We start from the raw sequence: 72,089 nt of genomic DNA on the forward strand, positions 1-72,089 counted from the left end.
CAAAATCAAGACTGTTGAGAGCTTGTTCAGGTCTTTCTGCTGGATGTTACTTACAACTGGAAGAACTTGCATTGTGTGTTACCTAAGCTGGAATCTATCACTCCAGACAAGTGTACACGAAGTGGTGGGGAAGCAGCAATTTCATTGCCAGGAAATTCCAATCTGATACGTTTAAAGCACCATGGCCACCTAATGATCTTTATGCCAAGAACCACTTCTTCAAAGGTTTTTGTATTTAGACCTTTTAAAAAATATATACACATGCTCCTTCGTGTTTAAACACTTAACTTATAATTACATTCACAGTATGGTCATGGAGAGATCATTCTGTTCCAAGTTAACTTAGAAGCAGCTTTATAGCCTGCAAAACAGACTTGGCAAATGTTATCAAGCAGCACAATTGAAAGAAATCAATCTGGTGAAGATCTCCATAGGGAGTTTTCCTTTCGTCCATTACTGTTCGCTAGCTGGTCCCCAGAAATGCACAGATGGCATTTATAAAGTCATATGGTTTTTCAGAATGGACCCAATGACCAGCTTCGGGAACATGTTGGATAATAGAATTAGGAAACAGTCGCTTGATCTCAGGATACTCCTTGGAGCTTTGAAAAGAATAGAAAGACATAATTAGTAATTAATATAGAAGCCAAAGTTAGCAATGACAGTGTACTTGCTGTGTTTTACTCAAAGTACACCATTAAAATTCTCTAAGGTATAAGAAATGCTGATTTAACATTAGCAATTTGATTCTTATTTTGTGCTGATACAGTATACCAACTGCTGTTCACCTGTGTTTAATACTACAGGAAATAGAAACCCAAGCAGGCCATTCACCCCACGAGCCAGCTCTGCTGTTCAATCAGATACTGGCTGATCCAAATTTATCAAGTAAACTTCAAGGTGGGAAAGTAGTGACTCCCTCACTAATTAAAAACCTCTTAGATTTTAATACATACAAGTATTAAGTGTTCCGAGATTTCTGGGTAAATAATTCCAAACACCCGTTGCTTTGAATGGAGAAATTCTTCCCCAATCTTAAATGCATGTGCTCTTGTTCTGAGACTTTAGTCACTGACTCTAGTTTTTCTCTCATGAAGGCAAATATCCTTTCATTAAGCTGTCAAAACCCCCTAAGATCTATACGTTTCAGTAAGATCGCCTCTTATTCTTCAAAATTCCTATGATCACAGACCAGCTTGCTCAACCTCCCTCTAAAAAACTTCTCCACTCAGGATTATCCTTATGAACCTTTCTGAATTTCCTCCAATGGCAAAGTGTTTTTCATTAACTAAGTGACCAACTAAACTGTACTCTAGATATGGTCCTAATAGCACCATGCGTATTTGTACAAGACTTCCCTAGTTTTACATTCCAATCACCTGAAGATACAAGCCAGCATTTCAACTTTCCTAATTACCTCCTCCAAGCATGCCAGCAACCTTGAAATTCCCCAAAAACACTCATCCGGCTGTAGCTTCCTGCAATGCTGCTCCTTTTAAATGAGACTGCTTTACAATCATCTCTCCAAAGATGTTTTCCCGACAGGTTCGCTATTTTTCAACTTTTTACCCATTCACTCAATCTATCAATCTCTCTTTAAGAGTTTGTGTCATCCTTACAGCTTTCTTCACAGCATATTTGATTCCTTTATCTAAAGCATTAACATGTACCGTAAACAATGACACTCAACACCGATGCCCTTGATATCCCATTCCAGGCTGCCAACCTAGAAATGGCCCCCTAACCCTACCCACTGCTGCTAATCAGCCATCTTTTATCCATACTAATAGATTATCTCCAACACCATGAGTTTTTAATGAACAAAATGCTGCAACTTCTCTGAATGACTGGACAATTCAATAGCTCAATCTTTGCTGATATGTGCCAGCTGGTGATAAATTGTAATGTAGGTCATTGTTAAAAGTCAAATTTTCATAATGTGGGAATATTAGAAATAAATTAAGTTCAATGCTTATTCACATGTCATTTTACCAATTTGTTCTTTTATAACTGGCCTCACCTCGCTAAACACTGAGCAGTCTCAACTTCCTAGGATCAAGGAGAGAGATACACACAGAGGCCACTTTATTAGGAACAGGACTGGAACCCAGTGTGATCTCCTGCTGCTGTAGCCCATCCATTTCAAGGTTCAATGTGTTGTGCGTTCAGAGGTGCTCTTCAGCATACCACTGTTGGAATGTGTGGTTATTTGAGTTACTGTAGCCTTCCTGTCAGCGAACCACTCTGGTCATTCTCCTCTGACCACTCTCATTAACAAGGCATTCTTGCCCACAGAAGTGCCACTCACTGGATGCTTCTTCATTTTTCACACTGTTCTCTGTAAATCTAGATACTGTTGTGTGTGAAAATGCCAAGAGATTAAGTTTCTGAGGTACAATACTCAAACCACCCCATCTGACACCAACAATCATTCCATGGTCAAAGTCACGTAGATTACATTTCTTCCCCCATTCTGATGTTTGGTCTGAACAACAAATGGACCTCTTGATCATGACAGCATGCTTTTATGCATTGAGTTGCTGCCAATGATTGGCTGATTAGATCGTTGCATTAATGAGCACGTCTACAGGTATACCTAATAAAGCAGCCACTGAGTATACATGCAAACAACATGGGCATTCATGGAATTCATGGAAGACTGCTCAGTGCAGTGAGACGAGAACAATTATAACATCACATTGTATCAAGCAATAAAGTGTATTCCTTGTAAAGACATTGGGGAGGTATTACCTTTTGAAAGTAATTGGAAAGAACTCATCTGACAGAATTCGAAGATTATAGTACTCTCTCTCGTCCCTACATGAGGAATGATAAGAGTGTCCTGCTGTTTGTTCTGATTAACTAGATGGCAAGTTAGAAGAAACTTAATCAGTGCTTCTTTCCTTCACTGTGAAGTGCCTTAAGAGGTATCATACATTAAGAGTACACAAAGTTTATTGTTCTAGCAGGCTTTATAATCCTATCCATAAAATTAGCACAGAGTACACCAGCAAGGGTATGTGAATAGGGGTATTCAACCTGGACTAAACAGGCTCACATAATGAAATTAGCTTGGTTATTTAATAAATTGTTAGGTAATTAAGATTCTTACCTAATATAGGAAGAGTTAACCCCACCCAAAAAGATGGTAGGAGCAGTAAAAGGAGTGTTGAAATCTGGGAAGCCCAGGAGGTAATCCAAACTGTTGGCTATAGCTTCCAGATTAACCCTCCAAATGTACTGACCATTGCGTTCCACCAGATTAGTCAAGATAAACTGCCGGGTACGGGCATCCTATCAATGAAAGAGTAATGTTGAAAAACATGACTGAATTAGTAATCTATCTACCCGCTGTCATAGTTCTGACAACACTGAAGGACTCCAGAGCAAGTAAGGTCATAAATAAAAAGCCGGTAAAGGCACCACCCAAAGTTTAATTTGTAACAGAGGTCATAGCTTGCCTGGGGTAATAACTGGTACCAGCCACCAATATGGAGCATCTTTTCCTCCTCCTGTTCGCATCAGAATACGATTTCTATTCTGACATGCACAACATCTGAACCATTCCGGCATTCTTTATACACAAACATAGCAACTACTAACGAGCCATGCTAATGCTCCACAGTAAAGCCTGACTCAATGTTAACACTAGATTTGTTAATTTTTAAATGATGTATCAACTGTTACTTAGCAGGAACAAGATCAAGTCGATGTCAGTGGAATTAAAGACAATCAGCACGTATCAATGAAGAAACTGTAGATAAGAAATTCAATGCCACAGGCACAAAGGCTGCTGTAGTGGAAGGGTGATCAGCACTGATTCAAGAGAACATAGCTGGGCAAGTTGAAACAGCCACGGGATGTCTTAGTCAGTTGAAATAGCATAATAGGCCAGTACAGTGGTACATCCAGTACATAGATGGTGTCTCACATAGCTCCAACAACTCAGGTTCAAACCTGACCTTCAGCACTGTCTCGGTGAAATTTCCATGTTCTCCTATGACCATGCGAGTTTCTCCCAAAGTGCAGGTTGACAGATTAAACTGACCACTGTAAATTGCTCCTAGTGCACAGGTAGGTGATCAGGGGTGGGGGAATTAATGGGAATGTGGTGAGAATAAGACAGGATGGTTGCAGGATTACTGTAGATGAGTGCTTAATTGGCTGTTACAGAACCTGTGAACTGAAGGGCCTATTTATGAGCTATCTAATTCTATGGCTAATCAATCTCAGGCACTGGAATAACACAGTGACTGCACTGCTACACTTTGAGGTATTTTCAACTCTTCTACTGTTTTACTGGCTCTCACTTAAACGTTATTTTTAATAAGTAAATGCTGAGAGGAATGTTTTACCTTGATGCAAAGTTGCAGCTGTTTGTCAGCTTGGGTGCGTGCAGAGGATCTTGACGAAGTGGCATCCACAGTTACCGCCTTCATAGCAGCAATATAATCTGGAAAAGCTGTTTGCGAGATAGTTCGAACCGGACTGATGTCCACGACAACAAGCTTTTTCACCAGCCTCGGCTGTGCAAAGGTAATAAAATATTGTTACCATCTGTGGCTTGTACCATAAAGATGAGCCACCTCTCCCATGGGTTAGTGGACTGGGGTGATGTCACACTGAACTATATGCCACAAAATAAATTCAAAGTTTATTTTCCAGTTTAACAACCTCAGTAGCAAGTGTCCTCATGCTGATGAGATGTTAATCAGTCCTGATAGTTCAGCGATATCTGCCATGGATGTGTGTAAATACCAGGCAGGCACATCATCATAAATGAGTAAGTCTGCAGATGCTGAAATTCCAAAGCCACACGTACACACACACAAAATGCTGGAGGAACTCCGCAGGTTAGGCAGCAACTATGGAAATTAATAGATAGTCTGACGTTTCAGGCCGAGACCCTTCTTCAGGAGGCTAGCTGGAAGGTGACAGGTGAAGCTAGGTTGGTGGGAAAAGTAAAGGGCTGGAGAAGGACGAATCTGATAGGCGAGAGGGAAGACCATAGGAGAACGGGAAGGAGGGGACCCGGGGGAAGTAATAAGCAGGTGAGAAGAGGTAAAAGGTGAGAGTGGGGAATGGGGGGGGGGGTTAAATTTGTTTACCAGAAGGAGAAATCAATATTAATGCCTTCAGGTTGGAGGCTATCCAGACGGAATACAAAGTGTTGCTCCTCCACACTGAGGGTGGCCTCTTCTTGGCACAAGAGGTGGCGACGGACCAACATGTCAGAACTGGGAAGTCCCGCTTGTGGTGGATGGTGTGGAGGTGCTTGATGAAGTAGTCCCTCAATTTACGATGGGTACTTTATCACAGTGGTCCCCAATCACCAGGTCGCGGACCGGTACCGGGTCACAAAGCATGTGCTACCAGGCCGCGAGGAAACGATATGATCTGGGGATAGAAGTCAGCTGCACCTTTCCTTATTCCTCGTCACGCCCACTGTTCAGCCATTACGCACGCGAGGTCATTACCCGCGCTCATCCATGTCAGCGCGGGAAGAGGATCAACTCCTTGAGCTTGCAAATGACGGCGGGCTGAAAAGTATGTTTGACATAACATTTCTGCCAGCATTCTGGATCAAAGTCAAGGCTAAAGTATCCTGAGATAGCACTGAAAACGTTGCTTCCATTTCCAACATCTTTCTGCAAAGCAGTGTTTTCTGCAATGAATGCAACGAAAACTAAATTGCAGAATAGACTGGACATAAGGAACCCCGTTCGAGTATTGCTGTCTCCCATCACCCCTCGATAGGACCGTCTTGTTGCAGGAAAACAAGCCCAGGGCTCCCACTGATTCAGCGATATTGGTGTGTTGCAATGATTTTATATGTTCATACGGGGAAAATATGTGCTGTGTGTTTAATATCTAAACGTTACTTAAAATGTTATGATGCTATTGACTTACTTATATAACCATATAACAATTACAGCACGTAAACAGGCCATCTCAGCCCTTCTAGTCCGTGCCGAACGCTATTCTCACCTAGTCCCACCAACCTGCACTCAGCCCATAACCCTCCATTCCTTTCCTGTCCATATACCTATCCAATTTTTCTTTAAATGATAATATCGAACCTGCCTCTACCACTTCTACTGGAAGTTCGTTCAACACTTACTTCAAGCTCCCCTGTCCTCCGCTGATAATTGACTTATCACTATATTCATGCGAGGAAAATATGCGCTGTGTGTTTAATATTAAATTCATTAGATAAACCCTTTTAGAAATGAAATTGAGTGTATCAGCCACTTATCACCTATATTCTGGTCGTGATTAACACCCCCCCCCCCCCGAAACAGAATCGCCAAAAACGATTTGCAGAAAAAAAATCGGCAGGTACAGGCATGCGCACTGGTGCCCGCGCAAGGCTTCATGGTCATTGTAGTCTTTCTCTGGGTAAACACAACGCATTTGAATGCTACTCTTGTCCGTTGGCAACCCTACCCGCACACCCGCGCGGCCCCCCCCCCCCGAGTCGGCCGGTCCGCAAGAATGTTGTCAATATTAAACGGGTCCACAGTACAAAAAAGGTTGGGGACCCCTGCTTTATCACTATTAAGGTGGCAGGAAGATGAGGTGAGTACGGATGTATAGGAATTAGAAGAGATGCAGGTGAGGGCATCATCAAAAGTGAAGAGAGGTAAACCCATTCTTTAAAGGAGGAGAATGTGGCAGAGGCGAAGAAACTGAGAAAAGGGAATAGCATTTTTACAGGAGATAGGGTGGGAAGAGGTAACCGTGGGAATCAGTAGGTTTATAAAAGGCATTGATTGATCAAGAAAGGCAAGGTATGTGCCAGAAATTGACCAAGTGAATTTAAGGCCCAAGTGGAAGTTAGAGGCAATGTTGATAAAATTGACAAGCTCAGCATGGGTGCACGAAGCAGCACCAAAGCAGTCTTCAATGTAGTGGAGGACGAGTTGTGGAGAATAACCAGCTTCGAACACAGACTGTTCTACATAACCAAAGAGGAAGGCATAGCTGGGGCCCATGGCTACTCCTCCAGTTGGAAGAAAGTGAGAGGAACTAAAGGAAAACTTGATCAGGATGAGGCAGACAGTTCTGCCAGACAGAGGAGGGTGGTGGAGGAAGACTAGTTGGTTCTTTTGTCAAGAAAAAAGAAGAGAGTTTTGAGGTTTTCCTGATGAGGGATAGAAGTATATAAGGACTGAACATCCATGGTGAAGATGAAGCGGTCAGGACCAGGGAACTGAATGTTACTAAGGAGATAGAGGGCATGAGAAATGCGCGGATGTAGGTGGGAAGGAACTGAAACAAGGTAGATAGAATGGAATCAAGATACAAGGACACAAGTTCAGTGGGGCAGCAGCAAGCAAGGGCGATAGGCCTACCCGGACAGTCCAGTTAGTAGATCTTGGGTAAAAGTGAGCAGAGTGGGTTAAGAGAACTAAGAACTTGGTGGCAATGAATAGGAGTTCTCCAGAGTGGATGAGGTCAGTGACAGTGTCAGAGACAGTTTTCTGATGGTCTGGAATGGTGTCCTCTTCGAGTGGTAGGTATGAGGAAACTGTCTGAGAGTTGCACAGTGCGCCACACTATAGCACTCCCATCGTCCGCGAGCTTGAGGGTCAGGTTGGGATCAGTGCGGAGACTGGAGGGCAATGTGTTCAGAGGGAGTAAGGCTCAATCAAGGTGGAGAGAGGAGTGCTGAGATTGTCCAGGTTGATGCCTCATTTAATTAGAGATGAAAAGATCCAGAGCAGGTTGTCTAAGAGGAGAAGGGTTGAGGACAGGAGAAAAGGCCATCAGCACAGTGTGTGGAATCCTTGTCAAAGAAGTGGGCTCAGAGAGGGAGGCAATGGAAGAAGAGCTCAAACTCGTGACAGGTGCAGAATTCACTGTCATCGTCAGGGTCGGATGTGTATTTCACAGTAAACCAGCCTTTATCAGACATCTTTCTTAATAATAAAAGTGGGCTGATTTTTCTTGTTGACCTCCTAATCTAAAGGTCAAATATCCAACAGAAACACCCAAATATTAACCAAGCTCAGATCAGCTAACTCGGTACAGATCCTTACAGCTCAATGTTACATTGATCAGTCAGCCCACATTAAACCATTGGAACAACCTGAACTCTCACCATTAATCAAAACTAACGATAAACAGCTCATTAATCACATTCTCTACTGGCAATTCAACTTACGTTTTGCAGTGCTGTTGTCATTGCAATCTTGCCACCCATGCTGTGTCCTAACAGGATACACTCGGGTAGCTCCAACTTGTTCAGCATGTTTTGAAGATCAAGGCTCATTGCTTCATAGGTCATCACTGGACTGTGTCCACTATCACCATGGTTACGGCTATCCACCGTCACCACCTGCTTGGACAACAGAAAATGGTCAGAGTGTGAACAGATGGAATGATCCTACCCTACAACTTTAAAAGCAGACCAAAAAAAAAAATCACCCGGACTACTACAAAGTCTCCATGAAGGACTGAATTATACAAGTTGTTAACTACAGCGGAAAAATAAACTGCGTGTACGAGAATCAATACTTTTGCATCACTCACCGTCCTGCCTGTTCGCTGAAATAACGCTTTAGAAATTGAATGAAAGTTTGATTTACTGCCCAAGAGTCCATGGAGAAAGACCAGGGGAGTTTCTGAGTTTCTGCCATTTATTAGGTTATAGGTGAGGTCCACAGGTCTATGAACAGGTCAGAAGAAATAATTATACAGATAACTTGCAAGAAAATGGCTCTCAACATCAATTAATTGAGAGGACCTACAGAATGAAACAGTGACACTGCAGAAAATAGAATTCCGGTGTTAGAAAACTTCAGAGGCAAAACAAAAACACATTCCACAAAAACATACCCCCAAATTCACATTAATGCCCAAGACCCTGTAACTCAACCGTCCCAACATCTTTTCAGTTTAACACCACTCTCCCAATCTATCATAACCATCCCATTCAAACAGATTCTCCAAAGTTATCCTGCTAATCAATGCAAGAACTTACTAATCATGACAAAAACAAGGTCATTCAGTCAACAAGCCCATGCCTGCTACCATTAGTTATGATTCCCCTTATTTTCCTGTAACACAGAAGCTTATTTTCTTCCACATGCCCTCCAACTCTTTTGCTACTTATACTGATCAAAACTAACGAGCGCATGTCTAGGAAGCAGAAATCAATCACGCCCCAGGGAAACTCCATCCACTTATGAACAAATGGTAGCATGGAGCCTGCACCTAAGGTCAGCGCTAAGGCTGGGTCTGTAGGCAGGTGACTCTTAACCTCCTGTGGACCAAATCCACCCCGAAAACAAATCCCCATAAATCAAACAACAGGCATTCTGCAGATGCTGGAAATTCAAGCAACATACATCAAAGTTGCTGGTGAACGCAGCAGGCCAGGCAGCATCTCTAGGAAGAGGTGCAGTCGACGTTTCAGGCTGAGACCCTTCGTCAGAACTAACTGAAGGAAGAGTAAGTAAGGGATTTGAAAGTTGGAGGGGGAGGGGGAGATGCAAAATGATAGGAGAAGACAGGAGGGGGAGGGATGGAGCCAAGAGCTGGACAGGTGATAGGCAAAGGGGATATGAGAGGATCATGGGACAGGAAGTCCGGGGAGAAAGACAAGGGGGGGAGAACCCAGAGGATGGGCAAGGGGTATAGTCAGAGGGACAGAGGGAGAGAAAGGAGAGAGAGAGAAAGAAAGAATGTGTGTATATAAATAAATAACGGATGGGGTACGAGGGGGAGGTGGCATATAAATAAATAACGGATGGGGTACGAGGGGGAGGTGGTATATAAATAAATAACGGATGGGGTACGAGGGGGAGGTGGCATATAAATAAATAACGGATGGGGTATGAGGGGGAGGTGGTTATATAAATAAATAACGCGGTATACCCACCCTCTGAATGCCAATGTGTTTGTGAGGTGTGAGGTGTGGGGTGCGGGTGGTGTGGGGGGAAAGAGGGTTCAGGGGCAGCCCCACACCTCCATTACAGGGCCTGTTCTCGGTGCCGTGACCCACCTGCCCATCGACACTCAATCCTCATGGAGATCGGCCGGACAGGAGCGCAGCACACCAAATGGGAAGTCCATTGTAAAAAGAAACCTCGCCCGCCCCACTGACCGCTCTCAATTACTTAAATCGCTCTACACCGGACACTTCACTCACTCGGCCGCCCCACTGACCACCTCACTCACCTAGCTGCGGCCGCCCTACTGACCGCTCTAGGCCGCAGCCATCGACCCGCCCAGCAGCAGCTCCGCAACACCGGCCGGCGCATTGCCCCCTCTCCCGGCGACGTCTGATATGGTCACAGGCCGGCTGCCCAGCAGGAATGCTCTCCTACTTCTGGTCTCTACCGGCAAGGCTGCCGCGCATGCGTGTTTCATCCGTTCGAACAGGTTTGTACGCTTTTACTTTTTCTGAACACTGGGAAAAGGCAGGATGTTTGCCTAAAAGTCCAAAAAGTAATTGAGCTTAGTGACTTATATACGGTTCAGGTCAATCTGTGGAAATGTCAAGTGACCGAAGGTGGGTGAATGAAACAAGTGACAACTCTTCCAAATTCCCGACTGAACAATGTTCAACCCCTCCCTTACCTTTTCATTCTAATTTAGTACAAAGAGGATACATGGGTCATAGGAAGATACAGCATGGAAACAGGTCCATAAGGTTCACTAATCAATCAACGCCAGAAACAGTATATTAATTATTTGTAAATACCATTTTTACTCTCCTCACATTCCCATCAACTCGTCTAGATTCTATAACTCGGGCAATTTACCTATCAACCTGCACGTCTTTGGGATATGGAGAAAACCAGAGCTACTGGAGGAAACCCACACGATCAAGAAGAGAACATTTAAACTCCACACAGACAGCACCCAAGGTTAGGACTGAACCCGAGTCTCTGGCACTATAAGGTAGTGGTCTTATTAACTGTTAGATCTGTTTCACAATTTCCCCTCTCTTCTTTACACTGGCCATCTCCACCCTCCGCCCTGGTGTAAGGTTTCAGCCTGTAACGTAGGCATTTCCTTTCCCCACACATGCTGCTTAACCACTTATTTACACTCATTTACTATTTTGTATAAGATGATGAGAGGCATTGATCGTGTGGATAGTCAGAGGCTTTTCCCAGGGCTGAAGAGCCTAACACGAGAGGGCACAGTTTTAAGGTGCTTGGAAGTAGGTACAGAGGAGATGTCAGGGGTAAGTTTTTTTATGAGAGAGTGGCGAGTGCATGGAATGGGCTGCCGGCAACGATGGTTGAGGCAGATACGATAGGGTCTTTTAAGAGACTCCTGGATAGGTACGTGGAACTTAGAAAAATAGAGGACTATGGGTAACCCTAGGTAATTCCTAAAGTAAGTACATGTTCGGGCACAGCATTGTGGGCCAAAGGGCCTGTATTGTGCTGTAGATTTTCCATGTTTCTATGTTAACCCGCTGAATTCCACAAGCAAACTGCCTGTGGCTCCAGATGCCAGCATTTGCAGTCTCTTATCTCTTGCTTTAAGAACTGTGTCACGCTGATGTCCTTGTGTTTTCTTCAGGAAAGCTATGGCATTTACAGGGCAAAGCATGCCTCTGTTTGCTTGAATTGAAAACAGCAAATGTTGGAAATAGTTGGTCAGGCAGCATCTGTGCAGTGTAAATGCCTTTAATGTTTGAGGTGGATGGCTTTTCATCAGAACTCACCCCCATTGGAACATATTCTGTCACCGCAACATGCCCAATCTGCCCCCCTCACTACCATCTCAGAATCAGGTTCTTTGGCATGTGACAAGAAATTTGTTAACTTAGCAGCAATGCAATACATAATCTAGCAGAGAGGGGAAAAAAATAAAACATAATAAATAAACAAGTAAATCAATTATGTATATTGAATAGATTATTGAAAAATGTGCAAAACCAGAAATACTGTATATTTAAAAAAAGTGAGGTAGTGTCCAAAAGCTTCAATGTCCATTTAGGAATCGGATGGCAGAGGGGAAGAAAGTGTTCCTAAATCGCTGAGTATGTACCTTCAGGCTTCTGTATCTGCTACCTGATGGTAACAGTGAGAAAAGGGCATGCCCTGGGTGCTGGATGTCTTTAATAATGGACGCTGCTTTTCTGAGACAGTGCTCCCTGAAGATGTCCTGGGTACTTTGTAGGCTAGTACCCTAGATGGAGCTGACTAGATTTACAACCTTCTACAGCTTCTTTCGATCCTGTGCAGTAGCGCCTCCATACCAGACAGTGATGCAGCCTGTCAGAATGCTCTCCACGATACATCTATAGAAGTTTTTGAGTGTATCCTCCTTTGCTGACAATGGTTCAGCAAATTCTAGTGGTCCCTATTTCTCATCTCAGATGCCTAGCATCTTCTGGGTTTGGCTTTTGATTCACTTGATACAGGAAAACACAGATGACTGGCCATCCAATTGTTTAGATACGCAAACACGAGGAAATCTGCAGATGCTGGAAATATAAGCAACACACACAAAATGCTGGCGAATTCTGACGAAGAATTCCTATGAATGCTGTCCGGCCTGCTGCGTTTCACCAGCATTTTGTTTGCAATTGTTTAGATAGTTTGACATCTGGCTCACTAGATGTTAATTTCTATGTTTCCCTAATAACCTGTGAATGCCCCTGATTCCCACACTCACTTTAGCGATGTAGGAGCCATGTATCTAATTTCTGTCTGTCCGTATTGTATCTTGTGTTGGGTGCTTATTATGGGTTATTTGTCATACCGGTTGGGGCATGTTAGGAGCAAATGAGTATACTTATGTTTTCTTGCTTTGTCTTAGTTTTAGTTTAGTTGAGGGGGATTGAGCTGGTGGTGATTTTTTCTTGTTGACCACTTCAAAGGTACAATTTAACGTCAGATGTATACAATATACATCCTGAAATGCTTTTTCTTCGCAACCATCCACCAAAACAGAGCAGTGCCCCAAAGAATGAACGACAATTAAATGTTAGAACCCCAAAGTCCCCCCCCCCAGTTCCCCCCTCCCCCACTGGCAAAAAAGCATTGGCACTGCCACCGAACACTCAAGCGTGAGCAAAGCAATAGCAAAGACTCAGACTTACAGTTACCCCAAAGACTTCGTGTTTCACCCAGTATTTGACATACCACAGATTCTTTCTCTCCCTAGTAAGGGAGAAAAAGCTGTCTCCATTTTCCCAGCGAGCGGGGAGACATAACAATCAACTCGCTGGATTACGATACTAAAAGTCTGCCTCGTCACTTTTTTTAAGCTCTGTGCTTGAAGATCTCAAAGATCCTGGGTCTCCAGGTACATAGTCTCATATCCCGACTCCCCTGACGACACACGGGTCCCTTACTGTGACACCGATCCTCGATCTGCCCATCTCCAGAGCCCTAAGACCCTAGGCTTCCGAATCCGAGCTGGACCCTTAGGCCACCAAGCCTTTGGCGTGCCGAACAACAACGGACGGTTGCGAAACCCCCGAGAGCGGGTCCTATTCCCGCAAAGAACCGTAGTCAACATGTAACTCTAGGTCAGGGAAAAATAGAGATATTAAAGATGGAAATAGAGCTATTTCCGAAGATGCAAGCAAATGAGTGGCCGTTAGACGCCATTAACCCTCCTAAGCTCCGCCTTCCGATTTACCACTTATTTACTGTCTTTGGTTAATTATGCTAATTTGAACATTAATTACTTTTATTTTGCTGTATCACTGAATTTAGTTATATTAGTTTTTCCATTTCTTTAAGATAATTCAACTTTGCTGGTTTCGTAATAAAGGAATGAACATACTTTTCTCGGCTTGGAACTTAGTTATTTGGAAGCATGTCACCCCAAGGCTACAGGAGGCAGATAAATGGGTGACTGTCAGGAGAGGGAAGGGAGAACGTCAGATAGTGGAGAGCACTCCTGTCACCGTCCCCCTCAACAATAAGTACTCCATTTTGAGTACTGTCGGGGTGGGTGGGGAAAGCAACAGAGGCCGTGCCTCTGGCACAGAGTCTGGCCCTGTGACTCGGAAGGGCAGGGAACAGGAGAGGATGGCAGCAGTCATAGGGGACTCTATAGTCAGGGGGACAGATAGGTGATTCTGTGGATGTGAGAAGGAAACACGGATGGTAGTTTGCCTCCCAGGTGCCAGAGTCCCAGAGTCCGTGATGTTTCTGAACATGTCCACAATATCCTGTAAAGGGAGGGTGAGAAGCCAGAAGTAGTGGTACTTATTGGAACTAATGACATAGGTAGAAAAAGGGAGGAGGTCCTGAAAGCAGAGTACAGGGGGTTAAGAAGGAAGCTGAGAAGCAGGACCTCAAGGGTAGTAATCTTGGGATTGCTGCCTGTGCCACATGACAGTGAGGATAGGAATAGAATGAGGTGGCAGATAAGTGTGTGGCTGAAGAATTGGAGCAGGGGAAGGAGATTCAGATTTCTGGGTAACTGGGGCCTCTCCTGGGGCAAGTTACACTTGAATCCAAGGGGGATCAATATTCTTGCAGGCAGGTTTACCAGAGCTGTTGGGAGTGGTTTAAACTGATATGGCGGAGGGATGGGAACCAGGATGGTAGAGCTGAAGATGAGCCAGCAGGTTTACAAGTAAATGATGGATGTAACATGAATGTAAGGAAGGACAAGCCAATGACTGGGTACAAATGCAGACAGAGCAAAGAGCAAGTTGTACCACAGAGGCAAAATTCAAATGGGCAAAGAATGCAGGATCGAAGATGCTATATCTAAATGCACGTAGCATTTGGAATAAGGTAGACGAACCCACATGCAATTAGAGATTGGTCAGTATGACATCGTAGGCATTACTGAGTGTGGCTGAAAGAAGGCCATAGTTAGGAGTTTAACATTGCAGGATATACTTTGTATTGAAAGGACAGGCAGGAAGGCAGAGGCGGTGGTGTGGTTCTGTTGGCAAGAGATGGAATTACATCATTAAAAAGAGGTGATGTAGAATATTAGGAGCAGCTTGTGCTTGAGCCTACTCTGTGTAATGACCCGGGTCTTATTAGGGAGCTTAATATAGAGGAACCCTTAAGAGACAGTGATCATAATATGATAGAATTCGTACTGCAATTTGAGAGGGAGAAGCATAAGTCACACGCATTGGTATCGCAATGGAATTATGAGAATTACAGAGGAGTGAGAGAGGAGCTTGCCCAGGTGGATTGGAGGAGGATACTGGTGGGGATGATGGCAGAGCAGAGACGGCTGAAGTTTCTGGGAATAGTTCACAAGGTGCAGGATAGCTGTGTCCCACAGAAGAAGTTGTTTTGAAGTGGCGGGGGTAGGCAACCGTGGCTGACAAGGGAAATTCAGGACTGCATAAAAGTTAAGGGAAAGGCATACAAGATAGCAAAAGTGAGTGGGAAGTTGGATGATTTGAAAGCTTTTAAAATCCAAGAAAAGGCAACTAAAAAAGCTGTAAGAAGGGAAAAGATGAAATATGAGGGCAAACTAGCCAATAATATAAAGCAGAATACTGGAAGTTTATTTTCAGTTATATCAAGAGTAAAAGGGAGGCGAGAGTTGATATTGGACCATTGGAAAATAATGCTGGTGAGGTAGTAATGGGGACAAAGAAATGGCAGATGAACTTAATGGGTACTTTGCATCAGTCTTCACTGTGGTATTCACAATATTCACAATTCACATTCGGTATTCACAAGGTGCCAGAGTCCGTAAGTGTCAGGGAGCAGGAGTGAGTGCAATTGCTAATACAAAGGAAAAAGTGCGAAGCAAACTGAAAGGTCTTAAGTTGGATAAGTCACCTGGACCAGACAGACTACATTCCAGAGTCCCGGGGGAGGTTGTTGGAGAGATAGCAGATGCATTAGTCATGATTTTCAAGAATTACTTAATTCTGGCACGGTCCCCAGAGGACTAGAAGATTGCAAATATCACTTCACTCTTTAAGAAGGGAGGAAGGCAAAAGAAAGGAAATTATAGGCGAGTTAGCCTTAACCTCAGTGGTTGGGAAAATGTTGGAGTCTCTGCACACATTAAAACAGAGGCTGATTTAGCTGCATTAGTGTAGGTCGATGATTAGTGAAGGACAAGCATGCGAGAGGAATGATTATTGCTATAGAAGTACAGAGAAGGAAGGAACAGTTTAACTTGGAGGAAGAAATTGCCATACATCTGGCTAAAGTTAATGTGCTGAGGACTTCTAGTGTTCTGGTGCTCCAAAAGGACACTCCTGCGGTGTGAATTCATATATTGAAAAGGCAGAAAGAAAGACAAAACAACCAATGTCAAATCTGATTCATTTGTTCCTCAAGCGTCTGTGAAGCATGAACAAGACACCCAAGATGTAGTTCAGGGTGTTTGCCATCAGCCTGCCCTAATGTGGCAGTCTGAACCTACATCATATTCAATAGCTCAAAGGGCTCACAGGGACATTCACTTACAGCATGGAAACACTCTTGTTTCAGAAAATAGAGGTCAAAACAGTATTATGGATATTATGAGGAAGCAAAATGAAATAACAACCTTATTGGGTACCTATCAAATCTGAGGATGTGAAAGCTCTTCAAGACTACAGTCTTTTTCTTAGAGGCTATTACAATGCTATGAAAGAAATTCCGATTGTCATAAAGAGATTGCTGTATATGGTTAAGGATAAATGGAGAATGGTGGTCTGTGAACTGCAAGAAAGGCACGACCGTAAAACTAGCTTTGCTGACATAGTTGATTTTATTGAAAGGCAAGCAAAGATTGCTGCAGACCTGGTGTTTGGGAATATACAGGATGCTACATCACCTGCAATAAGCAAAGTTGTGAACAAAATTAAGTCACAATTTCGTTCTAAGGCTAAGGAAGGCAGCTTTGCCACTACTGTGGCCACAGCGAGAAGTAAAGCTAAAACTGACCCTGAAATTAATGGAAGGGAAATGGTCTTGTCAGCCGGAAGGGTTTGTCTTTTCTGTAAGGGTGAACACACAGTGGGTACTTGCCCTCAGCTGGAGAAAAGGCTCATCATGAAAAAGACGAATGGTATGCTCGCGTTCATAGCAAGAGGATTCGAGTGCAGGAGCAGGGAGGTACTACTGCAGTTGTACAAGGCCTTGGTGAGACCACACCTGGAGTATTGTGTGCAGTTTTGGTCCCCTAATCTGAGGAAAGACATCCTTGCCACAGAGGGAGTACAAAAGAAGGTTCACCAGATTGATTCCTAGGATGGCAGGACTTTCATATGAAGAAAGACTGGATCAACTAGGCTTATACTTGCTGGAATTTAGAAGATTGAGGGAGGGGACCTTATTGAAATGTATAAAATTCTAAAGGGATTGGACAGGCTAGATGCAGGAAGATTGTTCCTGATGTTGGGGAAGTCCAGAACGTGGGGTCACAGTTTAAGGGTAAAGGGGAAGCCTTTTAGGACTGAGATGAGGAAAAACTTCTTCACACAGAGAGTGATGACTCTGTGGAATTCTCTGCCACAGGAAACAGTTGAGGCCAGTTCATTGGCTATATTTAAGAGGGAGTTAGATATGGCCCTTGTGGCTAAAGGAATCAGGGGTTATGGAGAGAAGGCAGGTACAGGGTTCTGAGTTGGATGATCGGCCATGATCGTACTGAATGGCGGTGCAGGCTCGAAGGGCCCAATGGCCTACTCCTGCACCTATTTTCTATGTTTCTATGTTTCTATGAGAAGATTGCCTTCCTAATGGAAAATGGTGTCTGCTTTGGCTGTCTGGGTACAGGAAATATCAACAAGGATTGTAGGAAGCATCTTTCATGCAAGGTATGTGGTGGCAGGCATCCCAGCATACTTCGTATTCACTCTAACGAAAATTGAGCAGAATCAAAGCGAACTGTGAAAGAATGAGACCAGCATTGAGTAGTGCCCTGGTATTCAAAGGCCTTACAGGAGATGACAATCATGATTGTAAACTTCCCATAATTCCAGTACAAGTGAAGTCTAGGAAGGGTAACAAGACTTGTGTTTTCCTAGACCTAGGAAGTAAACAAGTGTTCTGCACAGTAAACCTCATGAACAAGCCCAACCTCACAGGAAAAAGGACACGTATTCTGTTATGCACTGTGGATCAAGAGAAGGTTATGAGTAGCTACATTGTTTCAGGATTGGAAGTGGCTAGATTCGATGGTAAAAACTATTGTGAACTACCTAACATCGATACACAGGAAAGTATGCCTGTCTACGGAGAGAACATTCCACATCAGAGGGATCTCCAGGGATGGTCTCAACTGAGACATATCCATTTGCCAGAGATCGATTTGGAAATTGAGTTGCTGATATGGATGAGTGGGCTTAAAGCATTGGAGCCATTGCAAGTGATTTAAAGAGACAATAATGGACTGTAGGTAATTAGAATAATGTTGGGTTGAACTGTGAATGGACCACTGAAAGGAGACAATGGTGATGGGAGAAACTGTGCACAGCCTGAGTTGACAGATACCAGGATCTCAGTTTTGAACTTGAATGAACTTTGGCAGCGGCAGTTCAAGGCAGATTTCCCTGAAGGCAGTCAAGATGAACAACCTTGTCAAGAGAAGACCATAAATTCAAGGGAGCTTGTTACAAATTCTGCAAAGTTGGTGGATGGCCACTACTAGATTAGTTTACATTTGAAAAAGAAGGACGTAAACATGCCAAGTAACAGGAAAATTGCAGAACAGCATGCTCTAGATCAAAGGAAGAAGTTTAAGAGGGATTTCAAGTCAAGTCAAGTCAAGTCAAGTCAAGTCAAGTCAAGTCACTCTTTATTGTCATTTCGACCATAACTTCAGGTACAGTACACAGTAAAAACAAGACAACGTTTTTCAGGACCATGGTGCTATATGAAACAATACAAAAACTACACTGAACTACATAAAACAACACAAAAACTACACTAGACTACAGACCTACCCAGGACTCCATAAAGTGCACAAAACAGTTCAGACATTACAGTAAATAATAAACAAGACAATAGGCACAGTAGAGGGCAGTGGGCTGGTGTCAGTCCAGGCTCTGGGTATTGAGGAGTCTGATGGCTTGGGGGAAGAAACTGTTACATAGTCTGGTTGTGAGAGCCCGAATGCTTCGGTGCCTTTTGCCAGATGGCAGGAGGGAGAAGAGTTTCTATGAGGGGTGCGTGGGGTCCTTCATAATACTATTTCACACTGACTACACAGCTTTCATGAAGAAAGTCATCTCCAAAGGTTAGGCCAAAAGAGTGTCAGCAGAGGATCTGGAATGCAGAGATGGGAAAGTCTGGTATATTCCACATCATGCTGTTTATCACTCCAGAAAAGAGAACATTCATGTTGTGTTTGACTGTGGAGGGAATATCATTTAATGCTCTGCTTTTACAGGGATCAGATCTTACTGGCTCATTAGTTGGAAAGATGCAGATTCAGTACAGAACCAGTGGTAATCATGGCAAATACCGAAGAAGATTGGCAAATATTGGAGAAGAGGGATGCTTCTGTGAGAATGCTGTTCTTGGGCTACAGGTCAGCATTCAACACCATAATTCCCTCCAGGCTTGACAAGAAGTTCAGAGACCTCGGCCTTCACCCTGCCTTGTGTAGCTGGATCCTGGACTTCCTGTCAGATTGCTGGCAGGTGGTGAGAGTAGGCTCCCTCACCTCTGCCCGTCTGACCCTCAACACAGGAGCCCCCCCCCCCCCAGGGCTGTGTCCTAAACCCCTTCCTTTACTCACTGTACACCCATGACTTTGTTGCCACCCACATCTCCAATCTGCTAATTAAAGTTGCAGATGATACTACATTGATTGGCCTTATCTGCAGAGAAGAAGTCTTCACCCTGACCTCTCCCTCAATGTTGCAAAAACAAAGAAGCTGGTTGTGGACTACAGGAGGAACGGAGACAGGCCAACCCCTACTTACATCAATGGATCTGGGGTTGAGAGGGTGAACAGCTTTAAGTTCCTTGGTATACACATTACCAAGGACCTCACTTGGTCTATGCACAACAGTGCCTTTCACCTTAGATGTTTGAAGAAGTTCGGCATGAGTCTCCAAATCCTAAAGACTTTCTACAGGGGCACAATTGAGAGCATTCTGACTGGCTGTATCACTGCCTGGTGTGGGAACTGTACTCTCTCAATTGCAGGACTCTGCAGAGAGTGGTGCGGACAGCCCAGCGGATCTATGGATGTGAACTTCCCACTATTTGAGACATTTATAGCGACAGGTGTGTAAAAAGGGCCCGACGGATCATTGGGGACCTGAGTCACTGTTCCAGCTGTTACCATCCGGGTACCGCAGCATTAAAACCAGGACCAACAGGCTCCGGGACAACTTCTTCCACCAGGCCATCAGACTGATTAATTCACACTGACACAATTGTATTTTTATGCTATATTGACTGTTCTGTTGTATATCTTACCATACATACTATTTATTACAAATTACAGTACTATAATTTGCACATTGTACATTCAGACAGGGATGTAATGGAAAGATTTTTACTCCTCATTTATGTGAAGAATGTAAGAAATAAAGTCAATTCAATTCAAATTGATGTTTCATCAGGTTAAAGTGTCAGCAGAAGATAAAGATCCACTGAGGTTTCTCTGCTGGCCTCATGGTGACCTCAGCCAAGATATGATGGACTTTAGAGTGATGGTACATCTCTTTGGAGTAACTTCATCACCGAACTGTTAGGAGATGCACAGAAGGTAACGAAGAACAGTTCAGCTGCAAGGCGGTGGATAATGTTTTGCATTGCCCTTTGTTGATGACCACCTTGTGCCAGTGTCCTCTGAGGAAGAAACGGTATCTTGCTATCATACACTTGTGATAAAGGTGGCTTTCGAGTCACAAAGTGGCTAAGCAACAGACACAGTGTGCTATCTGTGATCCCAGAAGAGGAGGGAGCAAAAGACATGAGGATTTAGATTTAAATCAACATGGAGAGAGCACCGAGTGTGGGATAGTGTTTTCAGTCTGATACTTTAAGATCATGATCCAAGATAGACCACTCACCAGAAGGGGATTCCTTCCACAGTTACTTCCATTTACGATACTTTAGAAATCCTGAGTCCAATGTTTCTATCTGCTAAGAAGATCCTACAAGATCTCTAAGAAAGAGCTTGGCTGGTATGATACTATACCAACATCAGTTGCTGATAAGCAGACAAACTGGCTGGAAGAACTCTGCCTGTTGGAAGAATTCAAGGCTGTTAAATGTTGAAACCCCTGGATTTTGGAGAAGTTACTGCTGCACAGTTACAACACTTTACAGATGCAAGTGAAACTGGCTATGGAGCAGCGACCTACCTCTTGTTGCACAACACATGTTCTCAGGTGTACAACTCTGTTGAAGTCAGTTTCCTTCCCTCGTATGGAGCTTACTGCTGCTACGATAGGAAGCCATATGGACACATTGTGGAGGAAGGAGTTGCACATGCACCTCCATGACTCAGTGTTTTGGACTGATAGTACTTCTGTGTTGAAGTATATCAAGAGTGAAACTTCCAGGTTCCAAACCTTTGTTACAAACAGTTTCAGAAATTCTTAAGGTCTAACAGGCATCTCAATGGAGGTATGTAAACACTTCAAGCAACCCAACAGATGTTGCCTCCTAAGATTTGAATGTTTTCATCAAACATTCCTGAAGAATAAAATATGGGTGTCAGGGCCTCATGGTCTTCTTGAGCCTTAAAGGGAATGGCCTGTGAATCCTGATTGTTCTGGAGAACTCCTGCTAGATGATCCAGAGGTCAGGAGGAGTGTTACAATAAATGCCATGCAGATAGAAGAGAAGGAGAATGCGGCAACACATATAATCCATCACTTCTCATCTTGGACCCATTTGAGGAAGACAGTGGCCTGGATTCTTAGATTTAAGAAACTGCTTTTGTTTCTTAGTTGGAAGAGGAAGCAAATGAACATAGCTCTTGCTTATTCTGACTTGGATGAAGAACAACAGGGATATTCTTTGAAGAGAGAGATTGAGAAGGCCAAAGGTTGTCTCTCAGTGAAAGAACTCAGAAAGGCTGAAATGGAGATCATTGGGTCTTGCCAAAGAAATAGATTTTCAGATGAATCTCTGTTTCCGTGTGTAAGAGTAGACTACTTTGGACCTCCTGAGGCAAAGAGCAGAAGGGGTACTGTGAAGAGGTATGAGGTCATATCTACCTGTCTAGCTATACAAGCTGTTCACATTGAATTGCTATCTTTCTTGGACACAGTTTCTTTTGTTAATGCACTTCGAACCTTTATAGCAAGATGAGAACAGTTTCATGAACTGTGCTCTGACAATGTGGCAAGCTTTGTTGGAGCTGAGTGTGAGTGGAGAGGAGCCACTGAGCAGTGGAATCATTCACAAATCAGTGATGTCCTTCTTCAGAAAGAAATTAAGTGGATTTTAAACACCCCCCTCTACCCCTGCCCTGCTGTTTCACATTATGGAGGAACATGGGAGAGATTGATCAGACCTGTGCGAAAGGTCCTCATTTGCACCATGAAGATACAGAATCTTGACGAAGAGGGTTTCCCCACAGTCCTTTGTGAAGTAGCGACTATTATCAATGGTCATCCAATTACCAAAGCATCTTCAATTCCCAATGGTTTGAAAGTACTAACACCCAATCATCTGTTGCTTCTGAAAACCTCACTATACTTACCACCAGGGGAGTTTCAAAAGGAAGACATTTATGCTGTCGTAGATGGAAGCAGGTCCAATACATGTCAAACTTGTTTTGGAAACGGTGAGTCAAAGAGTACTTACCACAGCTGCAGGAATGTCAGATATAGTCAGGCATAAAACCCAATTTCCTCCTAGGAGACATTGTGCTTATAGTTGACGGCTCAGCGCTTTGAAACTCATGGATCTTGGTGAGAGTCATTCAAGTCACTCCAGACAGATGAGGATTTATGCGGCAGGTGCACACCAAAACCAATACCAGTTGTCCAGATAGCCAAGGTCTGCCTTCTTCCAGAGGCAGAGGTTTGAGGAGCTACAGCTCCAGAAGCTTCTCGCATTTTGCAGTCATGCTTCCTGCATTCCTTGAAATTAACTGGTTCCTCAGTTCCTGTGCTCCCTTTAAACTCACTGGGCCTCAGTTTCTAAGTCAAAGTCAAGTTCAGTGCAATATGCATCAGTACAGGTCAATGGAAATCACACTTTCAGCAGTTTCCCGGGCACTTGGCATTAGATACACAACATTCACAAGAGAAAAACATCAATTAAGCATAAATTATACACTATTTTTCCAAGAAAGAACACCATGAGAACAAAAAACAAAACTAAATCCATTGTAGTGTGAAGAGTTCATAGTGTTTTCAGTCTCTCATTGCTACAGTTGGAAGTTCCCACCTCCTTTAAAAGGGCAACAATTATACCAGTGCCCAAGAAAAGCAGTGTGAACTGCCTTAACAAGTATCGTACAGTAGCACTTACATCTATGATGATGAAGTGCTTTGAGAGGTTGGTCATGGCTAGAATCAACACCTGTCCTATTCTGGCTGACTGCCAGCTACCAGTGGAGTTCCACAGGAGTCGGTGTTGGGACCCCTGCTTTTTATGATGTATGTCAATGACCTGGACTATGGGATTAATCTTGGGACTATGGGACTATGGGACTATGGTGAAATTTGCTGATGATACAAAGATAGGTGGAGGAGCGGGTAGTGTTGAGGAAATAGACAGCCTGCAGAGAGACTTAGATAGTTTAGGGGAATGGGCAAAGAAGTGGCAAATGAAGTACAATGTTGGAAAGTGTATGTTTATGAACTTTGGTGGAAGAAATAAATGGGCAGACTATTATTTAGATGGGGAGAGAATTCAAAATGCAGAGATGCAAAGGGACTTGGGAGTCCTTGTGCAGGATACCCTAAAGGTTAACCTCCAGGTTGAGTCAGTGGTGAAGAAGGCAAATGCAATGTTGGCATTCATTTCTAGAGGTATAGAATATAAGAGCAGCTATGTAATGTTGAGGCTCTATAAGGCACTTGTGAGACCACACTTGGAGCATTGTGTGCAGTTTTGGGTTCCTTATTGTAGAAAGGATATACTGACATTGGAGAGAGTTCAGAGAAGGTTCACGAGAATGATTCCTGCAATGAAAGGGTTACTGTATGAGGAATGTCTGACAGCTTTTGGGCTGTATTCCCTGGAGTTCAGGAGAATGAGAGGGATCTCATGGAAACATTCCAAATGTTAAAAGGCCTGAACAGATTAGATATGGCAAAGTTATTTCCCATGGTAGGTGAGTCTAGGACAAGAGGGCACGAATTCAGGATTAAAGGATGTCCATTTAGAACAGAGATGCGGAGAGATTGTCAGAGGGTGGTAAATCTGTGGAATTTGTTGCCACAAGCAACTGTGGAGGCCAAATCATTGGATGTATTTAAGGTAGAGATAGATAGGTTCTTGATTAGCCAGGGCATCAAAGGGTATGGGGAGAAGGCAGGGGGGTGGGGATGACTGGAAGCATTCAATCAGCCCATGATTGAATGGTGGAACAGTCCCAATGGGCTGAATGGCCTACTTCTGTTCCTATATCTTATGGTCTCAGTAAGGACCTGGATCCACTGCAATTTGCCTATCGCCACAATAGGTCTATGGCAGGCGAGATCACAATGGCTCTCGACGTAGCCTTGGATCACCTGGACAATACAGATACCAACATCAGGATGCTGTTTATTGACTATAGCTCATCATTCCTACAGTCCTGATTGAAAAGCTACAGAACCTGGGCCTCTACCTCCCGCTGCAACTGGATTCTCAACTTCCTAACTGGAAGACCACAATCTGTACGGATTGGAAATAACATCTCCACCTTGCTGACAGTCAACACTGGTGCACCACAGGGAGGTGTGGGTTAGCCCACTGCTCTACTCTTGCTACACCCACGACTGTGTGTTTAGGCATAGCTCAAGTGCCTTCTATAAATTTGCCAATGATACAACCATTGTTGGCAGAATCTCAGACAGTGACAAGAGGGCATACAGGAGTAAGATTTACCAGCTAATTGAGTGGTATCATAGCAACAACCTTGCACTCAGTGTTAGCAAGACCAAGAGCTGATTGTAGACTTCAGAAAGAGTAGGATCCTCATAGGGGGATCAGAAGTGGAGAGAGTGATCAATTTCAATTTCCTGGGTGTCAATATCTCTGAGGAACTAGCCTGGTCACAACATATTGATGCAGCTATAAAGAAGGCAAGACAACAGCTATATTTCATTAGGAGTTTGAGGAGATTTGGTTTATCACTTAAAACTCTCTAAAACTTTTACAGATGTACGGTGAAGAACATTCTGACTGGCTGCATCATTGTCTGGTATGGGGGGAGGGGGCTACTGCACAAGATTGAAGTAAGCTGCAGAGAGTTGTAAAATCAGTCAGCTCCATCATGGGTACTAGCCTCCATAGTATCCAAGACATTGTCAAGGAGCGGTGCCTCAGGAAGGCAGCGTCCATCATTAAGGACTCCCACCACACAGGACATGCCCTCTTCTAAATGTTACTATCAGACAGGAGGTACAGAAGCCTGAAGTCACGCACACTCAGTGACTCAGGAACAGCTTCTTCCCCTCTACCATCCAATTTCTAAATGGACATTGAACCCAAATATCTCACTACTTTTTCTTTATTTCCATTTTTGTGCTGCTTATTTTAACCTAACTATTTAATATACATATATATGCTTCCTTAATTCAATTTTTTCTATATTTCATGTTTTGCATTGGACCACTGTTCCTAAGTTAACAAATTTCACAACATTTGCTGGTGATACTAAACCAAAACTGATTCTGATTCTGTTGTTATACTGAGGTAGTGATTGGGATTGTGGAGGTTGCTTCCAGAGCCAAAGGTTTGAAGGGATGTAGCTGTTATTGAACCTGTTCTCCCTTTAAACTCACTGTGATCCTAACTCCAATGTTCCCTTGAAACTCCTTTTGTTGTATTCCCTTTGCTCTCTTTAAACTTATCAAGTGCCTGGAAAATCCATTATCATACTGTTCAATTTCAAGTATATTATTGTGATAAGCAAGCATACACATGATATAATTTGGTATGAAAATTAGCTTTTTGAAGCAGCAACACAGATGAAGGCAAACATAAATTAACATTAATGATATTATGTACAACTGTACACCTGCTTGTTGATGCAAACATCTAATCAGCCAAACACATGGCAGCAATTTAGTGCATAAAAGCATGCAGAATAATCATGAGGTTCTGTTGTTTTTCAGACCAAACATCAGAATGGGAAAGAACTGTGATCTAGGTGACTATGACAGTGGAATGATTGGTGGTTTCAGACAGGGTAAATTGAGTATCTCAGATACTGCTGATCTGGAATTCTCATGCTCACAATCTCTTTGTTTATAGGTGCAAAAAAAAAACAAATTAAACATCCAGTGAGCAGCAGCTCTGTTGGCAAAAATGCCTTGTTAATGAGAGAGGTCGGAGGAGAACGGCCAGACTGGTTCAAGCTGACACGAAGGGGACAGTAACTGAAATAATTACGTGTTACAACAGTGGTGTACAGAAGAGCATCTCAGAATGCACAACACGTCAAACCTTGAAGTGGATGGGCTACACTACAGCAGCGGAAGCCCACCCTCTTCAGTACCACTCCTGTACCTAAAAAAGCAGCCAGAGAGTGTCTGCTCATGGATTTCCCAACATGGGCAGGGAGAGTTTTTTTTTTCTTCCTTCTACCGTCTGCGTGAGATGATGGGACTTTCAAGAGACCTTGAGACTTTTTTTTTACCGTGCCCATGGTCTGTTCTTTAACAAATTACGGTATTGTTTTGCACTGTTGTAACTATGTCTTATAATTATGTGGTTTTTGTCAGTTTTTCAGTCTTGTCTTGTGTTTCTGTGATATCATTCTGGAGGAACATTGTATCATTTCTTAATGCATGCATTACTAAATGACAATAAAAGAGGACTGCGTGTCCTCATAATCTAATCTAATCTAATTCATGAACAGTACCTCACTAATCTTGGCTTGTGCTATTTATTTACTTATTTTTTTATATAACTTAGTCACTTTTATGCATTTGTACTACACTGCTGCCACAAAACAACTAATTTCACTCCATATGTCAGTAATAATATACCTGATTCTAATTCTGCATGTCCCACACAACACAGTGGCATAGTGGCTTTCATAACACTTTACAGCGCCAGCGGCTGGGGCTCAATTCGCACCGCGTTTGGTAAGGAGTTTGTACATTCTCCCCATGACAGTGTAGGTTTCCTCCAGGTCCTCGAGTTTCCTTCCACATTCCAAAGATGTATGGGTTAGTAAATATGTTGGTGCAGGAAGCATGGTGATCTTTGGACCATGTTGGTCATTGACACAAAATGATGCATTTCTCTGCATGTTTTGGGTGTACATGTGACGAATAAAGCTAATCTTTATCTTTTACCATCGAACTCCTGACAATGTTGGATTAATGGTATCAACAAATATTGCCACTAGATGGCACTAGTTTCAACAAAGTCATCATGTCAGTGCTCAGGTGGCCTACAATCAACAGCTGCGAAATGGGATCAAGTATTAAATGTTTTCAGGCCAATGTTAGCTACGTCTATTGATTTTCATTAATTTTTTCAGGATGTGTGTGTCAGTATTTAATCTTCATCTCAAATTGCTCCTTGAGAATATGGTGATGAGTTGCCTTCTTGAAGTTCTCTGCTGGTTAGGTTATTCCCACTAAGCCCTCCACCTGTTTTTGTGCAGGCATCCCACCCCGCAAAAACTCATTTCAGGGATGTAGCACCATCAATTTACGGGAGACTCCCGGAACTTCCGGGAGAGGTGGGATGTCTGCAATAGAGTAGCTCCTGAGCAGCTAGCCAGTTAGTTTAACTAACATTAGCTATGCTAATGAACGAATGCCACCTGTTAAACTCACCTCAACATGTCTTTTACAGTCTTAACCCACCATGGGCAATAGAAAAGTCACTGTTGCAAACAGTGCAGCAAGCAACACTGTCATTATTTTTGACCCCTGTTAGGCAGGGGTACACTTTAGTGTAGTCTGGGGTGACGTACGTTTTATATTTTCTTTTTTTTTTGGAACACTCTGCCATGGTGCTCTCTCTCTCTATCTCAAAAAAAAATCGATCTAGATTAGATTAGATTAGATTACGAGGACACACAATCCTCTTTTATTGTCATTTAGTAATGCATGCATTAAGAAATGATTCAATGTTCCTCCAGAAAGTTCACAGAAACACAAGACAGACCAATACTGAAAAACTGACAAAAACCACATAATTATAACATACAGTTACAACAGTGCAAGCAATACTGTAATTTGATAGAGAACAGACCATGGACACGGTAAAAAAAATGTCTTAAAGTCTCTCGAAAGTCCCATTATCTCACGCAGACAGTAGAAGGAAGAAATCTCTCCCTGCCATGAGCTTCCAGCGCCGCAAACTTGCCGATGCACCATCCTGGAAGCACCCGACCACAGTCTGACTCTGAGTCCATCCAAAAACTTAGAGCTTCCGTCACCGAGCACCATCTCTGCCGAGCGCTTCGACCCCAGCCCCGGCCACCAGCAACAGGCAAAGCCGAGAATTTGGGGCCTTCCCCTCCAGAGATTCTCGATTGCACAGTAGCAGCGGCAGCGAACCGGGCATTTCAGAAGTTACTCCAGATGTTCCAACGTGCTTCTCACGTTTGTCTCTATCAAATCCAAATTGTGCACAGCATCCTACTTACAAATACCGATATCATTCACCGGAGAGGACGCGCGCGCTGCATCGCGCCACCATCTTCTCCTTCTTCCAGGATATTATATATAATTTGCAGGCATCAGGGAGCCACTATCAATATGCGAGAGACTCCCGGAACTTCCGGGAGAGGTGGGATGTCTGTCTGTGTTACCTGCAAACTTGGCCACAAAGCCATCAATTCCATCATGCAGATCATTAACATATAACGTGAAAAGAAGCAGTCCCAGGACTGTGCCCTGCGGAACACCATTAGTAACCAGTAGCCAACCAGGAAAGGCTCCCTTTATTCCCACTTCTTGATAGGCTATTCAGCCAATCATATGTCCATGCTTGTATCTTTCCTGTGACACCATGGGCTCTTATCTTATTTACCAGCCTCACGTGTAGCACCTTGTCGAAGTCCTTCTGAAAAACCAAGTAAACGACATTCACTGACTCTCCTTTGCCTATCCTGTCTGTTATTTCCTCAAAGAATTTCAACAGATTTGTCAGGCAAGATTTCCCCTTAAGTAAACCATGCTGACTTTGGCCTATTTTAACATGTGTCTTCAAGAACCCCCAAAACATTCTTAATAATGGACTCTAACATCTTGCAACCCACAGAAGTCAGGCTAACTGGCCTAATATTTCCCATCTTTTGCCTCCTTCCCTTTTTGGAGTGGAGTGCCATTTACAATTTTCCATTCTTCCAGAACCATTCAGAATTTAGTGATTCTTGAAAGATTGCTACTAATGCTTCCACAATCTCTTCAGCTGCTTCTTTCAAAACCTTGGTGTGTTGTCCATTTGGTCCAGGTGACTTGTCTACCTTCAGACCTTTCAGCTTCCCAAGGACCTTCTCCTTAGTAAAACTGTGTGTGTTTTAAATATAACACCTTCAGTCCTGTATTTACTACTCTTCTTTTCAATTTTGTCACCACTTCACCTGGTGAACTTCTTATCCCTTTCTAAACTTTTTATCTAATCCTTTACTTTGGAGGCTTCAGTAACCTCTCCTGCACTCTCCATCAACGGTACTTTGTCCATACTTTTCCAAGCTGTTGAACCCAACTACTATTATTTAGTTTAAATCCTATCACTGCCCTGGTTATGCAATTCACCAGCCCCCTGGTCCCAGCATGATTCATACTATGGACCCTGGGCTTTTGGAACAGCCCTTCCTTCCCCAATACTGGTGTTCATGTCCCACAAACTCAAACCCTCTTCTCCCACAACAAGCTCTGAGCTCCTTCATCATCAGATATCTGAACAATGAACCAACCCATGAACACTACTTCGCTATTTTACTCTCTTTTTGTGTACTTATTTATTTGTTATATATGTCTTATAGTTTTTTAATGTGTTGCCGCCAAGAAACAACATATTTCACAACATGAGTGATACTAAACCTGATTCAGATTCCTTCTCAGATCTTATTAACCCTGTGCCAATTTGTTCGTGTGTCAGGTAACAATCTAGTGATCATTATCATTTTTTTTGGTTCTATGATTTAATATAATCTCTAGCTGCTCAAATTCCCTCAGCAGAATTTCTTTCCTTGTGCTTCCACATGCCGTTGGTACCTATGTGGACGACAACTGGATCATTCCCCTCCCACTCCAAATTCCTTTGCAGATCACATGAGATTAGATTATGAGAACACTCAGTCCTCTTTTAATTGTCATTTAGAATTGCATACATGCCTTAAGAAATGATACAATGTTTCTCCGGAGGGATATCACAGAAAACAGGACACACCGAAGACGAACACTGACAGAACCACATAATTATAACATATAGTTACAGCAGTGCAAAGCAATACCATAATTTGATGAAGAACAGACCATGGGAACAGTAAAAAAAAAGTCTCAAAGTCCTGAGTCGATCAACTCCTGAGTCCCCGATAGCAGGTGGCAAAAGGGAGAAACTCCCTGCCATAAACCTCCAGGCACCGTCAACTTGTCGATGCCTTGGAAGCAGCCGACACTGAGTCCATCCATCCAAAAACTTCGAGCTTCCGACCAACCTCTCAGATACAGCCTCCCGAGCGCCTTCGACCTCTCCCCAGCCGCTGAAACACGCAAAGCCGAGGATGTCGGTTACCACACAGTCGCAGCGGCAGCGAAGCGGGCATTTCATAAGTTTTCCAGATGTTCCTCTGTACTCTCACGTCTGCCTCCATCAAATTAGAATTGTGCACGGTCCCCTACTTGACAGATAACAGGTATTCATCACTGAAGTGGCCGCACTTGCTGCCGTCGCGCCGCCATCTCCCCCCTCCCGGGAGTGATGTCCTGAACATCAGCACTGTGTAGGCAACACAGTCGATGGGGCTCTTGATCTTTACAACAGATAATTGTCTCTATTCCCCTGATTTTACTATTTCCTATTAAAACTACATTTCTCTCCACCCCCCTCCCCTCCCCCCCCCGAATGTCTCCCTGAACCATGGTATTATGCTTCCATTGTTCATCCCTCCTACAGACTCCACTTCCACCCTTACAGGGAGCACCAATCTCAGACCTATTGGGCAGGTTCAAGGGCTGAAGCCCTTCGATCGCTACCTCTTCGATCCTTCTACCTGTCTCACTCGCTGCCACTCTCTCTTGTCCCTGACCACAGATCGAATTTGAAGTATTTAATCTAAAGGGTCTGACTACCACCTGAAACACACTTTGCAGGTAACTCCCCCTCGCTGATGCATCTCAGTGTGTGAGGCTCAGGTTTCAGGTCATCAACTTTGAGCCCGAGTTCCTCAAGCAACTAATGCTTGCAGCAGGTGTGCTCACCAGGGACCACAGTGGACTCCACCAGCTCTCACAACGTGCAACTACAACACATCACTTGTTCTTGCTTCTCTACCTTATTTAATTAGTTGTAATGTGGTATTTTTAGGTAACTACTATATAGATAGATAGATATACTTTATTGATCCCGAGGGAAATTGGGTTTCGTTACAGCTGCACCAACCAAGAATAGGGCATAAATATAGCAATACAAAACCACAAACAATCAAACAACAAAATGCAAACTATGCCAGATGGAAATAAGTCCAGGACCAGCCTATTGGCTCAGTGTATCTGACCCTCCACGGGAGGAGCTGCGGAGTTCGATGGCCACAGGCAGGCACAACCTCCCGTGACGCCCAGTGTTGTATCTCGGTGGAATATGGCCAGAGTCCAACAGCAAAAAGTTCAATATCCGGTCTACAAACACGTTCCTTGATCGTAATATGACCCGGATTGCACCATCCGTTGTTAACCAGAACAGTAAGCACCCAACTCCTTTACGCTTACCGCTCTCAGTGCACTTCCAGTCAGCCGGAACGGTCTGAAAGCCGTCCATGGAAAAGTTTTGATCGGGTATGTCCTCGTGCAGCCCCGTTCTAGTAAAACACATAACACTGCACTCGCGAAATGTTCTCTGATGCCTGGCTAGCGCTGTGAACTCATCCATTTTATTACCCACCAAACTCCTCTTCTCAATAAGTCTCTGAATATTAAAAATATTTTAACTTTACCTGCTACTCTTCTGTGTCTCCTTGCCGAAGCCTCAGACTCGTACACTGGCCCACTCACTGGCTGCTTCAAAAATGGCATCTGGGACCTTGGGACCTCGGGTCTTCACTCTAATTCTAACTCTGCCCCACTCACACAATGGCCTCAATGATCACTCTGTTCATACCTAGCTTATTTTTACTGGTCCTTGCCAATTGCCCAATAACCCAATTGATCTCATGTTGAGCAGAACGTCCTGGCAGGCCCTGCTCACTTATTTAAATCTAGTACTTTCCACCACAAGTAACAGCTCTTTCCATCTCAACTGAGATGAAAGTCTGAACAGGCCCTGCTCGCTCTTTAAATCTAGCACTACTCACCCACAATCTCACGACTGTTTGGTCCCTTGGTCCAAGATTGTGATGAGTTCTGGAGACAAGTGGTCCTGGGAAATCCCGTATACATTCTGAATACACTCGACATTTCTGGAACAGCTTCTTCCCATCAGATATCTGAATGGACAATGAACTCACGAACTCTTCCTCAGTATTTTTTTCCTGTGTTTTTGCATGAATTGTTTATTTTTAATATATACTTATTGTAATTTATAGTTTTTATTACTATGTATTGCAATGTTGTACAACAAATTTCATGACATATGCTGGCGATATTAAGCCTCATTCAGATTCTGGAAGACGTCCTTGAAATAAGGACAGGACTGTTTCTGTGAGGACTGCACAGGGATCCTTTCTATAAATATATGCATTTGCAAAAGATTTATCAGTTGTGCTGGTTTGCCCATGACCTGCTACAGAGCCGGTTGAGCAGCTATAAACTCTTACTATGGAAATAATACTGGACCTGAGGCGTCTCCTGAATTATCTGGAGTCCATGGTCATTTATGTAAATGACTAGGGCACTATGGTGTTGGAGGTGGTCCGGGTTAGTAAGTCAAAAAGCCTTCTCCCATTCCCTCCCACCACCCTGAAGCTAGAGATGTACTCCCAAAGAGGTGGCTGAATATGCATACCCACGGTACCCACGGTCGTGGTTGCCACATGCACATGCACCATGTTTGAGACTGGAAGGACCTACATGAAGCATCACAAGATCTGTGAAGCATTGAGGTTCCCAGGGCACCAAAAAGCAGGAACAATGACACTGGTATTGCTCAGCACATCATGCTGCATCTGTGGAGAGAGTAAAGATTTGAATCAAATTTCCATCTACAGTGCTCTGCATTTGATCTTTAATTTGAAGTTGCAAATACCATATACCAGCGAATGAGGAACGAAGGACTAAAGTAAATTGTAAAACTCCATCTAACGATGGGAGAGTTGGACTCCAAGCCAAATTAGAACATCAACTCTTGTCAGCTTATTGGGTTCTTACTCTTCTGTTTGTGAAAAGCCCAATGTGCACATTTAGAAACATGCTTGTTATGACTATTAAAACGCAAACAACAGGAATTCTGCAGATGCTGGAAATTCAAGCAACACACATCAAAGTTGCTGGTGAACGCAGCAGGCCAGGCAGCATCTCTAGGAAGAGGTACAGTCGACGTTTCAGGCCGAGACCCTTCGACAGGACTGACTGCCTGCTGCGTTCACCAGCAACTTTGATGTGTGTTGCTTGTTATGACTATGATGACCTTACAAATTCCAATATTTATGATACAGAATCACTTTGTAGCCAAGGCCATTAGAAATTCAGGGATGGCATCATTTCTGGAAGAATCCATTTTGCTGGGTTGATGCATTCTAAATAGAAAATACACTTAAAAATTACCTTTGACTGCAAAGCACTTGGAACCTGAGATAACTTTAGGGTGTTTTATTAATACAACTCTTTTTTCATTCTCCTTTACACAGTCTATTCAGTAAAGGTACTTGTAACAATAACTCTGTTTCTCTCTCCACAGGCACTGAGTCACTGTGTATTTCCAATTGTCCTTGTTTATAATTTCAGATTTTCAGCATCTACAATATTTTTGTTGCTTTTGAATTAATCAAGACATCTTCTGATACAGATTTTGCTAGATAATTTAACTTTTTAATCCATTTTGCTAATAGCTGATCTGCCAAATGCTGAATATGCTAAGACTCCCACAGTTTTTTCTTAATTATTTCAACATTTTTTGTGGTGGGTGGGTATCACATTTTTATTGCAATTGCTATAATTTAGACGTCTACATTGAACACCAATGTGATTATTTTGCCACATCTAAGGTATAATAGGTTCAAATTGTCTGTGGTTTCTGAGCTGGCTGCTGTAGTCCTATTGCCCCTCCTAGTTTGGTGCCATTTCCAAATTTAATTACCTTACCCTGAAAAAGAGAAATTCAGTATGAAGTTATCCAGCTTTCCAGTGCAATGTCTTGCAGGATCTCTTTATGATCGCTGTGCTGGAACTATGTAAAATTATGCATGTTGACTTGGGGAAAAAATAATCGACTGGAGAACTTGCCAAAAGACTGCTCAGTAAGACCCAAATAAATACAGTATATGTGCGTCGATTAGGACCCTTCAACTAAATTGCACTTCTTGGAATACTCTGTTTACTCGTTCTAAAAGCTGCCAACATTTGACTATTTTTAATTGAACGTCAGCCTAGCTATAACTCTCTTCACTTATGGTTAAACAAGCATCATTGCAAATCATCAGTGGTCAATAAAAAAAAACTTACCAACTGCTTTATATTTCAATTATAAATCAAGGAGATTGAATACTAATGGTAACAGTGGCATAGTAGTTAACAGAACCAATTTAAGATCAGGGTTCAATTCTTGCCGCTGTCTGTAACGTGTTTGTACATTCTTCCTATTTCCCCGTGGGTTTCTTCTGGGTGCTCCAGTTTCCTCCCATATTCCAAAGATGTATGATAAGATTAGTGTGTTGTGTGTGTGCTTTGTTGGTTCTGGAAGTGTAGTGACACTCGCTTGCCCACCACAACCCTCGCTGATTTGATTTGACATGACATGAATGACGCATTCTACTCTATATCTTGATAAAGCTGTGACAAATAAGAAAGCTAGTCCGATCTTTAATCTGGAAACAAACCTTGGGGTTCCTGTCTTCATCCTAAGAGGAGAGTTGCAGGATGTTGATCATCTACTGAAGGTCCTTAAGATATGGACAAAGTTGAGTTCTCTCAATGGGCTGAGATGCAGATTGGAACCTGTTTTTGGAACATGAGGTCATGTGAACATGTGGCATGGGAGGAACTGGGTGAGGGTTTGATGGAGGAGTTAGTAAATTGTTATCCCTTAGCCAGGTACCACTTCCATTCACTGTACATTAAAACCTGGACTAATAAGCACAAATAAAGAAAAAAAACACTGGCTATCTCACACCCACTCTTTCCTCCATACTTCGAATTAAAAGTGATCAAATCTAAGAACTCACTGTTGAGCTGCCAACATAAACTCTGCAGATTAGATCCACTGCATTGTCCATAGATCTGACTATCTTCTCACTTCATTCTGATGTTGCTCCATTGCTTTTATGCCTTGACAATGACCTGACAGAAGTTCCAGGGGAAGTCCTGCACTACAGATCCCATGAAGGGGGAGGAATTCATTAAGCATTGGTGGTACTTGCCAGTTTGCATTCTCAGGACTGTACCTCGTGTAGCAGAATTTGTGGGATGCTTGCCCAGCTTTTGTGCTCATCGGTTCATTGCATTGAGCTAAACCCCACCTTGAAGAAAGGAAGAATATTCCTGTATGAACCTGCCAGGCAGTTGCAAAGGCTTGCGTACAGGGATAGAAAAGTATGATTGTGGAGGGAAAAAGATGTGAACCAATGGGATTAACAGTGGAAGACATGCAGTTACAGCAGAGAAGATTCAATGATTGGGGAAGGATGTTGGAAAGCAATGGAGATTGCAGTTGTGATGATGCAGTGCTAACTAAAGACTTGGAAAGGTGAGAGGTTATGTCTTACTGAGCAACTATGGTCAGGTCAATGAATTTCTTATAGAATTGCAACTACCGGTAGGTCTTGTATTCAATGGCCATCCTATTCACTTGCTCGATCAGCACTGACCTGCAGCCTGGCTTGGTATTCTTGCCCTTCCCAGTAGTGGGAGAAGCTACCTCCTTCTAGCCACCTCCATGTAAGAGAACTTCCAGTGTGGTGTTTATGAACTTTGATGCACATCTTCTATTTTTCTTCATACAGCAGGGTAATGCGATTAGTTCCACTCCCCTGCTCTATTCTTCAATCCTCAAAAATTTATTTTAACTTTTGACTCTATGAAAATGAAATTTGTCTTGTTTCCAACACTCATTGCAATGAGATCTAGACCTTGTCATTACCCGTTTAAAAATGTTTGTCCTCATATTCCCCTTGCCCCTCAACTCAACGTTTTAAAGAAAAGCATAAAGATTAGTTTCATTTTGAAGCATCCAGTGAAAAGCGTCCTTTGCATCAAAGGCCAACACAGCCCGAAGATGTGCTGGGTACAGCCCACAAAGTGTTGCCATGCCCACAACTTGTTAACCCCAATGTTTTTGGAATGTGAGAGGTAACTGGAGTACCTGGAGGACATCCATGCAGCCAAAGGGAGAATGTACAGGCTTTTTTTTTTACAGACAGTGGTGAGAATTGAACCCTGATCACTCACATTACGCTACCGGTATGTTATTGTGCCCCCCTTTGCCATCACTTTCATTCTGTGGCTCCCTGATCAAATATCTGTTGATGAGAAAGGCGCTTTTTTTTTAAAAAAACACACACACACACACTTGATATAAACCCATCCCAGTTTTGCCTATATCTAACAAGGTTAACTGATTTTATCTATACATTGGCAAAGCTCATCTTGCCTTCAGGAGGAGGGGTGTTATTAAACAACAACATCGCTTTTCCTCAATGTCTGTGAAATGCCATAAACTCATCTTGTGAGTCATATTAGCATCAAGCCCATCAAAAATCACAAATTTTGTGCCCTTCAGCCCCTCTAGAATCATACAACATGGAAGCAGGTCCATTGGCCCATAATGTCTATACTGACCAAGGTGCCCATTCAAGGTCATCCGATTTGCCTTTGTATGACCTATAACCTTCTAAATCTTTCCTATCTATGCAACTGTCTAATCATTTTTTAAAGTTGGTATTGTACCTGCCTCAAACTCTTCCATCTGTCAGCTCACTCCACATAGGTACCAACTTCTGTGTTTAAAAAAAAGTTGCCCCTCAAGTTCCTGGTATCCAATCACAGACCCAGTACTGTGCACACAGTGATATTAATTGAGTAACAAATCCCAAGGTGCAAACAAAGTCGGCATCAAAGTTCAGGCAGAGATCAAAACATCCAGAGAAATCCAAAAACCAGAATCGGGAAACAGGCAGAGTCGATATTCAGACAGACAGAGTACAGATATGAATGCTGGAAAGACTCAGGAAAATTCACTGGCACAATCTAGCAACAAACAGGTCTAAACACAGGACTGAAATACACTGAGCAATAAACAGAGGCAGATGATAGGTGGAGCACAATGAGACACGGGGGCAGCAGTACAGGTAATAATGAGAAACAGGTGAGAGGCGGAGTACTCAGTAATACAGGGGCCGCAGTAGAGCAGGAGCGGGGACAGGAGCACATGGCAATACAGAACCACAGACTGACAGCTAGGGGGAAACACACAAAAAGACAGTTCAACTGGAGGTACTGACACCTTCTCATCTTAACCCCATACCCTCATGTTCTTGATTCCCCAAACCTGGAAAACAAATTGTGCACTCCCCTACCTATGCATGCTATTGTTTTATGCAATCCTATAAGATAATCTCTCAGTGTCTTGCTTCAAGAAAAAGAGTCCTAAACTGGCCAACCTCCCCCTATAACTGTGTCCAGAGTTCCAGTACCACCCTTGCAAGTATTTCTGTGCTCTTTCCAGTTTAATAATGTATTTCCTGTAGCAGAGTGGCCAAAACTGAAGATAATATTCCAAGCCACGCCACGGTCTTGTATAACCACACCATGACCTTCCAACTTCCATATTCAGTACCTGACTGATTATGATCAATTGACGCTTGTTTTTGTTGCAAGTATTATGTTTCTCTAAACCAGCGGTTCCTAACCTTTTTTAAGTCATGGATCCCTACCATCAACCAAGGGGTTTGCAGACTGCAGGCTGGGACCCACAGCATCTGGCTGAGTCCTTAAAGAAAAAGTCTCGATCCCCTTATTGAGAACTGGGCCGCCATGTTCACAAATCCACCGTGCCCCAGCATAATCTTTCGCACAGTTTATTAGGGTTTTTCATATTTCTCTTCCCATTTCTCTTCCTATTTTACCTGAGATCCACGTCTAAGGGGCTCCAGAGTCCAGAGGAGCTGTGATCTACAGCAGCATCCTCATATCTTCATTAGGTACGCCTGCAATTTGAGCTGGTCTTAAGGCTCAGATTACATCAGTCAAAACTGATGTCAGCAATAATATTGATTTTTTTTTCATGAGAAATAGGAGACATTGGAGGTCTTACATGAATACCTTAAACCTCCTCTGCCCACCCCTCGGGGACTTTTTAACCACCATCTATCCTTTCAAATATTTACTTGTGCCCTACGCATGACTCGCTTCAAGCTCCCTGTACATAAATGGCCTTTGCCTAATATACTGTATATAGTTCTGATATACTGAAGTTGACTTTGTGAGCTTGAGTTTCAAGGTATTTAAACAAGACTGAAAGAATAAAATGTCCTGGATGTGAGGAGAATGGGAGAGAGCAGATCGTTCACTGCATAGTTTGAATACTCCCATAAGTTAAAATTTACAGCTATGTTTATTTTTGTGAATCTGCAGTTAATCATTACATCCAATTTCACAATTTCTCAGCTCAGAACATATCATTTAAATTTTTTTTCATTAAAATGTTTGATTTAACAGTCTGGGAGATGATTGGACGATGCAATGAACTGGAGAAGCCTGATATAATGGAATATACAAATTTCTTCATGAGTTTACCTGTGACAGTCATAATTTCAGAAATATAAACTCCAATGTAAGCTTTTAACCACCTTGTTCGTGCATTGTTTCTCTTGCCTCAAGGCTCTCCACAGAAATCCGTCGATTTTGTTTTTTTATGAAAAACCTGGCTGCCCTGCCCTTTGTCCCAAGGTTTGTTTTCCTCACAGGCTAAATTACAGCACTGCGCCACAACACTGTCCAATCAGAATCCTTGATAGAGCCACAGGTGACATCACAAGAGTGAAGCAATAGTCTCCAAATACACAAAGGGCATTCGCAGTGTCAGATGTCAAATTAGGTTGGATCAGAAAGAATGGGGGAGCTGGAGTAAATGCAAGCTTCTACCATGAGAGGGCAATAGGATCAAGTTCCAGCAATAGGTGTGCCGCAGACTGACGAAGGCCTAGACCTGTTAGGGTGCCCCCAGGTTTAAATTAATGCAATTATAGCAGTCAGGTTTATAATCAAAAAGAGTAACACAGACTGGGAGCAGCTTTGAATTTGTGCAGTAGGATTATATTTAAGTCAGAGTTGTATTGAGTGGTAGAATTGCACAGCAAGTAGAGCTGCTACTTCACAGATTTAGCAACCTAGGTTCAGTTCAACTCAAGCAGAAAGTGCTGGTCAGGCTGCTTCTGTGAAAAGAGAGAAAGTTAATGTTTCAGTTCTGAGACCCTTCGCCAGAACTGGGAAACGGAGAACAAGTTTTCAGCAGCAGAGAGAGTGGAGCAGGGATGGGTAGAACAAAGGGAATATCCTTGAAAGGGAGCAGTCAGGCTCTCTGCCTGGAGTCTGTATGCTCCCCATATAAATACATAATTTTTCCCAAATAGTAAAGATGGTTGGTTGGTTGATTGACCATTGTAAATTGCTTCTGGCGTGTCGATGAAAAGTAGTGTGAACACACAGAGTCCTTTGCCCAGGCTAGGGGACCTTAAAACTAGAGAGAGACACACACAGAATGCTGGAGGAACTCAACAGGCCAGGCAGCATCTATGGAAAAGAGTACAGTCAATGTTTTGGGCCAAAACCGTGACTGTACTCTTTTCCACAGCTGCTGCCTGGCCTGCTAAGTTCCTCCAGCATTCTCTGTGTGTTGCTTGGGTTTCCAGCATCTGCAGATTTTCCCTTGTTTGTGATTAAAACTAGAGGGCTTAGGTTTAAGGTGAGAGGTGAATGATTTATAAAGAACCGGAGGGGCCACTTCTTCGTGCAGGGGATGGTGTGGATATTTAATGGGTAGCCAGAGAAACTGGTTGAGGCTGGTAAAAATAACGATATTCAAAACACATTTGTGTAAGTACATAGGAGAGGTTTAGAGTAACGTGAGTCAAATGTGAGCAAATAAGGCTAGCCTGGTGGGCACAGTGGCTGGCATAGGCGAGTTGGGATGTACTGAGTTAGTGTAACTTGGTGTTTGATGGTTTGTGCAGACTCAGTGGGATGAATGACCTGCTTCTGTGCAGCACGACTTGCTTACCAAATGATTATTGAATTAAGATGCTCGCATCCTTGCAAATTGTCATTGTGATTTGGGAGCTAATGCTGTTGTATCTTGTGAATTGGTACAAATGCAAGATAATTTAGGAAGAAGGAAAGAAAACAAGTGATGAAGAATCTCCTACTTGACACACTCTGTGGCGGCTTTATGGATTTGTGAAAGGGGCAAACAACTAAAAAGAAACTAGATACATGTCTTCGTATTACCAAAAAGCAAGACAGATGCTTTTGTAATGCTGACTCTACTTTCCACCTGCATCATTAAGAGCACTGCTTAAAGACACATTGGAGGCAAACAATGACCCACATGAGCAAGCAATAATGTAGGAGTTTTAAACTATAGGAACTAGGAAGTTTGATTCATTGATTCTGTTATGGCTATTATTCTATAGATTTATTGAGCATGCCCACAATAAAATGAATCTCAGGATTGTATATGGTGACATATATGTACCTTGATAATAAAATTTACTTTGAACTTTGAAGTTAAATGGGCCATATAAGACCCTATCTGTGTTGCCAGGTGAACATCAAACAATTACAGCTGAGTTGCAAACAAGACAGTCAAAATTGTTGTAGAGCAATACTGACATTTTATTAATAGTGATTAATTGTGTCTAGTTGGGAGCAGTGGGAGGAACCTGTTTATATATGTAAGTACATCTGCTCTGGCTCCTGTGGAGAAGCTGCAGCCTTAAGCTGTCGTACATCAGTGAGGACCAGGGAGTGAGTGGGGAGTCACTCGAGCCTGATGATGTTGTGATTGGGGGAGGTGTGGGGCCATTTTGCTTCCCCTCACATCTGGGCTGGAAAAGACCCTTCCCTACGCTCAACCCAATCCAGCCACAGGAGTTAGTCTAACCTGCCTCCTATTGTTCCACCCCATGCCCCCACCCCAACTAGCTGACTCTCGACCTCACTGAAGGTAGCAATTATGTCCACCATTTTACCATATCATTGACTTCAGGCCCAGGCCTGTGATGTCAGTTCATCTGTGTGTCTCTGTCTCTGCTGCTCTCCCTCTCTCTCTCTCTCTTCCTAATTTGGTACCAGTTTATACAGAGTCAGGATAGAAGGAGGGGAGGGGAGGGAGCCAAGACCAAAATTGTACTGGGAGCCTAGTATTACACAATTTCTCAATTTAAGCAGTGTATAAGCCCCTTGGTATTCACCAGCTGAAGGGTGGTCTGGATCCCATAGATTGCAGTTTTGAGGGACACTTAGGCGAGCAGCTGGCAACATTCCAAAGCTAAAGGCCTAAATGGTGAAGCAAGGATTCCATTGTCAGATCGGGGATTTTCTACAACACAGCCCAGCCAAAGTATCACTCATCATTAGTTGACATATTCTGAATAACTTCACTGAATAGGAGAGTATCTTTACCTGTTTATTCAACTATTTCAAGGAGACTTTGACTGCTATTCATTTTCAGTTTTTACCATTTCTTAATTCTGCTTACGTTTGACTTCCGTGAACAGGGTTGGCGAGTTTATAATCACTCTGCCAAGTGAAATGCACAATTATACTTACATAACAGCACTAGTGGTAGCAAGTAGTGATAAGAAGGAACAAAATTATATTTTATTTTGCTTTTTACTTCCCCCAACTCATTTCCACTGCAATCTCCACCCCTCCCTGCCCCCACCTGGGCTTGATGAACTCAGTCAAGTGCTGAAAGAGAATAAACTCATGCAGATCCAGCCCTATGCATTCTCTTCCTCTTGGTATACAACTTATTCCCTGAGTAGCCTATGGGATGCAATTACTTAAACATCACCCAGGACGTGCCCTCTTCACATTGCTACCATCAAGGAGAAGCTACAGGAGCCTGACGACACACAGTCAATGTTTCAGGAACAGCTTCTTTCCCTCCACCATCAGATTTCTGAATGGACAATGAACCCATGAACACGACCTCAGTATCTTTTTTTGCGTGACTTAATTAATTATCTATCTAGATGTCTATATATCTATAAATTAATTATATATAAAGCTATTAATTGCAATAAGTATATTATTATTTTATATATTGTTTTACTACTATATTCTAAAGTACTGCTGCCCCAAGACAACAAATTTCATGACATATGCCAATGATATTAATCCTGATTCTGATTCAGGCCAAAGGATTCAAATAGTAGAAGGGTTCTCAGGGGCATATCTCTTTCTCAAGACACCCAGATGCTGGAATCTGGAGCAACACACAAAACACCAGAGAAACTCAGCAAGTCAGGCATCATCTTAGGAGGGAAATAGTCAACTTTTCGAGTTGAGACCCATTTGAACTCAAATCCAGATGAAGTGTCTTGACTTGATTTGTCCAGTGTTCATTTCCCTCCGTAGATGCAGTCTGTCCCATTGATGTTCCTAGCACTTTCTCAGTACCTGAAGTGTCCTGGCATATCCAGAAAAGAAAGCTTGTATAACACACAAGATACTATCTTCATACACGATAACAATTAAATTCAAACAAGAGAAAATCTGCAGATGCTGGAAATCCAAGCAACACACACAAAATGCCGGAAGAACTCAGCAGGCCAGGCAGGATCGATGGAAAAGAGTACAGTCGACGTTTCGGACCGTAACCCTTCAGCAGGAATGGAGGAAAAAAAAGCTGAGGAGTAGATTTAAAAGGTGGCGAGAGGGGAGAAAGAAACACAAGGTGATGGGTGAAACCTGAAAGGGGAGGGATGAAGTAAAGAGCTGGGAAGTAAGTTGGTAATAGAGATAGAAGGCCATGGAAGAAAGAAAAAGGGGGAGGAGCACCAGAGGAAGGTGATGGACAGGCAAGGAGATAAAGCAAGAGAGGGAAAAGGGGATGGGAAATGGTGAAGGAGAGGGGGTTTGGAGGGCATTACATACCGGAAGCTCGAGAAATCAATGTTCACGCCATCAGGTTGGAGGCTACCCAAACGGAATATAAGGTGTTGTTCCTCCAACCTAAGTGTGGCCTCATCATAGACATATTGGAATGGGAATGGAAAGTGGAATTAAAATGGGCAGCGACTGGGAGATCCCAATTTTTCTGACAGAATTAAACCCAGTCACATTGCAGTGATTTGTATTGGGGGGCTGGTAGTGTAGAAAAATGTCAAATGTATTCAGATAAAAATCCAGTGAAAGATTTTCAACGTGGAACATTAAATTTGTTTTTCCAAGATGTGGCCTGACCTATTGAATATTTCCAGTATTTCATGTTTTTATGCCATAGTTATGTCACTGAGAGGGTATGGTTGTTTGTAAATGGTTACTAGTATTATTATGAAAGATCCCTGACCCTGACTGACCTGGTGAGGTAATTCAACTTCTTCCACTGTTGCATCATGGATGACCATACCGGCAGCGGGGGAAGGGGAAGGGGGGGGCTTGCATTCTCCACAACCTTCTAGACAAATACTTTGTCCCACTAATGTAACAGCAGGAAAATTGCCTGCAAACCTGTTCTGTTCAGATACAAGAAAGCCTCTGTGTATCTTTAACCACTCTGTGTTCTTTCAGCTACAAAACTTTTTAGGTCATGAACATAAAACGTTTGAGGGAAAATAAGATTGTAAAATGTCTTTCTGAAGCCTGAACTTTTACTTCTAGGAGGCTGTAGAGACTCATATCGCAAAGTACATATATCACCTTCCTCTCTTTTTTAACTTACTGATTTACTTTGCATTTGTTTGAAGATAACCAGCAAACCGCTGAAAGACTCAATGAATTATGCTTCCTGTTATCTGGTTTATGTTTCCATCCATCTCTTAGGAAGTACATTTATATGGGATAGCTTTTGCAGTAATTCCATGGAAACACCACATACAAGCCATGAGCCTTGGGTTTCTAACAGCAAAACATGAAAAGCAGTGAAGAAATTCTCCACATATTTCACACTGACACATTCAAATTCACTCACTCTATCTTGATAATATACTAATAAATTACTGGTGAAATATCTGTTACATTACTCTACTACTATACCATGGAAAGTACAAGGGGTACGTGATGAGGTGAACAGATGGGGCACTTTTGCTGGGCTTCAAAGCAAGGGTCTCAATGCCATTCTGATTGCTTTTCTCCATTGTGAGTGGTGATGGGCTTGGGGATGTTGCATGTTCCCAAGGAGGTTTTGAGAAAAACCTTGAAGCGCTTATTTTGTCTATTTAATAACGTTTAGTCACAATGGAGCTTGGAACCGAGTGTTGGGAGTCTGGTCTTGGGCATGTGAATGACACAGTTGTGCATCCGATTGCAATAAGGACTTCAGTGCCGATGTCAAGGGTGCTGGAAAGGACACAGGATGGCAGAGTGAGCAGATGGTACAGCTCCAGTAGGCAGGTTCAAACCTGACCTCTGGTGCCATCTGTGTAGAGTTTGCACATGTTCTCCGGCTTCTCCAATTCCATCCCCTATGTGGGTTGATAGGTTAATTGGCCACTGTAGATCACCCCTTGTGCAGTCATTGTAGATGGTGGAATTGATGAGAATGCGGGGTGAATGGGCTAGATGGAAAATTATCTAGGGAAGTGGATTGTCCTGAGAATTGCTGTGGTCTCAATGGGCTAAAAGACCTTTTTCTATACCATAAGCAAATAAGAGAGCCTTGGATGCCTGACCATGCTTTGTCTACCTTGCCAATGAACTTGGAAGATTTTGTTGAGACAACATTATAGATACTTTATCAGTGTCTGTTCCCACAATATATGGATTCACTTTCCAGGACTCTTTATCTCATGTTCTTCATATTTATTGTTTTTTTATTTATTCTCATTACATTCTCCCCTTTGTATTTGTACAGTTGTTGTCTTTTGCACAATGGTTGTCCATCCTGTTGGGTGCAGTCTTTCACTGATTCTATTATGGTTCTTGTATTTACGGAGTATGCCCGCAAGAAGTTGAATCTCAGAGTTGTATATGGCGACATATGAGTACTTTGATAATAAATTTACTTTGAACTTTGCACTAGTCAGTCAATAACTCAGAAACATACAGAAGAGCAGGGATCACCGTTTAGCAGGTCTGAGGTCTTGATCTTCTTTTCTTCAGACATCCAAAGGTTGTGTTGATACGCTAAAGGCAGAGGCGAATTCTACCATCAATATCTCCCCTTATTGTGCTGGCTCACAAGACATGGAAGTTGCTCATATTTTCCAGGACCTTTACTGGCAGGGTGTAGTGAAATGCTAGAATTGTCCTGACATTTTGTATGGAATGACCACTTCAGAGTTCTCACATTAAATCACCTTGTAATGGTCCTTTCTGGAATTTGTGGATTTGTCTACACTAAGTGATATCCTCAACGATCAAACAACCTTTGGCTGCCATTTACGTATCCATTGCAGGTAAGTATTATCTTTTCATGCGAAGTTTGGAGAATGAGCACCACCAGATTTGCTCCACACAAACAGGCAAGAGTCATTTGCAGCCACAAAAACTGTAATGCTGCCACAAAACAACAAGTTTCATGTCATCTAAGTCGGAGACAATAAATCTGACTCTGAAGGGAAGGATTAATAGAAGTCAATATTATTAAAACACTGAAGACATTGTGATGTTGGATGCACTGTTACACTTCATCTGCGTTGTTATTGTTTTACCTTGTTCTACCTCACTGCACTGTGTAATGATTTGATCTGTATGAACAGTATGCAGGACAAGCTTTTCACTGTATCTTGGTACATTTGACAATAATAAACCAGTAATTCAAAATGAGATTGCCCTCTTCTCCCTGTGACAGGAGTTTGCGGATGACGTCCCATGTTTTCTCATTTGACAACAGCCCACTTTACAGCAAGCCCATAACAAAAGAGGGGTCAGGAAGGAGTCGTATAGAGATACAGCAATGAAATAGGCCCTTCAGCCCAGCAAGTCTCTGCAGACTATCCATCACCTAGTTTTACACTGAAGTTCAAAGATCAAAGTAAATTTCTTATCAAAGTACGTATATGTCACCCATATAACTACCTTGAGTTTCATTTTCCGGCAAGTATTTACAGGAAAATAAAGAAATACAATAGAATTTATGAAAACTATACGTTAACAAAGACTGTAAAACAACCAATGTGCAAAAGAAGACAGATCGTGCAATAGATATACATAAATAAGTAAATATTATCAAGAACATGAGTTGTAGATTCCTTGAAAGTAAGCCCATAGATTGTGGAATCAGTAGAGTGTTGAGGTGAGTGAAGTTATCCACGCTGGTTCAGGATCCTGGTAGTTAATGGGTGATAGCTATTCCCGAAAATGGCGGTTTGTGACCTGAGGCTTCTGTACTTCCTGTCCGATGGCAAAAAGAAGAGAGCATGGCCTGGTCTATAATAATGCAATTTTATGACTGAGTAGCCTGCCCTCCTTTTACCTTTCCTACCACAGAAATGAAGCTTACATTAAGCACTCCAAATATTGACTTGGGAAATAAAAACTGGGGATGTGCTGAAGGAGTTAAATGTTGTGTTCTTCAGTGCCTGGTATTTTGCAGCTGCAATAGGCCCTGGGAGTTGTGTGCCTGTAACAGTGCTGTGGGAGGGCTCTGAATACCAGTGGTATCAAGTTGCATCCCTCACACTTGTCTACCTGAGTTTCAGTCACGTGTCAAACTGGTTTCAGGGTAGAGGTTTACAAAGAGCAGCTTTTATTGACAGAGATCCTTCACTGTGTGGGGGTAGCAGAGAGGAACCCGGGTGAATTCGGACGTAAAGCAAACAGTCAAGAATGCAAATTTACATTTCTGTGTGAGGGCACATTTCAGACAAGGATAAATAGAGAGAGAGAGAGAACAGATAATAATCTTTAATTGTGGCTGGGGTGGTGGAATTTCTGTCAAAAGCAATAGTTCAATGGAGTTGCATAAAACCTTGCGAGAGGAATTGATATACAGACAAGGGCGAAAGGGGAAAACAAGAGAAAATCTGCAGATGCTGGAAATCCAAGCAACGCACACAAAATGCTGGAGGAACTCAGCAGGCCAGACAGCATCCATGGAAAAAAAGTACAGTCGACGTTTCGGGCTGAGACCCTTCAGCAGGACTGGAGAAAAAAAGCTGAGGGGTAGAGATAAAAGGTGGGGGAAGGGGAGAGAGAAGCACAATGTGATAGGTGAAACCTGAGGGAGGAGGGATGAAGTAAAGAGCTGGGAAGTTGGTGAAAGAGATACAGGGCTGGAGAAAGGGGAATCTGATAGAAGAGGATAGAAGGCCATGGAGGAAAGAAAAAGGGGAAGGAGTACCAGAGGGAGGCAATGGGCGGGCAAGGAGATAAGGTGAGAGAGGGAAGTGGGAATGCGGAATGGTAGAGGGGAGACAATTACCGGAGGCTCGAGAAATTGATGTTCATGCCATCAGGTTGGAGTCTACCCAGACAGTATATAAAGGGCTGCTCCTCCACTTGAACGTGGTCTCATTGCAGCAGTGGAGGAAGCCATGGATAGACATATCGAAATGGGAATGGGAAGTGGAATTAAAATGGGTGGCCATGAGGAAATACTGCTTTTTCTGGCGGATGGAGCATAGGTGCTTGGTGAAGCAGTCTCCCAATCTACATCGGGTCTCGCCGATATACAGAAGGCCACACCGGGAGCACCAGACATAATATATGACCTCAGCAGACTCACAAATTAAGTGTCACCTCACCTGGAAAGACTGTTTGGGGCCCTGAATGGTAGTGAGGGAGGAGGTGTAGCACTTATTCCACTTGCAAGGATAAGTGCCAGGAGTGAGATCAGTGAGGAGGGACGAATGGACAGGGGAATTGTGTAGGGAGCGATCCCTGTGGAAAGTAGAAAGTGGGGGGGGGGGAGGGAAAGATGTGCTTGGTGGTGGGATCCCAGTGGAGATGGCAGAAGTTGCATAGAATTATGTGCTGGATGCGGAGGCTGGGGTGGTTGATGAGGACAAGAGGAACTCTATCCCTGGTAGAGTGGCAGGAGGATGAGGTGATAGCAGACAAGCCTGAAATGGAAGAGATGCGGTTGAGGACAGCATGGATGGTGGGGGAAGGGAAGCCCCTTTCTTTGACGAAGGAAGACAGCTCCTTTGTTCTGGAATGAAAAGCCTCATCCTGAGAGCAAATATGGCGGAGACAGAGGAATTGACAGAAGGGGATGGTGTTTTTACAAGTAACAGGGTGGGAGGAGGTATAGTTCAGGCAGCCGTGAGAATCCATGGGTTTGTGAGAGACATCAGTAGATAAGCTGTTTCCAGAGATAGAGACAGAGAGATCGAGAAAGGGGAGGGAGGTGTCAGAAATAGACCAGGTAAATTTGAGGGCAAGTGGAAGTTGGAGGCAAAGTGGATGAAGTTGACAAATACAGCATGGTTGCAGGAATGCAGCTGTCGATCTAGCATAGAAAAAGTGCAGGACAGTCACCAGAATTTTTTTTTATTTCAAAATATACTTTATTCAAAAATAAATATATACAATAAACCATTCAATAACTTTTCATCCTTTACATACGTTTCCATTATACTCAGTACATATCCGTATTTATAGCCACCAACGTGGCACTCCAGTAGTTCAGCTTAGCATATCATTGTTGAGGGGGATACTCCCCGCCCACCGACCCCTCCCACTCCCACGGGTGGAGAAACCTATACCGTGGTCCTTCCCCACCGGGCCCTTGCGGTGGCTGCACCGAGTTTCAGTGCGTCCCTCAGCACGTACTCCTGCAGCTGAGAATGTGCCAGTCGGCAGCATTCTCCCACGGACATCTCCATGTGCTGGTAGATCATCAAGTTTCGGGCCGACCAAAGAGCGTCTTTCACCGAGTTGATGATCTGCCAGCAGCACCGGATGTCACCAGAATAGGCTTGGAACATAGACTGTTCCACGTAGCTGACAAACAGGCAGGCATAGCTGGGACCCATACGAGTGCCCATAGCTACACCTTTTGTTTGAAGGAAGTGGGAGGAGCCAAAGGAGAAATCATTGAGAGGAGAGTGGTGGTGGAGGGAAACTGGTTTGGTCTGGTGTCCACAAAAAACATGAAGAGCTTTGAGGCCTTCCTGGTGGGGGATGGAGGTGTGGCGGGTGTGGACATCTATAGTAAAAATAAGATGATATGGGGGTCAGGGAACCTGAAATCCTTGAAAAGATCCAGACTGTGTGAGGTGTCATGGATGTAGTAAGGAAGGGACTGAACTAGGAGGGATGAAACAGAGTTGAGGTATGCAGATATGAGTTCAGTGGGGCAGGAACAAGCTGAAACAATGGGTCTACCTGGACAAGTAGGTTGGTGGCGGTGGATGAGAGATCCCCAGAGTCAATAAGGTTAGTGATGGTGCAGGAGACAATGGCCTGGTGTTCCTTAGTGCAGTTCTGTTCAAGGGGTAAGTAAGAGGAGGTGTCTGAGAGCTGGCTGTGGGCATCAGCAAGGTAGAGGTCAGTACGCCAGACTACTACAGCACCTCTCTTATCTGTGGGTTTGTTGGTGGGAGTGGAAGGAGAGCATGCGGAAGAAGTGAGGCTGGAATTGTAGAGAGGAGTGTTGAAGTCTAGATGGTTGATGGCCCATTGGCAGTTGGCAATGAAAAGGTCCAGAGCAGGCAGTCCAGGAAGAGGAGGGGAGGGTTGAAGACAGGAGAAGTGGTCATCAGTGTGGGGTGGAAATTCCTTGCCAAAGAGAAAGGATCGGAGTCGGAGGCGGCAGAAGAAGAGCTCAGCGTCATGCTGGGCATGGAACTCACTGAGGTGAGGACGCAGGGGGACAGAGGTGAGGCCCTTACTGAGGACAGAACATTCTGCCTCAGGGAGGGGAAGGTCAGAGGGGATGGTGAAGACCCGGCTTGGATGAGAGCTGGGATTGGGGGTGGGGGGGAAGGGGTTGGCACTGTCTGTGGGGAAGGGAGATTTGGGGTGTTCAGAGATGGTAGGGTGAGAGGAAGATGGAGTTTCCGAGGACCCAAGAGCTGGTGGTGGGACCTGAGAGAGACGGGATTGCGGATTAGTGAGGGCTGAAGGGGAGATGGGAGTTCCCGCGGCAGCGCATGGAGACCCAGCTTGGAGGTCAAGGCTGGAGTCAAGAGTTGGAAGTTGTGCAACCGGCACTTTGGAGGTGTCTGAGGTTGTTGGAACCCACATAGATGGCGGTGAGGTCCGGATTTTGAATCTGCTCTGGATCATTAGAGCCACTGAGGTCAACAGCCGGGATCATGGTCTGGAGATGTCCAGGCCTGCCAGTGTTGGGCACAGCAGGGAGAAAAGAAATGCAGGACCGTAATTCAGATTGGACAGAGAGGAGGCTCATAAAAAGTATGAAGAGAAGCACATAGAAACATAGAAAACCTACAACACAATACAGGCCCTTTGGCCCACAAAGCTGTGCCGAACAGGTCCTTAACCGAGAAATTACCTAGGGTTGCTCCATGTACCTATCCAGCAGTCTCTTAAAAGACCCTATCGTATCTGCCTCCACCATCGTCACCGGCAGCCCATACCACATTCTGCATAAAAAAACATACCCCTGACATCTCCTCTGTACCTACTTCCAAGCACCTTAAAACTGTGCCTTCTCATGCTAGCCATTTCAGCCCTGAGAAAAAGTTTCTGACTGTCCACAAAATCAATGTCGCTCATCATTTTATACACCTCTATCAGGTCACCTCTCATCCTCTGTCGCTCAAAGGAGGAAAGGCTGAGTTCACTCAACCTGTTTTCATAAGGCATGCCCCCCAATCCAGGCAACATCCTTCTAAATCTCCTCTGCACCCTTTCTATGGCTTCTACATCCTTCCTGTAGTGAAGCAACCAGAACTGAGCACAGTACTTCAAGTGGGGTCTGACCAGGGTCCTATATAGCTGCAACATTACCTCTTAGCTCCTAAACTCAATATCACGATTGATGGAGGCCAGTGCAACATATGCCTTCTTAACCAGAGTCAAGCTACGCAGCAGCTTTGAGTGTTCTATGGACTTAGACCCCAAGGTCCCTCTGATCCTCCACACTGCCAAGAGCCTTACCATTAATACTATATTCTGCCATTGTATTTGACCTACCAAAATGAACCACCTCACACTTATCTGGGTTGAACTCTGTCTGCCACTTCTCAGCGCAGTTTTGCATCCTATCAATGTCCTGCTGTAACCACTGACAGCCCTCCACACTATCCACAACACCCCAACCTTTGTGTCATCAGCAAACTTACTAACCCATCCCTCCACTTCCTCATCCAGGTCATTTATAAATATCACAAAGAGTAGGGGACCCAGTTCCTCATGCTGGAGCATGCCTGAATGGCCACTTTAAGCGATGTAACTTCCGATCTTCATCCCTGAGGTCCCACTCAGCAAGTAACACTGTAAACCAGAAGCACCAGAAAATCTGCAGATGCTGGAAATCCAAAGCAACACACACAAAATGCTCTGAGGAACTCAGCAGGCCAGGCTGTCCCGATTAAGGGTCTCAGCCCAAAACATCGACTGTTTACTGTTTTCCACAGATGCTTCCTGGCCTGCTGAGCTCCTCCAGCATTTTGTGTGTGCTGCATGTGTTACGTACCCCGTAACTGGGTTGCCAAACCAGCAGAAATGGATCACTCAGTTGGAGTCTGGAGTACTAGAACTAAGAAAGTTTTATTAAAGAAACAAGCAACACAGTAATCGAAAGGATAATAAATGCAACAGTTCAGCGATGATAAACACACATGTGCACAGAATTAAGATAACAGCATCAATCAAGCTCTATCGTTGTCTAGGGGTAAATGACCAAATTTCAAAGTGACTCAAAGTTCAGTCCAGTTAGTAGTTCAGTTCGCAGTAATCGTTGCCATGGCGATGGACAACGTGGGGGAAGAGAGAGATAGAACAGGAACAACTGATCATTCAGAACGGCTTCACTCACAGACTGGCGATGTGGCTCACAAGCAACTTTTGGGCGGGTCCTTGGTGATGTCACCTGAGGTCACCGACTGTGACCCCTCCTCCGGATGCGGTCGATCCTCTGCAGTGAACCCGGCACCCAGGCAAGGGCGGACACACACCGGGTTCCCGCTGATCGTACCTTTCCACCCTGGCTGTTGTCTGATACTTCTCACCCACTCGTGAGAGGCGCACCACTTCCAGGGTCTCGTTACCTCGGGTGGCGTGTGTGTCTTAGCGAACCTGTCCCTTTTTATCCCCCCTGCTGGGGCATCGCCCATCCACCACTTCAAACAGTTCAGGGTTCAAAGGGGGAGCTGCTCCAGACAGCTCTCTCTCCCCCGTTCCTTCATTACACATCTCCAGACGCTGCTCCATTGTTCCTTATCTCTCCTTCCCCTGAGGGCAGGTGGCAGACCACTTGCTGATGTCACTGATGCTAACCTAGGCCAGCGAACATCTTAATTTTATGTGTATTCTCGTCACACATGTAACAATGTAATGTACCACTGGGTATATATCTTATGACGGGTGGTCTGCATCGACTTGTTGGGCTGAAGGGCCTATTCCATGCTGTATCTGGCACTCATTTTCTATTTTGGGCTTGCTGTAAAGTGGGCTCTTGTCAAATGAGAAAACATGGGAGGTCACCTGCAAACCCTCCTGTCACAGGGAGAAGAGGACAATCTCATTATGAATTATTAGTTTGATGATCTTTCATTGAACTTTTAGTTTTTATTCTATAGATTTGCTGAGTATGCCCACAGGAAAGTGAATCTCAGGGTTGTATGTGGTGACATATATGTACTTTGATAATAAACTTTCTTTGAACTTTGAACTTAAGTGCAGGAAGTTGAGTAGGGAAGCGGGGGCATGAGTAGGCTGAAAGGGGGCAGAAAGAGAAGGGGAGGGAGCAGGGTAGAGTGAGTGATAAAGGGTGTCATTCCTGCTACTCTATTGGGTAGAAAGATGAATAAAGGAAGAGGCTGTTGAAAGGGAGCTGTGCTGAGGAAATGAAAGTCAAATGGGAAGGGTCAGAGGCTATAGTCATAGTCATACTTTATTGATCCCGAGGGAAATTGGTTTTCGTTAGTTGCACCATAACTAATTAAATAGTAATAAAACCAAACATAATTAAATAGTAATATGTAAATTATGCCAGGAAATATGTCTAGGACCAGCCTATTGGCTCAGGGTGTCTGACCCTCCACGGGAGGAGTTGGAAAGTTTGATGGCCACAGGCAGGAATGACTTCCTATGACGCTCTGTGTTGCATCTCGGTGGAATGAGTCTCTGGCTGAATGTACTCCTGTGCCCAACTAGTCCATTATGTAGTGGATAGGAGACATTGTCCAAGATGGCATGCAACTTGGACGGCATCCTCTTTTCAAACACCACCGTCAGAGAGTCCAGTTCCATCTCCACAACATCACTGGCCTTATGAATGAGTTTGTTGATTCTGTTGGTGTCTGCTACCCTCAGCCTGCTGCCCCAGCACACAACAGCAAACATGATTGCACTGGCAACCACAGACTCGTAGAATATCCTCAGCATCGTTCAACAGATGTTAAAGGACCTTAGTCTCCTCAGGAAATAGAGATGGCTCTGACTCTTCTTGTAGACAGCCTCAGTGTTCTTTGACTAGTCCAGTTTATTGTCAATTCGTATCCCCAGGTATTTGTAATCCTCCACCATGTCCACACTGACCCCCTGGATGGAAACAGGGGTCACCGGTACCTTAGCCCTCCTCAGGTCTACCACCAGCTCCTTAGTCTTTTTCACATTAAGCTGCAGATAATTCTGCTCACACCATGTGACAAAGTTTCCTACTGTAGCCCTGTACTCAACCTCATCTCCCTTGCTGATGCATCCAACTATGGCAGAGTCATCAGAAAACTTCTGAAGATGACAAGATTCTGTGTAGTAGTTGAAGTAGTATGCAGTAGTATGGCAAGTCGTTTGAATGGACGAAGGAGAAGGACGAAGAATGGATGAAGGAGAAGGGCCTGTAATGTGCTGTGGATATCTATGTTCCATGTTCTATGTAAGAAGGGCAAAGTGAACTGATGGTGAGAGCAGGATGTAAAAGGAGGATTTTATCCTTTGGAGACTCAGGGATGATCTAGCAGAAGTGTATAAAATTATTAGAGGCATTAACAGGGTGAAAGCACACAGACTTTGTCTCAGGCAAAGGGAATCAAAACCAGAAGGCACAGGTTTAAGGTGGGACAGGGATCTGAATGGAAATTTCATGTCGAGAAAAATGCATTTAAGGAACAAGCAGGTACAATAACAACATTTAAAATACTTTTGGACAGTTACATGGATAGGGAAAGTTTGGATGGGGGATAAATGCAGACAAATGGGCCTAGATGTAAAGGTGGAAACAAAACAGGTTGCAGATGTTCGAATCTGCAGCAACACTCAAAACACTGGCGGCACTCAGCAGGACAGGCAGCATCTATGGAGGGAAATGGACAGTCGATATTTTAGGTTCACACCGTTCACCTGGACTGGTCCTGTAGTGCCTCAACCTGAAACGTCAACTGTCTATTTCCCTTGATAGATGCTGCCTGACCTGCTAAGTTTCTTCAATGGTTTGCAGATTAGATGGGCATCATAGATGAGTCTGGCCAAAGGTCCCATTCCCATGCTATATAACTCTGAGAGAAAGTTAATGGAAATGTGTGACTAAAGGGGGAGAGAATGCAGAGGGCAAGGATGCTGGAAAAGGGTGTGAGTGAAACAGGAAGGGACTGAGAGGGAAGGCAGGGTGAAGAAGAATTACACAGAGGATATGAAGGTCAATAAAATGAGGGAGAAGTGTTTGAAAAGGGTGCTGTAAAGGAGGGATACTGAGGGCAGGGAGAAGTTTATGATCGGCAGTGTCAGGGAGGAGCCTTTAAGAAGAAGTCTGGACAAAAGCATTTGTATCCAATTATGAGTGTATGCAAGCTAAATCCCTAGAGCAAAGCCTGTTTTTCATGGACTCATATCTGTTGGACCAAAGACTCATTTGTTCAAATCCAACTCAAAGTCAAAAGTCAAACTAAATTTATTATCAAAATATGCATACTTCACCATACACTGCTACCTTGGGATTCATTTCTTTGCAGACATTTACAGGAAAATGAAAAAGTACGATATAATTTATGACAACTATACATAAACAAAGACTGACAAGCAACCAATGTGCAAAAATAAATAAATAAATGATAGATAATACTTAGAACATAGGTTGTAGAGTTCTTGAAAGTGAGTTTGTGGAATCAGTTCAGAGTTGAGGTGAGTGAGGTGGTTCATGTTGGCTTAGAATCCTGATGATTGAACGGTAATAACTGTTGATGAATCTGGTGGTGTGGGACCCAAGGTTCCTATACCTCCTGCCCAATGGTAGTACTGAGAAGAGGCATGAAAAGAGATGTAAGATGGTGCTGGTGAACTATGGCAATATGTTACAGGCAGTTTACAAAACTTCTAAATACACTTCTTCTGAACCACTCTCACTGCAGTCTGTAACCTATAATTTCCCATTAGGTAACATTCTTTTGTACTGTCAATTCTCGATTTGAATTGAATTGAATTGACTTTATTTCTTACATCCTTCCCATACATGAGGAGTAAAAATCTTTACATTATGTCTCCATCTAAATGTGTAATGTGCAATCATAGTAATTTATAATAAATAGAACAGTCAATGTAATATAGAGTACACTCAAATCAGCGTGAGTTCACCAGTCTGATGGCCTGGTGAAAGAAGCTGTCCCGGAGCCTATTGGTCCTGGCTTTTATGCTGTGGTACTGCTTCCTGGATGGTTGCAGCTGAAATATATTGTGGCTTCGGTTCCCAAGGATCCTACGCATCCTTTTTACACACCTGTCCTTGTAAATGTCCTGAACCATGGAAAGTTCACAACTACAGATGCGCTGGGCTGTCTGCACCACTCTATGCAGAGTCCTGCAATTAAGGGAGGTACAGTTCCCATACCAGAGTGTGATGCAGCCAGTCAGGATGCTCTCAGTTGTGCCCCTCAAGAAAGTTCTTAGGATTTGGGGCCCATACCAAACTTCCTCAACCGTCTGAGGTGAAAGAGCCACTGTTGTGGCTTTTTCACCACACAGCTGGTGTTCACATACCACGTGAGGTCTTCGGTGATGTGGATGCCGAGGAACTTGAAGCTGTTTACCCTCTCAACCCCAGATCCATTGATGTCAATAGGGGTTAGCCCATCTCCATTCTGCCTGTAATCCACAACCAGCTCCTTTGTTTCTACGACACTGAGGGAGAGGTTGTTTCCTTGACACCACTGTGTCAGAGAGATGACTTCTTCCCTGTAGGTGACCTTGTTATTATTCGAGATAAGGCCAATCAATGTAGTGTCGTCAGCAAATTTAATTAGCAGATTGGAGCAGTGGGTGGTGATACAGTCATGGGTATACAGGGAGTAAAGGAGGGGACTCAGTATGCAGCCCTAAGGGGCTCCTGTATTGAGAGTCAGAAGGTTGGAGGTGAGGACTTCCTTAAGGATTTGGCAGACTGAACTCTCAAACATGGTAGTGGAGCAGCTTTAAGCAGCCGAAGATACATCGCCATGGCCAAATGAGAGGGAGGAGCGGAGGACTCCAAGCCAGGCTAAAACATGGGGGGGCATGAAATTTCCCTTAACCAGCATTATGTACTGAAGATCAAGATTGAGGACCTAAGGGCAAGATTGTTGTATTGGAAAGAAATGAGGAATTACTGCACTCTCTATTTCATGGAGACATGGCTCAATCCAGACATGTTGGATACGTTGTTAAGACCCGAGGACTTCTTGATACACAGGGTGCACTAGACTGCAGATTCAGAGAAGGTAAAAGGTGATTGTCTGTGTTTCATGTTAAACTCTTTGCGCTGCTTGGATGAAATGGTCTTGTTGCATTCTTGTTTCTCCCAACCTGGAACATATAATGATTAAGTGCCAAGCACTCTACTTACCAAGAGAGTTCTCTTTCATAATCCTGACTACAGGAACTTCAATCAGACTTGCTTGAAGAAATCATTGTCCAGTTACCATCAACATATACAGGTTGATTACACCTTAACCAAAATGCTTGGGGTTGGTAGTATTTTGGATTTGGATTTTTTCAGATTTTGAAATATATATTGAGACATTTTGGGATTACCATAATGTCCGACTCTGAATTCATGTGCTACCAGTAACCAGTCTTTGTCTTACACTTGTCTATCACACATACTGGATTACTTAAAGTAAACGTTATTACATCCATTAACATAACGAAAATGTAATGTGTGCAGGGTAACAAAAGCAGCACTGCAGCATCAGGAGAACGCCTGAATCAGCTGTTGAATAACAACAAACAACAGCAGACTTTCAGTCTCCGCCTACAATGCCAAGTTTTGATTAAAGATTACAGTACACTTTATTTGTATGTTACTTTTTCTTTAGGTTTTACGTAAGGTATAAAAACAAACAGCATTGTAGACTTGTTCTAGTGCTAGATTTTCGTGATCAGCAGACGCTTTAAGAATTTAATGCTGTGCCTTTTCTTACATTTCTGCAACCAGCCTGCTGAATATCCACAATTACATTAAATTTATTGTTCATTGTGATAGATCTTTGCTTGTTTCATGATCAGCATACAGTTAAGTAGCATATGTTCACTCTGATGCTGACGATGCACGATCGAGATCTTCATTTTTCATTTTCTGCGGTGTTTTTTCCAATTTTTGTTAACTTCTGCTCATTACATATCTGAGGTGACTTCTCAGAACTGTTTGTGGTGCACAGAGGCTTCAACATCACCTGGAACCTTCCCAGCGTCTTGTGGAATTTTCCATTTGTGACAGCATGTCAGCACTGAATTCTATTAGATTTCAGGGTTTTTGGAATTTGGAATTTTGTTTAAGGAGTACTGAACTTTAAATTCCTGGGTGTGTTTTTGAAGAACTGTCCTGGGTCCAGCATGTAAGTACCATTATGAAGAAAGCACAGCACTGCCTCCACTTGCTTAGGATTTTGCAAAGATTCAGCATATCATCAAAAATGTTGACAAATTTCTATAGATGTGTGGTGGAGAGTATATTGACTGGTTGCATCACAGCCTAGTATGGAAACACAAAAGCCCTTGATTGCAAAATCCTACAAAGAGTAGTGGACACAGCCCAGTCCATCATGGATAATGCCTTCCACGCCATTGAACACATCTACATGGAGCGCTGTTGCAGGAAAACGGTCCTCCACCATCCAGGCCATGGTCTTTTCTCGCTGCCATCATCAGGAAGAAGGTACAGGAGCCTCAGGACCCAGACTAGGTTCAGGAACAGTTATTAAACCTCAACCATCAGGCTCTTGAACCAGAGGGGATAATTTCACTCAACTTCACTCACCCCATCATTGAAAAGTTCCTACAACCTATGGATTCACTTTCAATGACTCTTCATCTCATGTTCTCGATATTTATTGCTTATTTTTTATTATTAGTTACTTTTTGTATTTGCACAGTCTGTTGTCTTTTGCACATTGGTTGGATGCAGTCTTTCATTGATGCTACTGTTTTCTTGTACTTACTGTGAATGCCCATAAGAAAACGAACCTCAGGGTTGTATATCGTGATGTATATGTATTTTGATATTAAATTTACTTTGGGCTTTGAACTTTTGATATTTGGCCTGTGTTGTGGGTGTTTAAGATGATGAATGTTGTTTTCTTCTAGCAGTGCTTCTTGTAGATGAGATCAGTTTTGGGAAGGGCTTTGCCTGTGATGGACTGGGCTATATCCATCACTTTCCGTAGCTTGTTTGCAATGACTGCCACATGTTAAAGTTTATGCACAGGGATCCCTTGTTTCTCAGAGCTGAAGTGGAAACAGGTCATCCTTGCCCCCGAAGGAATGCTAGGGAAAAACAACAACCACCACTACAGCACTGTGGAAGCTGGAGTTAGTTCCCTGATGAGAGGGAGAGAAAACTGATTACAAATATGAACAGTTGAAATACTGGCAGGGAACATCTTCGATGCTTATGTTAAATGCACTATGCAATGCAGTGCTGACCCATATATTGTGAATACTAGAAAAATCCAGACTGCTGTCTTCACTCTTGATTTGACTCAAGCACTGGTGGTGAAAGTATTAATACTGCCTTCAAGTCCTGAGCACAAAATTTGCAAAACTTTCCTTGGGTTCTCATCACTTTCAAGTAATTTAAACTAAGAATTGTATGTATGTGTGAAACAAGGTGCCATTTTTTCCTTCTGTTAGTCTATCAACCAACTGGTTTCAACACCAACTTATCACCACAGCAACCCTGTGAGCACTTTATAAGAGACCTCATTTTTGTTTCGTCCATTCCTCCCCTGCCCTTTCCAACTTAAAAGCAACGTCTCCCTTTCCCAGCTATGACAGAAGGTCCCAAACCTGAAATTTTGTTTAGTTCCCTTTCCACAGATGCTGCCTGACTTGCTGGCTGTTCCAGCATTTTCTGGTTTTAGTTTAAATCTTCATATAATCAGAGAGAGATTTAGCACAAAAACAGCCCCTTCAATCCACAAAGCCCATGCCAACCACCGACCAACCCGTTTAACTAGTGCGACCATTCTCCCCACATTCCATCCGCTCCCCGCAGATTCTGTCATTTACCTACACACTAGGGGCAACCTGGAGTGGCCAATCAATCTACTGAAATGTGAGGAAACTGGAGTAACCAGGAGGAAATCTGCGTGATCACAGGGAGAAAATGGTAACTCCACACAAATAGCACGCACGATCAGGACTGAGACCAAACTGCTGTTTGTGGAAATCTCCTGCACATAAAATTGGTTGCTGCATTTATTACACAAAGTGAGTTACATTTCAAAACATTATTTGGCTGTACAGTCCATTAGAAGTGCTCAGTAACGTTGTCTGTAGGCATAAGGTACACCTCATTTACATGTAGCTGATAACGTATCTGTACCTGCACTACCACATCAAGCACCTCCGCCATCTTACTTCATACAGGCATTACATTACACAGCAAACTATTCAGTCAGGACTTGGCCGCACCCTAGACCAATGAGGAACTGAAAAGGCCAGATGTTAATTGAAAAACCACATGCCTACAATTACTAATATCTTTGAAGCCCTGAATCTTGGTGGAGAGGAATTACAAATGAAGGCACAGCGTCATCTCTGATCCTTAGGAAGAGGAACGAAATGTTCAGAAGCAGCAGATACTTAAAGCAAACAACAGGAATTCTGCAGATGCTGGAAATTCAAGCAACACACATCAAAGTTTCTGGTGAACGCAGCAGACCAGGCAGCATCTCTAGGAAGGGGTACAGTTGACGTTTCAGGCCGAGACTCTTCGTCAGGACTAACTGAAGGAAAAGTTAGTAAGAGATTTGAAAGTGGGAGGGGGAGGGGGAGATCCAAAATGATAGGAGAAGACAGGAGGGGGCGGGATGGAGCCAAGAGCTGGACAGGTGATTGGCAAAGGGGATATGAGAGGATCACGGGACAGGAGGCCCAGGGAGAAAGACAAGGGTTGGGCAAGGGGTATAGTCAGAGGGGCAGAGGGAGAAAAAGGAGAGTGAGAGAAAGAATGTGTGTATAAAAATAAATAATGGATGGGGTACGAGGGGGAGGTGGGGCATTAGCAGAAATTAGATAAGTCAATGTTCATGCCATCAGGTTGGAGGCTACCCAGATGGAATATAAGGTGTTGTTCCTCCAACCTGAGTGTGGCTTCATCTTTACAGTAGAGGAGACCGTGGATAGACATGTCAGAATGGGAATGGGATGTGGAATTAAAATGTGTGGCCACTGGGAGATCTTGCTTTCTCTGGCAGACAGAGCGTAGGTGTTCAGCAAAGCGGTCTCCCAGTCTGCGTCAGGTCTCGCCAATATATAGAAGGCCACATCGGGAGCACCGGACGCAGTATATCACCCCAGCCGACTCACAGGTGAAGTGTCGCCTCACCTGGAAAGACTGTCTGGGGCCCTGAATGGTGGTAAGGGAGGAAGTGTAAGGGCATGTGTAGCACTTGTTCCGCTTACAAGGATAAGTGCCAGGAGAGAGATCAGTGGGGAGGGATTGGGGGGACAAATGGACAAGGGAGTCGCGAAGGGAGCAATCCCTGCGGAAAGCGGTGGGGGGAGGGAAAGATGTGCTTAGTGGTGGGATCCCGTTGGAGGTGGCGGAAGTTACGGAGAATAATATGTTGGACCTGGAGGCTGGTGGGGTGGTAGGTGAGGACCAGGGAAACCCTATTCCTAGTGGGGTGGCGGGAGGATGGAGTGAGAGCAGATGTGCGTGAAATGGAGGAGATGCGTTTGAGAGCAGAGTTGATGGTGGAAGAAGGGAAGCCCCTTTCTTTAAAAAAGGAGGACATCTCCCTCGTCCTAGAATGAAAAGCCTCATGCTGAGAGCATTTCTGGTCCATTTCTGACACCTCCCTCCCTTTTCTAGATCTTTCTGTCTCTATCTCTGGAGACAGCTGCTCTCTACTATAAGCCTACTGACTCTCACAGCTATCTGGACTATTCCTCTTCTCACCCTGTCTCTTGCAAAAATGCCATCCCCTTCTTGCAATTCCTCCATCTCCGCCGCATCTGCTGTCAGGATGAGGCTTTTCATTCCAGGACGAAGGAGATGTCCCCCTTTTTTAAAAAAAGGGGCTTCCCTTCTTCCACCATCGACTCTGCTCTCAAACGCATCTCCCCCATTTCACGTACATCTGCTCTCACTCCATCCTCCCGCCACCCCACTAGGAATAGGGTTCCCTTTGTCCTCACCTACCACCCCACCAGCCTCCGGGTCCAACATATTATTCTCCGTAACTTCCGCCACCTCCAACAGGATCCCACCACTAAGCACATCTTTCCCTCCCCCCCTGCCTTCCGCAGGGATCGCTCCCTACGCGACTCCCTTGTCCATTCGTTCCCCCCCCCCATCCCTCCCCACTGATCTCCCTCCTGGCACTTATCCTTGTAAGCGGAACAAGTGCTACACATGCCCTTACACTTCCTCCCTTATCACCATTCAGGGCCCCAGACAATCCTTCCAGGTGAGGCGACACTTCACCTGTGAGTCGGCTGGGGTGATATACTGCGTCCGGTGCTCCCGATGTGGCCTTATATATATTGGCAAGACCTGACGCAGACTGAGAGACCACTTAGCTGAACACCTACGCTCTGTCTGCCAGAGAAAGCAGGATCTCCCAGTGGCCACACATTTTAATTCCACATCCCATTCCCATTCTGACATGTCTATCTACGGCCTCTTCTACTGTAAAGATGAAGCCACACTCAGGTTGGAGGAACAACACCTTATATTCCATCTGGGTCGCCTCCAACCTGATGGCATGAACATTGACTTCTCTAACTTCTGCTAGTGCCCCACCTCCCCCTCGTACCCCATCCGTTATTTATTTTTATACTCACATTCTTTCTCTCACTCTCCTTTTTATCCCTCTGTCCCTCTGACTATACCCCTTGCCCATCCTCTGGGTTCCCCCCCACCCCCCGTCTTTCTCCCTGGGCCTCCTGTCCCATGATCCTCTCATATCACTTTTACCAATCACCTGTCCAGCTCTTGGCTCCATCCCTCCCCCTCCTGTCTTCTCCTATCATTTTGGATCTCCCCCTCCCCCTCCCACTTTCAAATCTCTTACTGGCTCTTCCTTCAGTTAGTCCTGACGAAGCGTCTCGGCCAGAAACGTTGACTGTACCTCTTCCTAGAGATGCTGCCTGGCCTGCTGCACCAGCAACTTTGATGTGTGATACTTAATGCAACCATCTTCATGAGAGGAGGCAAATATGAGTGTGGTCTCTGCAACAGGTCTTCCTGCTGCCTGACACGGAGAGTGTCACCAGCAGGATTGTCCTGAACTGCTTCCTACCTGTGACCAGAGTAGTTTTCCTTGAATCATATTGTGGACTCCAGCCATCTTTCTAGAGAAATGATGGGCAGGATCTTCACAGTGTGTCCGCTTCACAACCTTTCTCAATCTCACAAAAGCCTTTGCTTCCATCAGTCGAGATGAACAGTGGGGTATGCCTAGTGAGTTTGACAGCCTTCACAGATTGTTTCCTAAAAAGCATGTGTGACACAGTGAGGTGCAAGATTTGATTTTAATTAATGTCTGCAACGGATCCAGACTCACTACCTACAGTACTGTGCAAAAGTCTTGGGCACGTACGCATAGTTACGGTGTACAGTACTGTATTTGTCAATGCGGAGTGGACAGCAGGTTTGTAAATCTGTCAGGAGCACAGGTACAGGACATTGGGAATGGTGAGGGTGGAGCACCACAGGAGGGGTTTGGGATGGGTGGCAGAGAAGAAATGCCGGGGTGGAGTTGACATGAGGGCTAACACACCCAACCCTGAGACGCCAGGCAAGGTAATTTAATTCCAAACAATTGCTTTATTGATCATTACAGAACGTCTCTCTGGTGCTTCCCACTCTCTCCCCTCTCCCTTCCCTTTTTCTCAACCATGATTCCTCTCTCCCTGCCCCCTTCCCACTCTCAGTCCACAATAGAGACCCATATCAGAATCAGGTGTTTATCATCACTCACATATGTCATGAAATTTGGTTTTGTTTGTGGCGGCAGTACAGTGCAATACATAAAATTACTACAGTCCTGTGCAAAAGTCTTCGGCACCCCAGTACATGCGTCTAAGACTTTTGCACAGTACTGTACTAGTGACGAGCAAGAATGGATCATCACCTCCAACACTTTTCTTAATCTCTCTTGCTTCAATACTATAGCCTGTTTCCAACAAGATAGAGTGGAGTGAATCTACAGGACAAATGAAGTATATCACCTCCACAGGACAAATGAAGCATGTCATCTCCACTCCAGGACCAAGGTCATTGCACGGAGCAACAGGACACATACAAAATTCAGAGTGAGAGCTCCAAGTTACTATCAATTCATTCTCCAAAGAGATAATTGTTCTTGGCCAATCTCGTTTCCCTGCACAATACGACTCCTCAACATTAGAGGTCCCTGGAAATCAGACATTCTATATTTCGGGAGCATCTCTCACCGTCACCTTCAGTGTCAGTCCCAGTCTTTGACAGTCTGAGGAAATTAGTTCTGTTCCTCAAACATACAGTGGAAAGCTTCAAACCCTGGTCTCTATGCTTCAAGATGTGGACTTATGGTAGGCATCTCAGAACAGTGAATTGATACATTGTCTCTGCAAAATCTTCCGAATGCAGCAGACCAAAGCCAGTATCCTTTCGAGTCTCATCACATTTTGCCATCTCCAATGGACGTACAGTATCACATTTTTGCTAAGCCCATACTGGGCGCCTGAAGTTGGCACTCTGTTATAAACTCCATCATGCAAGAGATTACTAGGTGGACAGAAGAAATGATTCAAGGATATCTCTGAGTCTCCATGAAAGCGTGTAACAATTTCTGGTCCCGATGAATAGGAATAATAAAGAACCATTCACTACATCATTGAGAACTATGCGCGCCTTCTCATGAGCACATATAAGCCCAGTGTAAAAGAGTTGAAAGAATGTACCAATTCCAGAACTGTGTTCTGTCAATTATCACCAGCCTCAACTCTGCCAGAGTCTGTAGACGCCTGAGAACCCACAGAACCCACTGATTCTGACAAACCTGATTCTGAATTAGTGGAAGCATCCTCAAAGCCCAGGGAGATTCGGGCACACTGTCAGACTATCTATCTTAGATAGACATAATCTCTATTTTAATATCTGAAAAGACCTCCCAGTCTATTCACTCTGACTAACTAAACAAGGTGAAACCTCACGCCACACCTGATTCAAACTGTGATCTCAGAAAACACTAACCACAATGTCTGCCTGTCTTAATCTGGGCAACAATACGGAACTCTGCTTCGGTTTTCAGGTCCTGTTTGTCAGACCACTTGGACTTGGTTTTAACACTTCTGTATTTAAATGTTATGAAACCATTTTTGATTTCCTGTTCTTCACCACAATTACCAACTTTCCCAAATGATCATTTCTCATTATCTCCATCCTTTTGGAGCCTCCTGCATCAGCCATCTACCTCCCAAAATATTACTAACTTCTTGTCTTGAAACTCAATCTTTTCATGAACTATCATACCATATCAATATTCTCCTGCTTATATTGTCTCCTTTCTCATGCTTCCAACTCTTCAATGCATTGAGTGGTGTATTTCACTTTCATTGGATTTTTATATAAAAAAACACCACTTCATTATCTATAATCGTGCATGCAATTCTGATGAAAGAGTCAGAATCAGAATCAAGTTTAATATCACCAGCATATGTCGTGAAATTTCAAACATGAGGATTTTTGAAGATGCTGGAAATTCAAGCAACACACATCAAAGTTGCTGGTGAACACCGCAGGCCAGGCAGCATCTACAAGAAGAGGTACAGTTGACGTTTCGGGCTGAGACCCTTTGTCAGGACTAACCGAAAGAAGAGCTAGTAAGAGATTTGAAAGTGGGAGGGGGAGGGAGAGATCGATCTCCCCCTCCTCCTCTCAAAGCTCTTACTAGCTCTTCTTTCAGTTAGTCCTGATGAAGGGTCTCGGCCCGAAACATCGTCTGTACCTCTTCCTAGAGATACTGCCTGGCCTGCGGCGTTCACCAGCAACTCTTATGTGTATCGTGAAACTTGTTAACTTTGCGGCAGCTGTACAATGGTACACATGATAAATAAACTTAATAGTTCATGTAACTTAAATAGTTAAATTAAAGTAAGTAGTGCAAAAACAGAAATTAAAAAAAGGAAGTGAGATGTTTTCATGATTTCAATGTCCATTTAGAAATCGAGTGGCAGCGGGGAAGAAGCTGTTCCTGAATCACTAAGTGTGTGCCTTCAGGCTACTGCACCTCCTTCCTGAAGGTAACAATGAGAAGAGGAAATGTCCTGGGTGGTGGGGGTCCTGAATGATGGATGTCACACTCCTGAGGCACCGCTCATTGAAGATGTTTCATGGATTATGAAAGTATGGCATAGCGTGGTAAGGGTCGAGTGGAACAACTCCCAAACTATTGTTTCCTTAATGTCTAACACAGGTTTATCCAAAAGCAGCCTATGGAATCAGAAAATCTGCTCTCCATGTCTCTGTTCACTGAATAAATAATGAGCAAATGAAAAGAGGGAGCTGGATTCTCTAGAACAGTTTCCTGGCAAGGAGTTAACATTACTAAGAATAGGAGGGATAAAACTGTCCAGGAAGAATGATAACACGAGGAATTCTGCAGATGCTGGAAATTCAACCAACACACATCAAAGTTGCTGGTGGACACAGCAGGCCAGGCAGCATCTCTAGGAAGAGGTACAGTTGATGTTTCGGGCCGAGACCCTTCGTCAGGACTAACTGAAAGAAGAGCTAGTAAGAGATTTGGAAGTGGGAGGGGGAGGGGGAGATCCGAAATGATAGGAGAAGACAGGAGGGGGAGGGATGGAGCCAAGAGCTGACAGTTGATTGGCTAAAGGGATATGAGAGGATCATGGGACAGGGTACCCCATCCGTTATTTATTTATATACACACATTCTTTCTCTCTCTCTCTCCTTTTTCTCCCTCTGTCCTTCTCACTATACCCCTTGCCCATCCTCTGGGTTTTCCCCCCTCCCCCTTTTCTTTCTCCCTGGGCCTCCTGTCCCATGATCCTCTCATATCACTTTTACCAATCACCTGTCCAGCTCTTGGCTCCATCCCTCCCCCTCCTGTCTTCTCCTATCATTTTTGATCTCCTCCTCCCCCTCCCACTTTCAAATCTCTTACTAGCTCTTCCTTCAGTTAGTCCTGACAAAGGGTCTCCGCCAGAAACGTCGACTGTACCTCTTCCTAGAGATGCTGCCTGGCCTGCTGCGTCCACCAGCAACTTTGATGTGTTTTGCAGGAAGAATGATGCTGCTTACAGTTGAATGCATGTAAATATATTGCTTAATTGTAGTTTACATTTCAGTTCTCACCTGATGATCTTGTTTTCATTGAACAAAACTGCAGTCTGGTGATACACCTATGCTATTGTTCCTCTGCAGTTGTATAAACTATCCTCAATCAGGTGTGTTATATGCTGAAAAACCAACTTCTTAAGCTCTAACTACACTTTTGGTTTCTCCTCTTGATTCTTCATATGAAACCTTCACTTTTCTGTTTAGATGTTGTGTTATTTCCTCATTTTAAATTGTTTGGTAGATCTTTGTTGGTGTCGATGAGGAATTGCTGTCTGGTGAGTTTTTCAAGTATCTGCTTTAAAACAACCAAATAGAAACATAGAAACATAGAAAACCTACAGCACAATACAGGCCCTTCAACCCACAAGGCTATGCCAAACATGTCCTCACCTGAGAAATTACCTCGGGTTACCCATAGCCCTCTATTTTCCTGTGCTCCATGTACCTGTCCAGGAGTCTCTTAAAAGACCCTATCGTATCCGCCTCCACCTCCGTCACCGGCAGCCCATTCCATGCACTCACCACGCTCTGCGTAAAAAACTTACCACTGATATCTCCTCTGTACCCTCTCGTGCTAGTCATTTCAGTCCTGGGAAAAAGCCTCTGACTATCCACACAATCAATGCCTCTTGTCACCTCATACACCTCTTATCAGCTCAGCTCTCATCCTCCGTCGCTCCAAGTAACAAAAGGCCATATTCACTCAACCAATTCTCATTAAGGCATGCGCCCCAATCCAGGCAATATCCATGTAAATCTCCACTGCACCCTTTCTATGGTTTCCACATCCTTCCTGTAGTGAGGCAACCAGAACTGAGCACAGTACTCCAAGTGGGGTCTGACCAGGGTCCTATATAGCTGCAACATTACCTCTCGGCTCCTAAACTCAGTCCCACGATTGATGAAGGCCAATGCACCATATACTTTCTTAACCACAGAGTCAACCTGCGCAGCATCTTTGAGTGTCCTATGGACTCGGACCCCAAGATCCCTCTGATCCTCCACACTGCCAAGAGTCTTACCATTAATACTATATTCTGTCATCATATTTGACCTACCAAAATGAACCACCTCACACTTATCTGGGTTGACTATTGATCAAACCATTGCTGGATCTTTTTCATTAATATTTTCCTAACTGCTTCAAGTTCAGATTTTTGTTATTTAACCATACACACAAATGAAACAACGTTCCTCCAGACCAAGGTGCACAACACAGTACATATAACTCACACAGAACACATGAAGTAATATTACCATTAATAAATTAACAAATAATAAGTTCCAAAGATCAAAATACATTTATTATCAAAATATGTATGCTATATACAACCTTGAGATTTGTCTTCTTGCAGGTAGCCACCAAAGAAACGCGATAGAATCCATTAAAAAAACATAGAACAAAGACCATCAAACACTCAATGTGAGAAAAAAAGAACAAATTGTGCAATCAATTTTAAAAAGTAGAGAAGTAACACATAGAACATAAACCACAGAGTCCCTGCAAGTGAGTCCACAGCCACAGAACCACTTCAGTGCTGAGGCAAGTGTGATGGTTGCAGGCCATAGCTGCAGGGTCGGTTCGGCGCTGAGGAGAGTAAACCTCCGGGAGTAGTGAGATGAACACCAGTTTGTCCTTTGCCCTTGGTCTCGATGCCTCAATCTTTTAAATCTGGCTCAGTGCTTAAGTTGGCCAAACATCGGTTCATTTCTTGCTCTCAGCTCGGGCCTGGCTGCTTTGACCCGACCCCAAGTCCACTACAGCAATGGCCAATCACTGGTTCGTTTTTCAATCTTGGGCCCAGGCCCTGACAATTCAATCTGGCCCCAAGTCCACTCCAGCAATGGCCACAGTGGCCATACCTGCATTCCTGAGAGTCTAGTTCACTAAATCCTTCAGGATACTGCAAATACACCAGGTCCTATAGACTGTCCAAAGGCACAACTCCCAAAAAGAAATTAGAGACTGCGGATTGCAGTGATTGTAGTCCAGAAAAAGTGTAATTAATAGAATATTTAATAGTTTTGTTTGCTGCTTGTAAAGCATCACCTTGTCTTGCCAATGCAATTTTTAACAGGAATAAGGTGCATTTATGACACAAGTTTAAAAAAGTAAACAGTATAACGCTAACACAAAATACTCTGCAGATGCTGGGGTCAAAGCAACACGCACAACACGCTGGAGGAACTCAGCAGGCCGGGCAGCATCTGTGGAAATGAACAGTCAACATTTCGGGCCAAGACCCTTTGTCAGGACTGAAGAGGGAGGGGGCAGGAGCCCTATCAAGGAGGTCGGGGGAGGGTGGGTAGGTTCCAGGTGAAAAACCAGTAAGGGGAAAGTAAAGGGGTGGGGGAGGGGAAGCAGGGAGGGGATAGGCAGGAAAGGTGAAGAAGGAATAGGGGAAAGCACAATGGGTAGTACAAGGAGGCGGAACTAAGAGGGAGGTGATAGGCAGCTGGAGGAGGGGGCAGAGTGAAACTGGGATGGGGGAAAGGTGGGGGAGGGAATTACCGGAAGTTGGAGAATTCAATGCTCATGCCCAGGGGCTGGAGACTACCCAGACGGTATATGAGGTGTATGAGTTAACACTACTGCCACTTCACACGTGATGAGACCTGGGTGGTGGCAAGGAGTTCATTAGTCCTACAACCTGGGGGAAGAAGCAATTTCTCATCCTAATTGTTCTTGTCCTAATTGCCTCCTGCTTGATGGTAGGGGGTCAAAGAGACTGTTGGACGGATGGGAGCAATCATTGATAATGCTAAGGACTCTGCGTACACAGTGCTCCAGCTAAATATCCTTGATGGATGGAAGGGAGATCCCAAGTCAGCAATCCTCACAATACTTTGCTTGCTACAGACTTCACAGGAGAAAGAATTAATTATGAATTATTGACACTATTGATGAAAACTACTTTTTCATTAACCTTGCCAATAAATTTGGAAGTTACTGCGGAGACAACGTTGATGATGATACAGTGCTTTGAGGTGGCTGCTATAGGTAGTCCTTGTCTCGGAAACAAAATGGGCAGCAGGCATAATTTCTATCAGGCAGACCTGGATAAATTTCAAACTCTTTTCCTTAGAAGTCCAAAGGCTCCGATGGTGTATTAAGTGTCATCACTGAAGTCTCATTTAGCTGAGAGGTGACTTGGATTAGAAAGTAGTCCACATTTTCCAGATTCTCTTTGAAAGTTGAGGGATTGTATGGTGCAGCAGAGGCAGGTTCAAGGAAGAACTATGTTTTACAGATGTTTTGTGTAAAGCCTGTTCTGCCTCAATGAGTGAGCTGGTGACTTGGAAGGCAATCTCCAGAAACGCATTCACAAGCATTATCTGTAGCTCAGCCGGAACTTCAGTCAAAGATTCCTCAAATGGGAAAAGGAAGACACTCCAAAGGACCTCAGACTCTAATTATGACCAAAAAGGAGACAAAGGAAAGAGTGAGCAGTTTCAAATTCTTTGGTATCAACATTTCTGAGGATCTATTCTGAGCACAGCAGTAATTATATTTCATTAGGAGTTTGAGGAGATTTGGTATGTCACCAAAGACACCAGAAAATTTCTACGTATGTACCATGGAGAGCATTCTAACTGGTTGCATCACTGTCTGGTATGGAGGGGCCACTGCACAGGATAGAAATAAGCTGCAGAAAGTTGTAATCTCAGCCAGCTCCATCATGGGCACTAACCTCCACAGCATCCAGGACACCTTCAAAAGGTGATGCCTCTAAAAGATGGCATCCATCATTATGGGCCCCCGTCATCTAAGACATCTCCTCTTCTCATCGCTACCATCAAGGAGGAGGCACAGGAGCCTAACAAACACACACTCAACATTTCAGGAATAGTTTCTTCTGCTCCACCATCAGATTTCTGAATGGGCAATGAACCCATGAACACTTCCTAATAATATTTTCCCCTCTTTTTGCATGACTTATTTAATTTATTTTTTATATATAGTTATGTAACTTGTAGTTTTTATTACTATGTATTGCAATGTACTGCTGCCACAAAACAACAAATTTCATGACATATGCCAGTGATATTAAACCTGATTCTGATTCTGATTCTGATTGAAATCCATTTTTGATAACTACTGCGGGCTCTGTCTGCTACACAAAAGTATTTAACTTTCTTCTGACTCCACAAAAGTCTCACTCCTTCAATCTGAAGCACTATAAGGGATAACCATAGTGGCTGCTTCAAAGTTGACCATGACAGGAAGAGTCATAGAACACTACAGCACAGAAAAAGGCCTTTTGGCCCATCTAGTCTGTGCCAAACCATTAATCTGCCTAGTCCCATTGACCTGTACCCAGACCATAGCCCTCCATACCTCTCCCACCCATATACCTATCTAAATTTCTCTTAAGTTTGAAAATCTAACCTGCATCCCTCACTTGCGCTGACAGCTCATTCCACACCCTCACCACCCTCTGCATGAAGAAGTTCACCCTCCTGTTCCCCTGAAACTATTTCACCCTTCACCCTTAACCCATGACCTCCAGTTGAACTCTCATCCAACCGCAGTGGAAAAAGTCTGCTTGCATTTACCCTGTGGATACCCCTCAAAATTTAGCATATCTCTATCAAATCTCCCCTCAATCTTTTACATTCTAGGGAATGAAGCCCTGGCCAATTCAACCTTTTCCTATAACTCAAGTCTTCAAGTCCTGGCAGCATCCACGTAAATTTTATCTGCACTTT

The 72,089-nt window shown here is 43.7% G+C and overlaps 1 protein-coding gene and 1 long non-coding RNA gene across 4 annotated transcripts; both read right to left on the reverse strand.

Moving 5' to 3' along the window:
• Positions 1-268: 268 nt before the first annotated feature.
• Positions 269-10,344, reverse strand: abhd11 (abhydrolase domain containing 11). 3 transcript variants are annotated; one of them, XM_063031884.1, is made up of 6 exons: positions 10,186-10,344; positions 8,536-8,671; positions 8,168-8,341; positions 4,356-4,526; positions 3,113-3,294; positions 269-602 (listed from the first exon to the last, which is right to left on the reverse strand). In XM_063031884.1, exons 1-6 carry the CDS (start codon positions 10,266-10,268, stop codon positions 464-466), a joined length of 885 nt encoding a protein of 294 aa, XP_062887954.1. In that variant the 5' UTR covers positions 10,269-10,344; the 3' UTR covers positions 269-463. The 3 variants fall into 3 exon arrangements, with proteins under 3 accessions (XP_062887954.1, XP_062887955.1, XP_062887956.1); XM_063031885.1 differs by lacking the exon at positions 10,186-10,344 and adding an exon at positions 10,010-10,172; XM_063031886.1 differs by lacking the exon at positions 4,356-4,526.
• Positions 10,345-30,331: 19,987 nt separating this feature from the next.
• Positions 30,332-33,329, reverse strand: LOC134336940 (uncharacterized). The gene is made up of 3 exons (XR_010015908.1): positions 33,233-33,329; positions 32,518-32,694; positions 30,332-30,846 (listed from the first exon to the last, which is right to left on the reverse strand). It is a non-coding gene; the product is annotated as an uncharacterized LOC134336940 (long non-coding RNA).
• Positions 33,330-72,089: the final 38,760 nt, after the last annotated feature.

This window comes from Mobula hypostoma, chromosome 23 (genome assembly GCF_963921235.1).
Source record: "Mobula hypostoma chromosome 23, sMobHyp1.1, whole genome shotgun sequence".
NCBI lineage: Eukaryota > Metazoa > Chordata > Chondrichthyes > Myliobatiformes > Myliobatidae > Mobula > Mobula hypostoma.

Coding starts and splice junctions, on each gene's coding strand:
- abhd11 (XM_063031884.1), bottom strand. CDS start 10,268: ATGCGCCGGCCGGTGTTGCGGAGCTGCTGCTGGGCGGGTCGATGGCTG. Junction 4,527..8,167: donor TGACAACAGCACTGCAAAAC/GTAAGTTGAATT, acceptor ACCTTTGCACAG/CCGAGGCTGGTGAAAAAGCT. Junction 3,295..4,355: donor AGCTGCAACTTTGCATCAAG/GTAAAACATTCC, acceptor TTTCATTGATAG/GATGCCCGTACCCGGCAGTT.